The following is a 71883-nucleotide window of genomic DNA, read 5'->3' as shown; positions in this document are numbered from 1 at the left end:
TCTCTGGACACGCTGTCCTAAATGCTCTCTCCTCTGTGTACTTGGTCTTCTGTCTCATCTCCTGATTATTCCGTCCACTGCCTGCTTGACCCCAGGTCCCCATTCCCCAGGAGGAACCCCTCTTTTGGCTCTGCCTGAAACCCTGCTCTGCTCTGTCACCCAGGGATGTGGGGAGCACAGAGGTCTGTCCTGGATGTGGACACTGCTGTCCTCTGAAGGGCAGAGATGGCCGTGTGGTCATCGTGGGCTTTGCAGCCAGCAAAGGACCAGGACCTGGTCAGCTGAAGGAAAGAGGAAGATCTCTACTAACTCAGGCAGCGACCTCACTGAGTGACTGCCCCATGGGCAGGCAAGAGGCCCCCTTGTGGGGAGGCTGGTGGGAGGGGATGCTGATATCCATGCAACTACCTCCGGATCCAAGCTGCAAGATGTATCAGAGCCCCAGGAGCAGCAGGCCTGACACAGTAGCTGATAGGAGACACCCCTGGGGGAGATGGTGAAAAGGTGGAACCCCAACATGGCCCCAAACCCTGAGCCTCTGCAGTGGGGAAAACCCTCCCATTCCTCCAACAGGGACCAAACTCGAAGGGAAAATCCAGGAGAGTGGCTTGGACCCATCCAAGCAGTTGGCTGCGTGGACACTTCTGCAGTGGTAGAGGAAGGCCATCCAGTGGGGATGGAGGGAGTGGCTCTGCAAGCAGCCATGGCTTGGAGACCTGGGACAATTTCTCAGTGCTGGCAGGACATGTGCTGAGGCAGAGAGCTTGGCTGAGTGATCCTGATGGAGTGTCGAAAAGGCTGGTCCAGGAGGTGGCAAATGCCATCCAACCCAGGCAGCATGATGGGCATGGCCTGTGAAGACCTCAGTGCGGAAAGCTTTGGGCCACCTGGCAGAGAAGTCCAAGCACAGGACCGTGACTACTCAGAGAGGACCTGGAAGGCGCAAGTGTGTGTCCTCTCAGAATAAAGATTCAAGTCTGTGATTCCTAGGAAACCCTCATGGGAGCCAACACCACCTGCTTTTCAGAGGATTAGGACAAAACCTCTCATTCAGGTTAGGATTGTGGTACCAAGTCTCAGGACAATGACGACTCAGCACCCAGTGAGACAGTGTGATGACCTCTAGGGCCACTGGCCTGTAGGATTACTGACCTCTGGTGTTGCTGACCTCTGACCAGCTGGCCAGCCTGCCCCTAGGGCAGTAACAAGCAAAAAGAAGCCCAGAGCCTTTAAGAACCAGCCTGACATCAGCCCCTAACATCAGCCTTGAAGTGTGCTTTGTTACAGTCCATGAATCAGTATTGACACATTATTGTTAACTAACACACACTGGGGGCTCACTCTCAGTGTTGTGCATTTTGTGGGGTTGGGCAAATGTGTAGAGAGCACTAACATTTATGGAGCAAATGTATTTCACAGGGCCTGTTTTCCAGGGCCGTGTGGCTTCAGGTTTAGCCTAACCTTTTAAAATTACATATAGAAATGTTAACCTTGAAAAAGACAGGAAACTTTCTTCAGGCTAGGGTCTCTGATGTGGATGGAGAGTTGTGGCAAAGCAAGGTTGCTGGCTCAAGGACAGACAAGTTACTGATTGATGCGTAAAGATACTGGGAAATCGCTGCAGGGAAAAACAGTGTTTTCTAAGATCAAACTTTTGTTGGTGGACTGACTTAACCTTTTGCACATTGCATTATGGAATGTCACGTTGCTGTTTCACGTTGCTGAATTTTACCAGCCTCTACTGTTAAACTACAATTGATCATAAGTACACCTATGTTCCCTTCCTGTAACTTCCTGGTCTGGAGAATAAATGTGGGCAGAGAACCCCAGTGTGTAGTTAATTTCCCATAGGAAGGAATGCTTCTGTCTTGAGGGTTCCAGGAAATTAACCCCTTCGGGTCTCTCACTGCTCAGGAGAAATGGGCTTTAAGTAATCCTTTCTGTGGCTCCATCAACCAGGGGAAGAACGGTGACAAATCCATGTGAGGGAAAGCAACGAAATGCATAAGGTCATGTATCCCCATTAAAGTTGTAGTTTCACTGCCCTGAACATCCTCTGTGCTCCACTGGTCCATCCCTCCCTCCCCTGACCCCTGCCAACCAGATCTATTTACTGTCTCCATGGTTTTTTGCATTTTACAGGTGTCATGTGGATGGAATCATACAGGATGCACCTTTTTAGATGGCTCCTCTCACTCAGCAACATGCATTTCATGTTCATCCGTGTCTTTACATAGCTCAATAGCTTATTTCTTTTTATTGCTGAGTAATGCTCCATGGTGTAGTTGTAGCAGAGTTTGTTTTCTGCTCACCTACTGGAGGATTTCCTGCTTGCTTCCAAGCTTTGGCAATTATGAACAAAGCTCCTATAAACACGTGTGGGCACATTTTTGTGTGGACATAGCTTTTCTGCTCGGTTGCTAAATGTCAGGAAGCATGATTGCTGCGTCGCAACAGAGTGTTTAGTGCTGTTAAGAAACTGCCAGTCATCTTCCAAAACCACCACACCATTACACATTCCAGTCTTTCTTTTCTTTCTTTCTTTCTTTCTTTTTTTTTTTTTTTTGAAAAATTTCTGTAACCTACTACTGTCTGCCTAAACTAACAATCGTACCTTGTTTCCTGCCGATTCCTTAAAGAGCCATGGGGAGTTTAGTCTCCCCAGAAGGTCTGTCCACCCCTGAGGGCTGTACCAGCTTCCATCCAACAGACCAAGCTCTGAAAATGATGCCGTCTGGTATCAAAGACATCCCCCATTAGTCCTCACAGTCAGCTCAGCATAAGCACAGACACGGTCACCCTCCCTCACCCTGTCCCCTATCCCCTCTAATTCCTTCAAGGCCGGTGCATTCTGAAAACCTCTGGCACAAAACGGGATCTTAGGGGAAACAACGAAGCCGTTAGTGTCAGGATAGCTGCCCATCCGCTTCTCAGAACTTAGGCTCTTCCCCCAACACCCTCCTTCCTAAGTTCAAACCCTATGAAGCTTCACTAGACTGTACGGAGGCAGACACTGACCTTTCAGTCTCCCCTCGAGGTTCACTGGAGATAAACTGTCTTATTTGATAACATTTGGCTTGGAGTCCTTAAGTCTCTTGGTCTCGCTGACCTAACACACCCATCCCTGGTCACAGGGCTGCAACCTTTCAAAAGTTCAGCAGAAATACAGCAGGTGCAGAGATACACCACGCACACATGGCAAAACCTCAGCAAGTCGTGAGTCACTAGCAAGCATCTCTAAGTGTTCATTTTGCTCTTCTTTCCATCTTTCCGTGTATTAGAAGAATTTCAAAATGCAAGTATTGGGTCAAACAACCTATTCGAAGGGGAAAAGTCTTCCCAGTATATGTGGCTGAGGAGACTCCCCTTTGAGAATCTGCCCCAGGGAGGAACCAAAAGGTCCTGAAGAAATGTGAGAATGGAGGTGCTCATCCCAGTGTTATTTACTGTAGAAAAACATGAAATAAATGAAACACCTGCCAGTTCGATTGTACATTCAGGTGGTGAAATACTGTGCAGCCCAGAAAGCCGTGTTTTTAGAGCACGTTTGAAATGTTTCCACAACGCGTGCACACGAGGAGGCTGCAGGAAGTCGGAGCTGGCTCTCAGAGGATGGTGAGGAGGTTTTTGTTTCTTCACTGTACTGGACACCTGGGGCTGCTGGGCTGGGCAGGCATTGTGCAGGAATCAGACACAAGCCCACCCCTGCGACCCTTGCTGAGGTGTCAGCGGTGGGAACTAGAGGGCATTTTGTGGTGAAGTCGTGGTGGGCTCCAGGCACCTGCAGACCCACCTGTGGCTCTGCCCCAGCAGGTCAGGTGGGTGACTTATGGCTCTCTGGCCATGAGGCAGGTGGTGAATCTGAGGTTCTCATAACAGTGGGTGTTTGTTGCCCCATATGGAATGCTCTCCTGGTTTACTGTCTGCCCCAGCAGGAATGGCAGGGATGGAAGACTGCTGTGGTCGAGGCAGGAGGAGGATGCAAAACCCCCTCAGGACCTTTGAATTCCACCCCCAGTGTCAGGGGCATTTCTAATACCACCATGTACATTTCCACCCTCTCCAAGGGATCTTCCATGCACATGCTGGACACACCATCAGCAAAACCAAGTGATTAACGGCAGGAGAAAAGAGTGCACTTGTACCTCCCTTCCCAGTGTTCCCAGTGTTTCCGGTATCCCCAGTATTCCCAATGTTCCAAGTGTTCCCAGATTTCCTGGTGTTCCTAGTATTCCCAGTGTTCCCCGTGTTCCCAGTATACCGGGTGTTCTCGTGTTCCATGTGTTCCCGGTGTTCCCCGTGTTCCCAGTGTTCCTGGTGTTCCCCGTGTTCCAAACATTCCCAGATTTGCTGGTGTTCCTAGTATTTCCAGCGTTCCCCATGTTCCTGGTGTTCCCAGTGTTCCCCATGTCCTCAGTATTTCCAATGTTCCCAGTGTTCCTAGATTTCCCAGTGTCCTAGTGTTCCCTGCGTTCCCAGTGTTCCCAGTGTTCCCAGTATTCCCATTGTTCCTGGTATTGCAAGTGTTCACCATCCTCACCAGTCGTGCTCAGCCGGGTCCACTCCCAGATGACTAGGTTCACATTGGCCTTGCCCAGCTCCCGGATCCCTGATGTGAGAGTCTGTACCTGGGCTGAGGTCCCCTCCCCTGTCCCCTGGGACCCGCTGCCCATCCCCCAGGTTGACCCCTCAGTCAGGAGCACCTTCCAGTGGGCCTCATGTCCTCCCACGTTAATGAAGGTGGTCTAGTCCCTGTGGACTGTCTTCCTCGCTCTAGACCAGGACTTGGAGACCAGTTCCAGCACCCTGTTCCTTCACAGGAGGACAAGTCAGCACTTTGAAAACACGAGCCATGGGCCTCCACATCTGAGACACTGGATGGTGCAGCAGGCAGAACCAACTGCACACCCTCGTTTGCCCACACGCATGGCGAGACCCTTGTGGCCACATCACTCCAGTCTCTACCTCCATCTTCATGTGGCTTCTCCTCTGTGTCTGTGTCTTATCTCCTTCTGCCTCTTTTAAGTATTGTGTCTCGGGGCTGGCTTAGCTCAGCACAGCTATGTTAAGTGGCTTTTCCACTGTTCCCCTCCTGGCAAGGGGTAAACATTACCTTCATCATCAAGGGAAAGTCTTGTGCATTGTGTCCGCAGGCTTCAGGCTGGATTGCTTTGAACCAAGACAGTGGCTCATTGGGAGCCTGTGCCTTAACCAACCAGATGTTATCAGACCACAAGGGTGGTTTCACTTGCATACCACTGATTTCAAAACTGCCCCTTACTCTGCCAGAACCCGCAAAGCCTTATAATCCTCCTGCTTTCCTTTGTTGGTGGAAACTAACCTGGCTCAGTCTCCCTTCCATGTTACTGGAATAAAGTTTTTGGCTGAAATAGTGCCTGGCTCGGTCTCTCTCTCTTTCCCTATTCTGTGTCTCACTGTATCTAATAATAAGGGCCTTGTGATGACACTGAACCCACTCACACAATCTGGAGCAATCTCTGCATCTCAGGATCCTTAACCAAATCACATCTGCCAGGTCACTTTGCCATGTTAGGGGCCGACTCACAGGTTCTGGGATGGGGACGTGGGCATCTTTGGGGACAGCATTCAGCTGACCACAAAGTCTCACATACAAGAGGTGGAATTCTAGCACAAGAGCCCCAGCTGCAGGCACATCTCCAGGTGACCCTTGCTAAGAGGGAATGCCACGAGTACCCTGACTGGTTCCAGGAGAGCTTTGGGGCATAAGGAGCAGCTGCCTTGTGGTGGGAACTGCTCAGACCCCTGTGTCCTAGATACCTGGCAGGGCTGGCAGGAAGTCAGGGGCAGGGTCACACAGAAGGAACAGTGCCATGCGGGGATGCGGCTGCCCCTCCCCTCCCCATCTCCGCTCACAGCACCTGCCTCAGAGCTGAGCTCTGACCTGCCAGGGAGCCAACCCAGCTGAGGGGCCTGGGAAGAAGCAGCCCCCCCCAAATGAGCCCAAACGAGAGGGGAGTCTTCAGTGGTGGCCCTGCACTGCACATCCCAGGCCCTCAGAGACACTCTGTGGTGACAGTGAGTGGCCGTCCTCCCCAACTTTGCGTTGAAACAGAGCAAGGACAGCCCAGGCATCCCTTGTGCATGGATAGGTGGATACACATGGTCTGACCACACCATGGAGATGGTTCACCCGAGGCCTGAAGCTGTGACATGCTGATGCGGGTGAGCCTCACACAAGGAGCGGAGGGGAGGACGCCAGACACACACGGCACAGAGCATGTGAGGTTTTTCACACGTGTGTACAGAACAGGCGAGTCCACAGGGACAGAAAGCAGATCAATGCTAGCCGGGGCGGGGACTGGGGTGACTGCTGATGGGGACGGGGTCTCCTTTTGGGGTGATGAGAATATCCCGGGTTAACAGCACCGTGATGTATTAAAAACCAGTGAGTCGTTCACGTTTGAATGGTGAAAATGATTTTAAAAAGCCAAACCATCTCAGAGAAAAACGTCATTGGAATTTTGGGGGGCGTTCCATTGAATTTGTAGATCACTTTGGGTAATATGGACATTTTCACAATGTTCATTCTTCCAATCCAAGAGCATGGGATACTGTTCCATCTTCTCGTGTCCTCTTTATTTGCTCTCAACAGTGGTTTGTATTTCTCTTTGCAGAGAATTTTCACATCCTTGGTCAGCTTTATTCCTAAATTTTTTAATTTTATTTATTTTTTTTTCTTTTTTTGTGGCTCTTGTACATGGGTTAGCTTTCTTGATTTCTTTTTCTGCATGTTCACGGGAGAAGTATAAAAATGGTACTGATTTTTGTGTGTTCATTTTGTATCCTGCAAATTTGCTGATATCATTTATCAACTCCAAGAATTTTTCTGTAGAGGCTTTACTGTGTTTGATATGTAGGATCATGTCATCTGCACACAGGGACAGTTTGACTTCATCCTTTCCAGTCTGGGTGCCCTTTATTTCCTTCTCTTCTCTGATTGCTCTGGCCAGTACTTCCGACACTATGTTGAATACCAGTGGTGAGAGGGGGCATCCTTGTCTAGTTCCTGTTCTTAAAGGAAAAGCTTTCAGCTTTTCCCCATTCAGGATGATGTTGGCAGTGGGTTTATCATATATGGCTTTAATTATGTTGAGATACTTTCCATCTATGCCTAACTTGTAGAGAGTCTTTATCATGAAAGGATGTTGAATTTTGTCAAATGCTTTTTCAGCATCAATAGAGATGATCATATGGTTTTTGTCTTTGCTTTTATTAATGTGGTGTATCACATTTATTGATTTGCATATGTTGAACCAACCTTGCATCCCTGGGATGAATCCCACTTGATCATGGTGTATAATTTTCTGTATGTGTTGCTGTATTCTGTTAGCTGGTATTTGATTGAGGATTCTTACATCTCTATTCATCAAGGATGTTGGCCTATAATTTTCTGTTTTTGATTCATATTTGGTTTTGGAATTGGTGATAGTTGCCTCACAGAATGAGTTTGGAAAAAATGGCCTCTGTTTCAATCTTTCGGAACAGTTTGTAGAGAATTGGTATCAGTTCCTCTCTGAAGATTTGGTAGAACTTGCAGCGAACCCATCCAGTTCTGGGCTTTTCTTTGTTGGGAGCCTTCTGATAACAGCTTCAATCTCTTTTATTGTTATTGGTCTGTTCAGATTTTGTATATCTTCTTTCTTCAGTTTTGGTAACTTGTATGCATCCAGAGATTTATCCATTTCCTCCAGATTTTCAAATCCAGACATTTATATGGAACAACAAAAGACCATGCATAGCCAAAGCAATCCTGAACAAAGAAAAATAAAGCTGGAGGCATAACACTCCCTGACTTTAAATTATATTACAAAGCTATAATAACCAAAACAGTATGGTACTGGTGTAAAAACAGAAACATGGACCAATGGAACAGAATAGAGAACCCAGAAATTAAGCCATATGCCTTCAACATCTGATCTTTGACAAAGGCAGCAAGTCTACATACTTGGGAAGAGACTGCCTTTTCAACAAATGTGCTGGGAAAACTGGATAATCATATGTAGGAGAATGAAACTAGACCCATATCTGTCACCATATACCAGAAACAACTCAAAATGGATTAAAGAATTAAATATACATCCTGGAAAATAAAACTCCTTAAAGAAAACATAGGGGAGGGCTGACCGCATGGCGCACTTGGGAGAGAGCAGCGCTCCCGCTGTGCAGGTTCGGATCCTACATAGGGATGGCCGGTGTGCTCACTGGCTGAGCGCAGTGCAGGCGACAGCAAGTCAAGCGTTGCGATCCCCTTACCGGTCACGAAAAGGACAAAAAAAAAAAGAAAAAAAAAAGAAAAAGAAAACATAGGGGAAACGCTCCAGGAAATAGGAGTGGGTACAGAATTCATGAATAGGACCCCCAAAGCACAGGCAACTAAAGGTAAAATAAACAAATGGGATTATATCAAACTAAAAAGCTTCTGCACAGCAAAAGAAACAATCAACAGAGTAAAAAAACAACCAACAGAGTAGGAGAAAATATTTGCAACATATACATCTAACAAAGGTTTACTATCCATAATATACAAGGAACCCAAACAAATTTACAAGAAAATAACAAATAAACCTATTAAAAAATGGGCAAAGCAGCTGAACAGACATTTCTCAAAGGAAGATATACGAATGGCCAACAGACATGTGAAAAAGTGTCCAATATCACTCCTACATCTGGCAAATGCAAATCAAAACCACACTGAGATACTATCTCACCCCAGTTAGGATGGTTAACATCCGAAACACTGACAATGATAAGTGCTGGAGAGGTAGTGGAGAAAAAGGAACTCTCATCCACTGTTTGTGGGGCTGCAAAATGGTACGGCCTTTATGGAAAACGATATGGAGCTTCCTGAAAAAATTACAGAGTGATCTACCATAAGACCCAGAGATCCCACTGCTGGGAATAGACCCAGATTAATGGAAATCATCATGCCAAAGGGATACATGCACTCCAATGTTTATTGCAGCTATGTATACAATAGCCAAGAGCTGGAACCAGCTGAAATGTTCATCATCTGATGAGTGGATAACGAAACTGTGGTACATCTACACAATGGAATTCTACTCTGCGATAAAAAAGAAAGATATACTACCATTCACAACAACATGGATGGACTTAGAGAAAATTATATTAAGTGAAACAAGTCAGGGACAGAGAGAAATACCACATGTTCTCACTTATTTGTGGGAGCTAAATATGAACAAATGAATAAATACACAAACAAATAATGGTTGGGGGGAAGAAGACAGAATAAGCACAAAAATTCCTTGAAGTATTTAGGCCAACTGCACAGATATGATGTGGGGGTGGGGGAGGAGAAAGGGTAAAGAGGAACAGATAAAGGGGCATGAAAATCAAGTACAACGTATTTTGAGAAGTAAAATTAAATTCAATTAAATTCAAAACAAACAAACAAACAAATAATAATAATAAAAAGCCAAACCAGAGCAGCAGCCCCAGGCCCATACTGACACCTGCTGACCCAGGACCTGTTCCTGGGAATGGGCTGGGATACAGCAAGGTTGTTTTCTTCAACTACAGTTCCCAGTGCTGCTCTGATGGGCCACCATCAGCCCATCTGGGCAGCCAGCCCCACCCTGCCAAGGCCAACCCAAGGCAGGCAGGCCCAGGAGGGCCAGACCCCACAGACCCAGAGGTCTTAATAAATCGCCTTCCCTGCAGCCACAGTGCACCTGAGGCTGCACTTCCTGCCTCCCATCAGTGCTGCAGGGCTGCAGGCCAGGAGGGGTGTGAGGACTCCGGGGCCATGCAGCATCCAGCTCAAGTGGCCTGCTGGGCCCACCGCAGGCAGAGCTGGACAGCGAGCTGCTGCTAAGGTTGGTGCGGCTCCCACAATTGCCATCTGAAGTTCTCCTACAGCAGGCAGACATCGGAAGCAAGAAAAAAGTCCTAAGGAGGCATAGCCTAGGTTAATCCACCCAGATAAAAAGAGCACCTGGGGCCAGAAACCAGGAGGCGTGACTCAACTCCAGCACTGTGTGCCTCTCACCTGGCTCCCATCCAGTGTCTGCTCCTTGGTGTCTAAAATCTTTGCACACATCTGGCCTGGTGTTCCCTGTGAGGGATGGGTGAGCCACCACAGGAGCAGCCAGCACAGGGACAGCTCACATTCATAAGAGGCTGGCTCTGGGGGCCTGCAAGCTTTTTCATGAGGACTGACCACTGGTGACTGTGAGAAAGTCCCCGTCTCCCTGGGGACTTGGTCTCCACTTCAGAATCCTGTTCATTTGCAATGCAAATGTCAGGAGTGGGTTTTCACAGATGTGGCTGGTGGCTTCCTAATCACCAGTGTGAATGGTGATGCTGGAGTCTCCACAATCAGAGGTTGACTGAGATGCGCCTGCCCCTCCTACTGTGGCTTGAGTATAGTGGGGGGTCTGGTCATGGGCTGCAGCCTCTGGGATGGGTCCAAGGCGTGCACTCCAGCAGCCTGTGACCAGACACTGTGCTATGACTCCCGGTGACCCCGAGGATGACTCTAAGGGGTGTGTGATCCAGCCTCTACAACCCTTTAAGGAGACCCACACTCCCAGGAGCCTACACAATGGGGACTGCAGGAGTGTCCTGGGGCAGCCATAGCAAAGGACCACAAACTGGGGACTTAACACAACAGGAATTGATTCTCCCCCAGCTATGGAGGCAGAAGTCTGAGATCCACAGAAGGCAGGGCCACGCTCCCTCCGGAGGCTCCAGGGGAGGATCCTTCCCACCTCTTCCAGCTCCTGGTGGCTCCAGGAGTCCCTGGGCTCGTGGGCACATCATTCTGGTCTCTGCTTCCATCTTCACATGGCTTCTCCTCTGTGTCTGTTTCCTCTTCCATGTCTTATGAGGACACCTGTCATTGGATTTAGGGCCCACTCTAATCCTAGATCATGTCATCTCAAAATTATTAATTACATCTGCAAGCACTCTTTTTCCAAATAAAGTCCCCTGAACGGGTACTGGGGATAAATCTATCGGGGGCACTATCCAACCCACTACAGTGTGTAATAAAATAACCTTTTGTGTGGGAGGTGACCGAGGTCTGGAGCAGACTGTTACAAATAGCACTGGGCAGGGTCTGGGCTGAACAAGGGTGCCAAAGGCCCTTCTGGTGGAAGGTCCATGGCCCGGCCTGTCAGAGTATGAGCCTGTCTGCAGCGAGGTTGTGCCAGTACCAGACCCAGAATGAGTTACCTTGGAAAGCTGGTTCTTCTGGAATTCATCATTAAGACCATCTTGTAACCAATAATTACAGGGTTAGAAGAAATCGATCACAAGACACATGATGGCACTGCTGTCTTAGGCTCAACAGGAATGAAATGGATGTTTAAAACAAGGAAAGCTCGGGCAGTTGCAAAGTGTGGCTGTCGAGGAAACTAAGCAGGCTTCACGATTTCAGGGAAGCCTCTCCTGAATGCAGACAGCAGAGTTGGGGGAGGCTGGACCCCAGGGTTCTTCCCGAGGGCATACATTTAAGCACCGTCGCGTGAGTAATGGTCTTGAGACACATCTCTGCAGCGTGGGCTGTGGTTGAGGAAGTGTGAGCTACATTAAGTCTCATTTTCTGTCACAGCTGGGGAGGGGTTTGCAAAGCACTTTTGTGTTTAGGAAAAAGTTGAGGTTATGAAGAGTCCCGACACACCAGGGGCTGGAAGGAGGAGGCATCCGTTTCCTCACGTCAGCATTTAGGGATGCAGGTGGACAGCTCTGCTGCTGTGGTGACTCAAGCCCAGCCTGTGTCCTCCTGGCTTGTCACCTTCCTCCTGGGTGGAGGATCAGCAGCAGGACAGGTGGGTGGTTGTGCGGGGTGACCACGGGGCACAGCGTCCTTCCTTCCTCCTCACATCAGGCCAGCTGGGGTACACCTCACCTCCACCCACTTCCCACTGGAAACTTAGGGTCATTGCGCCTGAGCTGCAGGGTGGGGCAGGTGGGAGATGTTGTCTGGACACAATCTCAGGACAAAGGAAAGCAGACTGTGGTGGGTGCTGGGTAGCTCCAACACTGTGGGGTGAGCTGGACTCTGGGCACAGTGATGCCTGAGGTGCAGGTCAGTGCAGACCAGACCCCCGATGCAGTGTGGCTGTGGGAATCCTGTAAGAGGGGCGTGTGGTAGCTGCCAGCCTGACGCTAACAGTGGCGGTGATCATGCCAAACAACTGCAGTTCTGCATCAGGCATGGGAGTGGAGTTCCTGGAGAAAATCGCAGGAATAAACTCGCCTTCTGAGAGTGTGTGTAGCTGTGTTCAACACGGATGCAGTCATGTTATGCACAAAATTTCTCCTATTGCTTCCTCTATTTGTCTGCACATTATACACCCTTGTCTATCCTGTTGAATAATCCAGCTAAGTCCATGCAGATGGCTGTGGGCCACCGTGCTGCAGCAACTGGCTGGTCAGCACGCAGTCAGGGGCCAGGCCCACAGGGATGTTGCCATTCTCTTTCTTGGTGTGTTGGGGCACTCGTGGTATGTCGCTGCTTTGTAGTGAGCACTCGGGTGAACATGCTTGTAATGGAAACATTTTCAGGGTTTATGAGGGAAAGTGGCAATTAACCTGTCACTCAGCTGATTCCAGCCCAGCCTCCCAGAGAGCCTGCAAGTGGGACAGCCGTACTTACAGGAAGCCCGCTTTGTTTAACAACACAAACTAGCAAATTCGCTGTAATTGCAGACACTTGGTAGAGAATGGCCAATAGCTTGTCTGACATCAACCTGCATAGTTAAAATTCCCAGGTGCCATAAGTCTCTGTTGCCGAGAAAATATCCAGCACTCTCAATTGAGAGGCATTAAGTGCTCTCAGCACCCCACATAGCATTAGGGTCTCACCTTGTGTTCACGGGGCAGCTTAGGGCTGGGGCCACACGTGTGACACACCCTTTCACAAAAGGATACCATGTGTGTGCAGAAGGCCAACTACAGGTGCCCGGTAGCTCTGATGAGATCTGCAGAACTGCTTCTGTTTCCACTGCCCAGGGAGGTCACTGAGGCCCAAAGATGCCAGCAGACCCCAGGCACCACTTCATCGCATGACAGGTAAACTCCTGGTCAGGGCCCGACACAGAACACCCATCTTAGCAGACAGTGGCCTCCTTGGCCACAGAACACACTAATCTTTGGAACCCAAGGGACACACCTAGAGGTCCCAAGTGGGGACCACTCCTGGATTCAGGAGGCCACAAATGAGTTTGGAATGATGGTCAAAATTAGTAGAACAGATGCAACTGTCCAGAAGAGCCTGGTGTGGCCTGAGCACACTCAGGTGAGGACACCTGGAGTCCCATGTTTGTGTGGTGAGTTGGGCGAGAGACCAGGTCAAGGCTGAGGCATGGGCACAATGGTTTCTACCCTGGTTCTCCTCACATCAGACACTTTGTGAGCCCAGCATCCCTCCCCAGTGAACCATCTGCCCCTGCAGAACAGCAGCGTCCCTGCTCCAAGGCTGAAATCCCTTCGTCACGTGGGAGATGTTGCTTGGAGGTGCAGGGAGCATGGAGCTGGAGGCAGAGTTGCATGGAGTTTCAACATTGACAGCGTGCACCCTGGGACAGCAGACTCTGCTATCCATGCGCCCAGGGCAGCCCCTAACTGCTCAGCATCGCAGCCTCGAGGCTGCCAGTTAGGGTTAGAAGAGTCCCAGTCTAAGCATGGCTGTGATGCTCAGCATAGTCAATTATGCACAGTGTCGAATACTCGAAAGCACTCACGCATCTAGCACACGTCGCAGCCAGACCAGCCAGACTGACAGAGGGAGCAAGAGGCTGCTTCCTGAAGGTTATGTACACCAAGGCACAGCCCTCTCCTCAGGACACCCCCAGGTCCCTGGGGACCCTGTAAAGTTACAGCGAACATACAAGGGGGGTGCGTGGGCTCCTTGAGTCTGGGATCTGATTTTACTCTGTGTGAGCCTGCCAGGGCCACCATAACAAAGTCCTACAGCCTGGGCGGCTTAAACAACAGACATTTATTTCTCCCAGTCCTGGAGGCTGGAAGTCTGAGATCAGGACGTGGCAGGGCTGGTTTTTCCTGAGGCCTCTTCTTCCTCTGACCTCACATGGACATCCCTCTGTGTGTGTCTGTGTCCTAATCTTCTTTTCTTATAAGTACACCAGTCCTCTTGGATCAGGGCTCACCCTAGTGACCTCATTTTATCTTAATCACCTCTTTAAAGACCCTGTCTCCAAACACAGTCACATTCTGAGGTCCTGGGGTCAGGGCTCCAACACATGAGCTTTAAGGGGACTTGGCGTAGCCCATGCACCCTACTTAGGGCTAAAATGTGTTCTAGTCCCTCTCGCCTCAAGTCCCATGGGGTGATGTGGTGGCTTGGGGGACACTCTATGAGCAGGGGTTGGAGTCCCAGCTGGGAAATCCACTGGCACTTTTAATCCCATGGTGAGGGGGCCAATCCCCTCCTGAGTTGAGCGGTTCTGGGGTGTCTTCCATCAGGCTGTGTCACTTCGACCTTCTGGGGCACCCATGTAACCCATCCAGGAGTGCTTGGTGTCAGGAAGCTAAGGGGCATCCTGGAGAGGACTTCGGGGCTGTGTGATGTCTCCCCTGACAGATGCTCAGCAAACATGGAGACCTTCAGGAGTTGGGAGTGGGGGTGCCCGGGTCTGACGTTTGGTTCCGGAAGCCTCATGGGTCTGGGTGTGTGATGCTGGGGGCGAGGAGTGCATTAGGTGGTGACGCAGGTGGGGTCTTGACGGGGCTGTGGCTGCAGGTGGCATGAGTGGTGGGATTAGGTTCTGGAGGAGGAACCTTTAGGAGCACTAAGGTGCAGAGCTAGGGCGTGAAGGGGAGTGGGGGATAGTGGACAGCCCCTGTGTCTGGCTCAGAGCAAACCCCCGGGGTGGGCACAGCAAACCCCATCTCTGCTGACTGGATGCCTCTTAGACCCCAGGGGAGGTGGTCACTTGGTGGCTGCATAGATGCAGCTGGAGCTGGGGAGAGGAGCCCAGTTGGAGGCGGCACTGCTGGTGTCATCAGCATAGCGATGACAAGGAAGGGGCAAGGGGAAGTCTGTCACCAGCAGACCCCAATGGTGGTCAGGGGCCATCTTGGCTGAGGCAGGTTCTGAGCCACACAAGGCAGCGGCCTCGATGGCTTGAGCCTCTCAGTTCAGATGCGTCACACCTCTAAATCCAGCTGCTGTGAAGTTGCCATGGCGCAGGCTGGTGGCTCACAGGGCTGCCTGCTGGGCATCACTGGGGTGTCGGGCAGCAGAGACCCTCTGCCCCGGGGAGGGTCTAGCGTTGTCAGCACTGCCTCCTGGCTATGGGACTTTCCATCTGTGCTGTGGTTTCCATGGTTCCCACTCTGCATGGCACTGTGCATCGAGTAAGTCACCCTGCCCACCCCCAAGGTGTCCATGGCATGTTTGGATGACAGACATGGGGTGGAGAAGCTGCTGCTTCGGCTATCAAGGGAAGCAATTGGATCCCTGCCTTCTTCTCAGCCCTGAGCCCAAACTGTTGCTGCTGCAAATGGCCTGTTCATCTGACTGTCCAAAAACTAAATAGCAAGTTTTTACCTGTTCCCAGCTGCAACAGGACTTCCACAGGCTTGAGGGGAATCATGGCCCCCAGGGACAGGAACACTGGGACAGATTCTCTCCCACTCCTTCTCCATCTCCCAGACACCTGCAGAATAAAAGAGACTTCGGGGTTTTATTTGGGTTTTTTTTGGAGGATCTCTTGGGGAAACTTAGGGGACAAAAGTCCAAAAAATCATACCTTCAAAAAAGACGGAAGAATTATTTCATGATTCCAGCACCTTAAATATCGTGAAGGAACTTTTGTGAACCAGCAGTAAGTGCTTGATGAGGACACATGATTTCAACACAGAGGGACGGTGAAACTTCATAGCAGACTCAGAACCTACTTACAGCACGCTTGCGGCATCGCCAGGGCTAGACTGGGCTCTGGGTGTTTAGGAGTGAAAAGGGCAGTCTGTGCATTAGGTTCCCGGGGCTGCCACAACAGAGGACCACAGGCAGGGCAGCTCGAACAGCTGAAGCTTGAACAGCAAGGTGTCCCCTCTCACTGTTCTGGGGCACAAGCCCAAGATCGAGTGTCGGCAGGACTGGCTCCTTCTGAGGCTGTGGGGAAGAACCTGCCCCATGCTTCTCTCCCAGCTTCCAACGGCCACAGCGGCCTTGGTTTGTAGACAGCCAGCTTCCCCCTATCGTAGAGAGCCAGCTTCCCCCATCCATGTCTTTCCTATACCCAGATTTCCTCTTTCAAAAAGGACCCCAGTCGTCCTGGCTTATAGGCCCACGACAATGACCTCATCTTACCCTGATCGTTTGTAAAGACCCTATTCACAGGTACTGGGGATTACAACTTTTTGGGGAAACACAATTCAAGCCATACCAGTCTGCTTTGAAAGATATACAAGCAATCAACGACATACATAATAATATGGAGAGCTAACTTTTATTGAGTACTTACCATGTGCCAGACATGGTGCTAAGTGTGTTATACACATTCATTAGCCCTGCAACAGCTCTGTGAGGTAGCACTATGGGCTGAATTGGGCTCCCCCACCCCAATTCATAAGTTGAAGCCCTAACCCCCAGTAGCTCAGAATGTGACTATATGTGGTCTCACGGTGATAAAATGAGGTTGTTAGGCCTGGCCCTAATTCAATGTCCTGTTCTTATAAGAAGAGGGAATTTGGGCACAAAGAAAGGATGCTTGTACACAGTGAAAAGACCACGCGAGGACACAGGGAGAAGAGGGCCTCACGAGAAACTGGCCCTGCCACACCTCGATCTTGGCCAGGACTCTGAGAGGATAGAGCTCTGCTGCTGAAGCCCTGTTCTTGGTATTTTGTTATGGCAGCCCTGACAAACTCGTACAGGCAGGAACATATACTCTCTCTGTTCTTCTGACAAAGAAACTGAGGCACAGAGTGTTACCAACCGGCCAGGCTTGCCCTGCCCTCTCGCATTAAACAAATGACCTCGAAGTCCAAAAGCTGATGCACGGATTGGAAGGTTTATTCAGATTACACGTACTCAACTAAATGTCTAACCAAGCAAACAAACAAAGAGAAAAGAGGAGCAGTGGAACCAGTTCAGCCTAGACCCAATCGGCAGGGCCAACCTACCCCATTAACAAGAATTGATAAAAGAAGTTCTCCCCCTTGTTTTCAGCATAAAGAAGAAAAGTACCAACTAGATTTAAATCAAAAAAACAAAGCATAGCCAGGAGCCCTCCACGGTGCACCTGCACAGACGTGGATACAATCCAAGCAAACAGAACAGGTCTCGGAAAGTCAGAGAAAGGTAAAGAGAATAAAGCATTGCCTTGTCAGAACTTAGGACAGGGACTCCAGGAGAGATCTGCCAGCAGCAGAGACATGGGAGCAAAATAGTCCCAGTGGCCACTTGCCTCTTGCAGCTGGAGTCCTCTCCGATGCCCTCCCAATTTTTGCCAGTGATTAAATTAGGAAATCGGATTCCAAAGTCATAGAAATGAATCATGTACCCAGCAGTAAAGCAAGCAGCGCTTTATGAAAAGAGGAGATGGACTTATTCATGAGGGGGGTAGCAACAGTAATTTAGCCCCCCCAGGGGAGCTGCTCAGGGTCTTTTTATAGGAAAGGAGTTAAGGGGTGGCAGGCAGCATCACTGGAGGTGGTCCGTTCTGTTCTTCCTGGTTGTGTCATGAGTGCATGCTCAGTAGGCAGTGCTGTTCATCATTGTCACCCCAGGAGGGTCATTGTAGCAGTCACCTTGATACTTTGTGCACAGGTGAGAATTCCTAAAGCGGTCTTAGGTTAATCTGTAACTTTTACAATTATAGTAAACAAGCCTTGGGAAGGGTTTTTTCCACTCAGGAAATATCTGTTTCCTGTCTTATGTCAGTCTGTTTTGTCAGGGCAGCCCATGGGGTAATCATTTGCCCGGAGGGGTCTCATGACTGAAGAGCGGAAAAGTAACGAAGTGTCTTCTGCAGGGAAAATGGAGTCAGTTTGGTTGCAGGCTTAGCCTTACTCTGTTTCAAGAGAGGTTTAGTGACTTAGCTCACGTGGTCAGGACCCGACAGAAACGAGGCCTCTCTCTGCAGCACACACACTCTGGGGTGCTGTGCTGCGCTTCCTTAGACTCCCTGGAAAAATGTGATTCCTCAGTGCACCCTCAGTGTGCAGGAGCGTGAGTGTGGAGATAAAACCCGTTTCAACCATCTTAAGCAAATGGGCACAAGGCGGAGGAGTATTGGATATGTTGGGGAAGGAATGAAGGACCAAGCCCAGGAGCGAGAGACAGACCTGGCCGCAGAGATAGCTGGGTGCAGACTGGATGCACTGGGCTTTGTCTCCTCTCCCCGCTGCACCCTCGGAGGAAGAACTGGCTCTTCTCCCATCACAGAGCATGTGCCACACCTCACAGTCTGTGACGAGGTAGATTGATTTAGCTAATGCCATTTTTACTGTTCAAAAAGTGTCCTTGTTTGAACCCACCCCCCAACACCTATGGTGAAAATTGAAGTTTAAAAATTGTCCTGTTCTTACACAAATTTTAAATTCTGCCTGCCTTTGCTGTTTCCCGCCTATGCTGTCCCTGACTAATAAAACCAAGAGCTGTTTCTGGATGTATCTAGACAACCTGAGGAGGAAACCGCTCTGTGGAAGTTTTTGCTGTCCCTAAGTGATTAACTGGCTTGTCTTGGCTTCTGTAGCCAGCTTGCAGGAGGCCTCAAAAAACCCCCTCCCTCCTCAAACTAGGAGGAAACGTGTGTGACTATATGATAACTTTAAGTGTGTGACTATATGATTTTCTTGCCTGTGTGACAATGTGCCTTTAAAAGACCCTTTCAATTTAAACTCAGGGCTCTTCTCATACCAGAATATCTGGAGAGACAGTTGCCGGTAAAGACCCCCTTTTACAATTCTCAGTTGGACGTTCTGGTTCCTTTTCTGTGCGACAGCCTCACCACAAGTCCAGCTGCGGAGAGACTGGGATCCAGGGTGGTCAGATTCCCAAGTGGCAGATGTCCACTGGCTGCCGCCAGCCCAGCACTGCGGGAGTTGGTGTTTAGTGGGTGCAGAGTCTCAGTCTGGGAGATGAGAGAGTTCTGGAGAGGGACAGTGGTGATGTTTGCACAGCAGTGTGAACGTGCTCAATACCCCTGACCTGGACACTTAGATGGTCAAGATGGTCAGTTCTATGTTACGAATGTTTCACCACAATAAAGATTATTCCTTAGAGAGAGATACTGACGGGTGCACTGAGAGATGGGCTTAGATGGGGCCCACTTGGGTTGGGCCCCAACCTTAAGCCATGCAGCTTGCGTGGCGCCGTGGCTGGGCGCTCGCAGGCGTCAGTGGCATGGCCAGGGAGGTCAGTCCCCAGCCCAGGATGGCGCAGGCAGCAGAAAGGCGTCCTGGCGAGGGATCATCCCGGGGCTGTCCAGGGCCAGGGGACCCTCGGGCTGCAGCAGCGAGTAGGACTAATGGTCCCAGAAGGAGCGCGGCTGTGAGGGCGTCGTGTCCATCCATACTCGGGTGGCCAAACGGCAGAGAGCAGGTGTCCGCGAGAGCCCTCTTGACCCGCGGGCGGAGCGGCGGACCCCGGGTCGCGGTGCGTGCGGCCCGTCTCTGGACCCTGCGGGCCGGGTCCACACAGCTGTGGGGCGGCGAAGCCTGGAGCCCGGGAGCCCGGGACCCCGGGCCGCAGCCGCACCGCATACTGAGCCCCGGGGACGTGTGCCAGGCCCGGTCGGGGGCGGGAGTCAGGACGGGGAGGGAGCCAAGGAGCGACAGGGGCAACCGGGGCGCCGCCCAGGGCCATGCTCTGCCAGAGACTGCGCGACGGCCGCCGTGAGCCTCCCAGCGCCCGGGCACCGCCGCGCGCCCCGGGCCACCTGCTCCCCGGGGCCCAGCAGCCGCGCGGCTACCCCAGTCCAACGCCCCGCTCTCTGCCTGCGCCACCCCGCCTACCCGCCACACCCGTCACCGCTCGGCTCCACTCGGTCCCATCCGCCACCGCTTGGCTCCACCCGCCACCGCTCGACTTCACTCGCCACCGTCCGGCTCCGCTTGGTCCCATCCGCCAGCATTCGGCTCAGATGGCAGCCTGAGGGTGGGGTGCAGGTGTAGGTCCTGCAGAGCGACAGCTGAGGGGCAGGTGTTGGTGCAGCAGAGTGACAGCTGGGGTGCAGGTGTAGGAAGTGGGCAGCTGGCAGACGGAAGGTTTGCCCCTACTTTAGGTGGTTCCCGAGTGTCCACCTTCTGACTGCATCCTTCACCCTCTCCGCGAGCCAGACGGAGCCTCTCAGCAGGTGGGAAGCCGAGCGTGCAGGGCGTCAGCAGTCCAGGGGATCTGCCATCACCGGACAGGGGCTACCTGAGCAGAGCTTGAGCCACGACGCCAGGTGTAGTGGATCGAATCATGCCCCCCGCCAACTCATTGCAGCTTGAATTGTGTCCCCCAAGTTTTATGAATTAGAAACTTAGGGAGGTCAAGATGGCGGAAGAGGAGAGGTGCCTGCCGCTTTTCCGCCACCAGTAGAAGCAGCCTGAGGCCCGCGCCGGATGCAGCTGTAGCAGAGTCAGCGCTAAGGAACGGCTTCGAAAGGGTGTCTTTACCCTGCCGAGAACCGGGAATCTTCCCCCAATGCAAGCAAGGGACCCCCCGGTTCGCCGCAGCCCGCGTCTCAGCCGCAGCCGCAGAAGTGGAAACATGGAGGCCTGAACAGCGTGTGTCACCCCAGGCTGCAGAGGTGACCACAGCTTCTGACCCCCACCCCCCGCCTCTACCTGCCCGTCCCTGGAGCTGGAAGCAATTCAACTGGCGGCCGAGAAAGGGAGACGTCCAGTGGGAGAGGCAGAATTTCCATGGAGACCACATGCCCTGCAGGGCCGCCACTGCGTGATCCAACTGGTAGGCTTCACAGCTGCCACCCAGCTTCATTCCCAGCTCAGCCCAGTGCATACAAAGCGGGGAGACGTCTGGCAGGGGAGGCGGGAACTCCACAGGGTCCACGCTGCTGCTGCACAATCCAGCAGCAGGTAGGCTTCACCACCGCCACCCGGCTCCATCCCAAGCCCCGCCTAGCGCACACAGGGCAGGGGGACATCCTGCAGGGGAAGGGGAAGCTCTGCAGAGACCACACGCTCTGCGGTGCCTCGGTGCATCCCAGCAGCCCGGAACAGAGCACACAGGAACAGGGAGTCACTGAGGTAGCGATACCAAATTGGCAACCACAACAACATCTTAGTCAGTCAATAGTGCCAAACCTGTGGACTGTGAAACCCCCTGCCACAATGAATAAACAACAAAGAAAAGATAGAAATACAAAAAATCAAGAAAGTACACCACCAAAAGATAATAAATCTCAAGCTCTAGATCCTATAGAACAAGAAGCCCTTGAAGTGACTGACAAGGAATTTCAAGTGATAATTCTGAGGAAACTGAATGAGATACAAGAAAACTCAGGTAGACATCATGATGAAATGAGGAAAAGTATACAGGACCTGAAAGAGGAAATGTACAAGGAAATCAATGCCCTGAAAAAAAATGTAGCAGAACTTGCCGAACTGAAGAAGTTATTCAGGGAAATAAAAAACACAACGGAGAGCTTAACCAACAGGCTTGTGGAACTTGAAGAGAGAACCTCTGAACTTGAAGATGGGCTGTTTGAAATAACACAAGCAGTCAAAAAAAAAAAAAGAAAGAAAAAGAAAAGAAAAAGAAAGAAAGAAAGAAAAAAGAATCAAAGGCATTGAAGAAAATCTGAGAGAGATATCAGATAACCTTAAGCGCTCAAATATCCGACTCATGGGTATTCCAGAAGGGGAGGAAAATGGAAATTGCATTGAAAACATATTCAACAAAATAGTTTCAGAAAACTTCCCAGGTATAGGAAAAATCACAGATCTTCAGATCCAGGAAGCTCAACGATCTCCAAATGTATTCAACTCAAAAAGGCCTTCTCCAAGACACGTTATAGTCAAATTGGCAAAACTCAAAGACATAGAGAGAATCTTAAAAGCTGCAAGAGAGAAGCATCAAATCATCTATAAGGGAGCCCCAATCAGACTAACATCAGACTTTTCATCACAAACCCTAAAAGCCAGAAAGGAAAGGGATGATATATTCAAAACACTAAAAGAGAGATTGCCAGCCAAGAATACTCTTCCCTGCAAGGCTATCCTTCCGAAACAAAGGGCAAATAATATATTTCTCAGATAAACATAAACTGCGGGAGTTCACCACCACACGACCACCCTTACAAGAAATCCTCAAGGGAGTACTGGGTTTGGTTCCTGAAAAATAACTACCACTGCTATAAAAACCCAAGAAAAATCTAAAGCCACTAGTATAATACAAATGGCATTCATGAAGAGAAAACAAACAAACAAAAAGGCTATCTACAACCTAAGGAACCAACAAACACAGAAAACAAACAGTAAATCAGAAAGCAAGGAACAAAAGACACTGAAGCCAACCAAACAACAATCAACAAAATGCTAGGAATAAACCAACACTATTCAATAACAACTCATAATGTAAAAGGCTTAAATTCCCCAATCAAAAGACACAGACTTGCTGACTGGATTAAAAAGGAGGACCCAACTATACGCTGCCTTCAAGACACCCACCTCACCTATCAAGACTCACATAGACTAAGAGTGAAAGGATGGGAAAAGATTTACCATGCAAACAGAAAAGAAAAAACGAGCTGGAGTAGCTATAACACCACCTGACTTTAAACTATACTACAAAGCTATAATAACCAAAACAGTATGGCACTGGCATAAAAACAGACACACTGATCAATGGATTAGAATTGAGAATCCAGAAATCAACCCACACACCTACAGCTATCTGACCTTTGACACAGGCATCGAGCCTATACTCTGGGGAAGAGACTGCCTCTTTAGCAAATGGTGCTGGGAGAACTCGATATCAATATGCAGGAGAATGAAACTAGACCCACAGCTTTCACCATACACTAAAGTCAACTCAAAATTCATTAAAGAATTAAATACACACCCTGAAACAATAAAACTTCTTAAAGAAAACATAGGAGAGACACTTCAGGAAATAGGACTGGACACAGACTTCATGAATACGACCCCCAAAGCACGGGCAACCAAAGGAAAAATAAACAAATGGGATTATATCAAACTAAAGAGCTTCTGCACAGCAAAAGAAACAATTAACAGAGTTAAAAGACAACCAACAGAGTGGGAGAAAATATTTGCAAAATATACATCTGACAAAGGATTAATATCCAGAATATACAAGGAACTCAAACAACTTTACAAGAAAAAAACAAGCAACCCAATTAAAAAATGGGCAAAAGAGCTAAGTAGGCATTTCTCTAAGGAAGATATACAAATGGCCAACAGACATATAAAAAAATGCTCAACATCACTCAGCATCCGGGAAATGCAAATCAAAACTACACTGAGATACCATCTCACCCCAGTTAGGATGGCTAAAATCCAAAAGACTCTGAACAATAAATGCTGGCAAGGTTGCGGAGAAAAAGGAACTCTCATACATTTTTGGTGGGACTGCAAAATGGTGCAGCCTCTATGGAAAATGGTATGGAGGTTCCTCAAGCAATTCCAGATAGATCTTCCATATGACCCAGCTATCCCACTGCTGGGAATATACCCAGAGGGATGGAAATCACCAAGTCGAAGGTATACCTGTTCCCCAATGTTCATCCCAGCACTATTTACAATAGCCAAGAGTTGGAACCAGCCCAAATGTCCATCATCGGATGAGTGGATACGGAAAATGCAGTATATCCACACAATGGAATACTACTCTGCTATAAAAAGGAATGAAATAGTGCCATTTGCAACAACATGGATGGACCTTGAGATAATTATATTAAGTGAAACAAGTCAGGCACAGAAAGAGAAATACAACATGTTCTCACTTATTGGTGGGAGCTAAAAATAGATAAATAAATTCACACACACACACACACACACACACACACACACACACGCAAAAAAATAAAACGGCGTGGGGGGGGAGATATAATAGCTATAATTCCTTGAAGTTGATACGATGAGCAAACAGAAAGGACATTGTTGGGAGGGAGAGGGGAGAGAGAGGAGGGAGGGAGTTTTCAGTAATGGGCCACAATTATCAACAACATTGTATATTGACAAAATAAAATTAACAAAATAAATAAATAAATAAATAAACTTAGCCCCCACTCTGACTGTTAAGAGGGTGGGAAATCCTATTATGGTAATTGAAAGTTGGAACCTTAAAGAGGTGACTGGATTGTAGGACCATGCAGTAGTGAATGGATTAAAAATGGTGCTCAGGGGCGTGTTTCTGAGGGCTTTAAAAGAAGAGGAGAGCCTGACTGTCTCTCTCTCTCTCTGTCTTGCTTCCTCCCACCATGTGATCTGCTGGTACCCGCCAGCTGCTGCTGCTTTTCCTCCATGAGTAGAAGCAGCCGGAGGCCTGCGCCAGATGCAGCTGTCCCAGAATCCTAAGCCAAATAAAACTCTTTCCATTATAAATTACCCAGTCTCAGGTATTCTGTTACAGCAACACAAAAATGGGCTAATACACCAGGGTCTGTGACTAAATTTTGCCACAGACTGGCTGAGTTCTTGGATAATTTGCCAAGAAATGGAGACTTTTATGTAAGTGTGCTTATGTACAAATACATATACACCTCTATATATCTCTCTCACCGTATAAATATCTCACTATATATCTCTCACTGTGTATCTCTCATTATATAAAAACCTTACTATTTATTTATTTCATTATGTATCTCTCACTGTATAATCCTCTCATTATACGCATATCTCACTATATAAACATCTCACTATAAAAATATCTCACTATATATCTCACTATATAAATATCTCAGCATATCTCACTTTACATCTCTCACTGTATATCTCTCATTATACACACAATCGAACTCTCTTCTCTCATGTTCTTTTCCATCTATCACAATATTATCGATGTCACTGGCTGCAAGAAGCAGCAATCACTGGCTGCTTCTGACCTTAATTGGGTCGACACACATGGAGTTTAGGACAAGGTCAGGCCGATGTCCTCAGTGTCAGCTCTCTGCAGGTCATCAGCTGGGGGACACTTGGGTGACTTCTGAGATGTGCTGACCATTCCTGCCCATCTCCAGGCACCACGGGTACATTGCTGAGGGTCAGACTGGACAATGGGTAGATTGTGGTGACAAGACCTACCCAGGGCAATGTGGGTGCCCAGACACCTCAATCCCAACACCTGGCATGGTCCAGTGACTGCCATCCCTGGCTGCACTGCAGACACTCTCGGGATGCTTCTTTTTCATTCTGGCTAGTTGATTTGAAATTCTTATGTGGTCGTCATAGGGTTCAGGGCTACCTGTGATCCAGGTGGAGGCCCCTTCTCAGTCTGGCTTCCACTCTCATCTACTGAAAGGAAACAAGCAATGTAGACAGCAAGATGCAGACAGAAGTTTTGAGAAATGGTTCCAGGTCCAGAGCTGTGTGGCCCCCCATCCCCACCCCAACACCCCAGGGCTCTGTGAACCCATGGGGGTGGGTTCGTTCTGTTGATGGGAACTGTAGGGACAGAGACACCAGTATTGCACGGGTTAATGTTAGGATTATGCCTCGAGGTTTAGGGCTGGATATCATGGTTGTGGTCGGGGTTGGTTCTCAGGTAACCTCAAACCCTTCCTTAACTTGAAAGGGCTGAGGCCAGTGTTACCTGTACTCAGTTGCATTTTTCTAGGATCCCAATTTGCTCCAGCACTTGTTTAAAATTCCCCATATTACCTTGTAATATGTCCAGTGCAGTCAGTCTCCAGCACGTTGTTTCAATCCTGTAACCCTCAACAGGCAGGTGGATGTTTCGTCAACCTTTGATTTCCTTCCTCAGCATTCTGAGCACATCAGGACAGCCACGACACATCTGCAGGGATTACTTTTAGCACTTTTCTTAGAGGACTTAAATGCTGTTTTCGAGACTCTGGGTTTCATCACAACTTCATTGCTTGTGATACACTTGCCAACTCCAGGTCAGCCTGTTGTTTTTCTGTGAACTCACCACCTCTCTCTCTCTCAACAGCAGAATCTGATCAGAAATTGGCTCCCACGTCGAATGCTGTATGCCAGTCACAGCCCTGAGGGAAAGAGGTCTTCAAGTCTGAACCTGTGGGCTGCCCACCTAGCTCCCTGGAGCTGTGCCTGGACAGGGCCTTGAGACCTATGGGGCCTCCATGTTGGGCAGTGCCCCCAATGCTCAGAGCCCACCCGGCACAGGATCAGTAGCTTTCTCCCCAGTGCCCACCGGCCTCTCACTGAAGACACACTCAGTGTGTTCAGAGACATGGTTTTCTTCTCTGTGTGAGGATTCACTCCCAGAAGGGACCAGGGGCAGAAGGAGGAGCAGAGGAGGGGGCACCATCCCCATCTCCCCCCTGCTCCTCTGTGGAACCCTGGCCCTGGACACCAGCCTTTTATACCCCATCTCAAGCTCCCCAGCTTCAGACAGGTCACAGTGGAGTCCCCAAAATGTTACTCCCATGACTCCATCCATCTACCACCTCCTAGAGCATTCTCCTCCTGGGTACCTGCCCAGGCAGATTTATCCCATGACTCCTTCCCTTCTCCAGGCCCCGCCTCCCTCTCCCCAATTCCAGAGACTTCATTTTACAGGTGGAACGTTTGGGTCTGGGGTGATGACCTACCCAGGAGCATATGCAAATTATATGTCCGGCAGCCTCTGACCAAGACCGCAGTGGTCTCCTCCCACCCCCCTCACGCTGTTTCCAGGAGCTGGAGGATCAGGGACCAAGAGCCCACAGCTGGGGAGGGCTCTGTGATTACAGGGTTTGGGCCCACCCCACCACCGAAGCCCTGCTCTGTAAACATGCCCCAGATCCTGGGGCTGCAATTGCCCCCTCTGCTATGATGCCTGATACCCAGCCTAAGACTGGACCCATAGAGAAGGGGTTGGGGGCTCGGGGAACTGGTTTCCTGACTCCTTTTCCTTGTCTCTTGAGTTCCCACTCATGTCCCTGCCTGGCTTCTGCCTCTAAGGCTACAGAGATCAGAGGAAACAGGAAAGGCCAAAGGGGTTCTGGTGGAGGCGGGCCCCTCCTGGCCCATCTCAGTCTCCATGTCCTCCCCTGGTTCTCTCCCTGGGCCCAGGAGGTGATTTAAGCAGGGCTTGGTTCCCATGAGACCCAGCTGAGAGTCCAAGTTCTCCGTGGCCTCCTGGACTCTCCCACCTTTGGGACTGAGAACAAGGTACACAGCCTGCACTGTAGCTTTGTCTGGGGATGATGTTTATTGGAACAGGAGGCCAGAAGGACATGGAGGGGAGCCAAGTGGGACATGGAGGGGATCCGCACCCGTCCACAGACCATGAACCCTTAAGGAACCCCTGCCTCCCACATTTTCTGCCTCATCTCTGGTCATGAAAATGGAGGGTGTGTTTGATCGGTCACATCTGTCTCTACACTCCTGGGGAATATGAGAGGTCAAGAGAAGTTCTCTGAAGTTCCCTCAGTGCTGGGTTGTGGAGGTGTGTGGTGGCCACACACTCTCTGTTGAGATGTGGTTTTACTGCTGACTCACTTGCCCTTCCTGCAAACATAGGGCTTCTCCCATGTGTGTGTCCTCTGGTGTCGCATGAGGTGTGACTTACAGCCAAAGCCTCTCCCACACTCCCTGCAAACATAGGGCTTCTCCCCTGTGTGTGTCCTCTGGTGTCAGATGAGGCCTGACTTGTTACTGAAGCCTCTCCCACACTCTCCACACTTGACTTTTGCAATTCTTGAGATTCTTACCCCCACAGATAACTTGCCTGTGTTCTCTGGATTCACCTTCTGGCCTGTTCTGGACTCTTCTTCCATCTCACTCTCCCTAGAACTCCCCATTTGGCCTTTGGGTGGGCTGGAAAATGTGCTTGAAATCCTCCTGTGCCTTGTCCTCTTATATAAGGGTTGGACCTTTCTTTGGCCTCTTGACCTTCGGCCTCATCATTCCAGCTGTGTGGATCAGGATGTTGCTGCTCCTGATTCTGACCCACTGCACAGAGATCTCCTGGCTGGAGATGTTCTCTTGCAGATGTCTCTGGGAAGGTTGGAGAGGAGTGATTGTGTTCCACATGTTGCCTGAGGAATTTCTGACTGGAGAACGCCAGAGGGCATGAAGAACAAGGGTGGATCTCTGGCTTTGGTTCCGCTGAAAGAAGAAGGTTTTGGTCAGGGGAGGTGTAGACAACTGGGCCATCTGCTTTGTTGTATGGTAAGGCCTGCTCCACTAATCATTCCTCATGTGTTAATACAAGCTGTCTCCCACCGAGCATTCCTTTACAGTCTATTTTTCATTCTGTTTTTGTTTACTACATCTTCCACAGAAATCTAGAAAGCCCACATCAAGGGCCTTGTCTATGGATCAGCCAAACCAGGGAACTTCAATAGCATCAGAGGCAGCTTCAGTCTTTATACAGAAGGAACTGCAGTGACTTCCCCCCCACACACACTACAATTATCTTCTAGGTCATATCATATCCTCTTCTCTCCCTAATCTCTGGGTACTTTTCCTGATAGAGCATCTGCAGCTATTTTATTCTACTGAGAAATAATAACTCTGGATTACATAGATGGTGATAGAGTTTGGATGTGTTGTCCCCCCAAAACTCATGTGAAAATCTGATCCCCAATATGGCAGTGTTGGGAGCTGTTTGAATCATGGGGGCAGATCCCTCATGAATGAATTACTGTTCTCCCTGGAAGGTGGCAGTAGTGAGTGAGTTCTCACTCTATTAGTTCCCATGAGGGCTGGTTGTTTAAAAGACCCTAGCACCTCCCCCATCTCTTTCTCTTGCTTCCTCTTGCCGCTTGTACCTGCCAGCTGCCTACCACTTTCCACCATGAGTAGAAGCAGCCTGAGGCTCATGCCAGGTGCAGCTGTCCCAGAATCATAAGCTAAATAAAACTCTGTTCTTTATAAATTATCCAGTCTCAGGTATTGTGTTATAGCAACACGAAAAGGGGCTATTATGGATGGACTCATCCTTAGTGACTTTTCTTATGAGGGGAAAAGGATCTAGTAAGTCAGGAACCAATTCGTCTGGAGATGCACAAATGTAGAAGGCAGTGTAGAGTTAAAGAGCATGTGTAAGTACACCTGAGTTTGAGTCTCCCCAGTCAAAGACATCTAATTGAGGACTCTTGTGTACCTGGTTCTCCATCAGGAAGTGGGATTCAGAGTGGTCCAGGCCCCCTTGAGTAAAGGACTCTGGTTCCTGCTGCCTAAACTAGATTATGGATTGCTTCCATCTCAGTGTCCACAAATCATAAAATAAAAATATGTTCTTCCTTGGGTGACACATCAAGTATTCCTACTTGAGGTATTTCATTCAGTCTTAACACATTTCAAATTTAATAGGAAGTTCTGTTTCAATTGTATCCCTAATCAGACTTCTTTCCTCCTGACTCCCATCTTTATCCAACCCACCATCCTCTCTTACCTGGAGACTGATGTGGCGTCTGAGGGGATTACACACTGCAGATTATTTTCTGAAAATTAACTCAAAGTCCACAATTGTTTCCATCTCAGGAAAATCCCCAGTGTCTTGGCAGGAATCATGGGCACTACATGTCCAGGCTTCTGTGTATCTCTCTGACCTCTGCTCTCTTCTCTGCTTCCTTCACCTGGGTGGTCTCAGCCATTCCTCAAACACCCTCACTCTCTCCCGCCTCAGAGCTGTTGCACGAGCTGCTCCTTCTGCCTGGAGACATTTGAGCACAACTCTGAACCTCTCAAATGTTATGTCCTGAGAGGAACCTTCACTCATGTTCCCTGCCATACCCTCCCTCCCCTCATGATGATCTCTAGGCACTTTTCTGGCTTAGTTTTCTTGAAAGCATGAATGACTATCTCATTTTATGCACATGCCGGTTTGTGTCTGCGTGTTTCCCTAACTCACATGTCAGCTGCTCAATAGCACTTATTCTGATCATCTTGTTCTATCCATATTTCCTGTTCCTCGAACATTGTCTGGCACAGAGTAAGAATTCACATGACAACTAATTGAAATAATGAATGAATGAAAAACAACATATGTATGTTATTTAGAAATACGGAAGAAATTAAGAAATAATTAAAAGAGCCAGAAGAAACTGCCTTGTTGAAACAGCCGGTAGGTGCTTGAGAACTTGTTCTTTGTCTCTAAGCCTGTCAGGACTATATGTTGTTATATATTTTGCATATAAAGTAGTTAAAAAAATAAAATGAGAACAAAAAGTTTAAAATATAAATTGTCCCTAAAAGTCAAATGCATATAAAACAAAGCCTTAATTTCAGAAACACCTGATTTGAAAATTTTCTGACTTCAGACTGCATTTTACTCTACTTAACAGTTGTACCATGAAAATTCCCAAGGAGAATTCTTTCTTTTCTGTCCTTTTTAAAGAATAATGTGGTGCCTACCTCTCCCTGCCGTGAGCTCTTTCTTCCACTTGCTGTCCCACTTGATACCCAGCTCCTGGCCATATTCATCCCCGTACCAGACCAGCAGTTCACAGCCCGGCCTGATGACCTGGCAATTTCAATAGAAGATCTGACCGTGGTATTGAAAGGCCACCAGGTTCTGCTCCTCATCATCCCGGGCACAGTTCACATACCTGGGGTTGAGGCAGACAAAGGGACAGAAAATAACAGGCAGTGAGTCTCCACTACCTGCCAGGGCCGTGTTGGGCTTGTCACCAGATGGTCAAGGCCCCCATGCTGTGATGGGCCATGCCGTTACCCTCCTCCAGGAACCTGCTGTTCATACCTAAGCCTCTTTCTCCAAGTCCTGCTTATGGTGCTCATCCTGCCTGGAATGCTTTTCCCCCCTTGCCTACTTAACCATTCTTCAAAGCCCAATTACAGACTTACCTCCACCATGATTGGCCATAAAACACTGACTTCTCACTTCTCTAAACTCTCAATCGATTTCTACTTATACCACAGAATTTGGTGTTTAATCAATCATGTACTCTGCTTCTAGATTAGCTCACATCATTCTATAATCACCCCAAGTCTATCTTCTTTTGAAAGACCTTTTTCTAATCTCCCATAGTTTACCCAGGTGCCATTCACCTGCCTCCCTGGGTTCCCATAGAAACTTAGATGTTCCTTTGGCCTAGCATGATAATACACAATAATAACAGCATATCCCTATTCTTATCCTCTAATAAAACAAGAACCTTCATGGAAAGGGGCTGGTCCATGCAGCACAGAGGTCCATGACCACCCTGCAGCTCACTTCTCAGGCTTCAGGTTTTAATTTCACTGAAGCTGGGAAGAATTCCTGTCCTCACAGATTAAAGGTCCCTTGTTTTACATTGCCTTGGCCTTGTGTACTTCTCCTATAATCAAATGTTTCATTTATGCTTGCATTAGTCCTTCACAAGGGCATGGGTTGTGTGATCTATTCATGAGATGTACTCCATTTTCTAAACTAGAGTACAGCAAATGCTTAATAAATGCTGATTAGATAAATTAAAGTGTGAATCCAGCATCCCCAATGAATCTAGGCTCCTCAGGGTTTATCCTGGTGCCCCAATTTTGTCTATCATAGAGATTTAGTTTTTTGATTAAAAAATGGTAATGTTTTTACTTTACCTCTTTTTTCCTGGATGTTCATAATAAGAAAGAACATTGTAAGGGGAGCAGAGAGTGTAAAAACCATCGAGGGAGGCATGCTGAGGAGGAAAGAAGCCGAGCTTGAGAGAGATGAGTGTCCCTGCTGGAACCCGAAACCTATTGGCCTTACCTCATCCAGTTGGCCCGAGATTTGTCCTTTCCATCCACATACTCATAGCAGTTTCTCCCCTTGGTGATCTGAGTTTCAGAAAAATAAGTTAGTCATTTTTGGGTTTGATGGGCAGGGAATAATCAGAATTATTTTATTCTACTGTCATCCATGCATTTGAGCCTGCATGGATTCAGCCGCCAATGGTGACACATGCTGTGTACTCCTCAGCATCATCTACACATCTGAGTTGATTTGTCCCGTCAGAGCTGAGGCCCCATAGGGAGAGTGCACTTTTTCTGTCTCTGTGCCACTTTTCTCCCACTCACCCACTGACCTTTAAATAGGAGTTCCAGGTTCATGCAAAGACCACTAAGTACACAGATCTAACCATGTTGTCACTATCCATGTTCTAGCATGTAGAAGGTGATGTCCCACCAAAGGCACAGAAGGGATATAGGAAGCCAGAAGACAGGGTTAAGGTAGGCCCTTCTCACCATCCAGGAGTAGCCACTGTTGACTGCCTCTTCATCTTCTGTGATCTGGCCCTCATAGGGGCCAAAGTGCTGACCCAACGGCAGATCGGATGCCTCATTCCATACTCCAAGCCCGGCCTCGGGGATGCCCGATGGCCCAATTCTCAGCCCAGGGGGCAAAGTGAGGGCTGAGTGGTTGGGATGCCCCTTGTCCACTGCACTGTCCTTTACAAATGTAGGGGGTCTATAAGCCAGTCAGCTGTCGATGAAGTAGTCCTGGCATTGCTCACAATCTGAAGGCAAGAGCAGCAGGGATTAGGAAAAGTATAGTGCGTGTTCCTGGATATAAAGAGCTTCAGAAAGAGCCCAGCATTTACATAATTCAGCCTCAATCCTGTACTCCAAGCCACCAGAGTAAAGGAATGATTTGGGTTCAAACAACAAGATAAAATTATTGTACCGGGACATAGCCTTCTCCATGAGTGGGCCAAAAGGGTCACTTACACAGGTAGTCATCATCCTGAGGTTCACAGACCTCTTTGTATGCATGACCCTTTCTCGCAGGCTACACATCTTCATTTCAATCTCCTTTCTCTTGAGTTCTACATTGGAGAAGAGTAAGTGAGTGAAGTTAGGAGTCTGGAGTGTTTGTCCCTGTATCGTCAGAAAATGTGAAATCTCCTACCATCAAATTATTGTCTATCCTTCTACATACTCTGGCTCGCCACCCCTTCACTACCTCTTAACTATTATTTCAGAGAGACTAAGACTCTACACCCACACTGACTACAGATGCATAATTCAATTTTAGTTTCTGGATTCCCAGGATCAGGATTAACTTCCGAAACTTTCTAGTAACAAACCGTTAATTCATGCATTTATTTATCCATAAAATATTTGTTGAAGGTGCATTACATATTAGGCATTGAACAAGGGCAGGGATATACAATAAGAAAATGTGGTCTCTATTATCACAGATGGATTTATTGGACACCTTGAATGTATATTTATTTTAGTGCTTTCAAACAATATATGAGCCATTGGTCTTTATCTTCATTTTACAGATTAGCATTAATGAGCTCAGAGAATTTATAATGTCTTCCCAAGGTCCAAATGATTCTACGTGGATTATAACAAGTGTGTGACTTCAGAGTTAGTGTTTGTTCTTACATGTTATTCAATACAGCATCTAACTTCTGGTCTCAGCTTAGTCCAGCTTAAGCACAGGTCTATCGAAAGTCTACGCCACATATCTAGACCATACTCATCAACCTTTCTAAAGGACCTAGAGGGACTAAAGTCCCCAAATTATTTTCTCTTACCCAATTTTTCTCTAGAATGCTGTCCGGAGGTACTTGCTTCTGCAGGAGGGGACACTCGTTTCCGGGCCTTCTCTGAGTCCCTTGTGTTCAGTAAATCTGTTGTTCCTGACAATTTCTTCAAAATAGATTCATTATTTAACAGTGATCTGGATATTCCCTTTAATGTGAGAATCACATATTAAAAGACAACATACATTTCTTTCGTTCCTTAGGGCTTGCAACCTGTTTTCACATGCATGACTTTAGTTAATGGTTCAACAATCCCTGGAAAAACTTGGAGTGACTGAATACCAGAGAGAAAGGGAAAGGCCTGTGTGGGCAGGACAGTCTTAAGGCTCTTTTGCTTCAACTTTCTATATATACATGAGAGCGAGGGAGGGAGAATAATCTGGAAGACTACCTGGAGACTCAACAAGGTCTGTGAAAGAAGGAGGTAGGGGCTTATAGGGAAAAAGAGGGGATCTTCTATGAACTAGGAGACATTTGACAGAAGGAGAAAGGTAGGAAAGCACAGAGGGTACAAAACACATCTGGAGAATGAACAGTGAGGTTGGGAAGAGAAGAAACAGTTGGCATAAAGGTTATCTAGACAACTAAGAGAGTGATGCTAAGAGCTGCAAACTGCCATATCCTGGAAGGGATATTTAACTTTGAAATTGAATTAACTAGTTCCTGTACCAATTCTGCCTAAGTAATGGTGTACTACCAGCTAATTCTATTCACTTTCCCGATCCGTAAATTGGCATACATGCTAATTCTTAATGGTACAGTGAACATGAAATGTAATAACGCTCACCAAAGTGTTTTGAGATTAATAATTTCTCTTATAGTCCTGACATCAATTTTCCTCCTCAACCATCTCTACAGTCAAAATCTAATTCAAAGATATTATCTTCAGCACTCTCTGACCCTGTTACCTCTATTTTAATTTGAAAAATTTGGAATTATTCAGAAAACACTGAGGGGGTCATCAAGGGCTCTGAGTTGGGCCTGGGACTCCTGAGAATAATCAGGTATGGACCAGGCTCTCAAAGAGCTCGTAATACAGAGGTGGCAGGCTATACAAATGATTACAAACAGCATGAGATTTGCCTAGTTCGGGCCCAGAGGAAGGAGCAGTTAACTTCTTCCTACAGGGATGAGCATTTCAAATCAGTACCAGGATACATTTCTACTGAATAGTGTAATATACATGAAGTGCTAAGTCATTCTCCTATCTGTTGTTTCTCAATCAAACTTCAAACTTCTCAGGGCTAGGAGCAGTCTTCTCACATCTGAATGGGTCCCTTATGAGAGAGTAGGAACTATCTCCGTCTTCATCTGGGACCAGGCACAATGTAAATTGACTGTATATTGCCAAGCTCCCCTCAGACTGTCTTAGCGTATCTCTCACTTAGCACATCAGAGAAGAATCAGGTTGAAATAATCAGTCAGATGAATAATGTAAAGGTGTATGAGTAAGGCAGCATGAACTTTACAAAAGAAGAAAGTTTTAATCAGCTCTTAAGTACTTTAGGGAAAGAAGGAGTATTGGATTAGACTGAACCACTACTGACTGTAATGTCAGGCATAATCTAACATTTCTGTACTTCAGTTTTCTCATCCACAAAATGGTTATGCTTATAGTACCAACTTCATAGGGTTGTTGTAAGGTTTGAGTGAGTTTATTCACGTACAATGCTTAAAATAAAGTCTGAAATATTGCAAAAATAAAACAAGCAGTAGTGATTATCATTGCTCTTCTTATTAACTCTTAAAAGGATGATGTCCGCCATTGTGCTAAAGAGATCAGAAAAGGGAGGCAGCAGTCCTACGATACTGTGCACATTCTCCTTCTCTTACCTGTGTTTGGATCTTACATGAGGAAGATTGTTGTGTCAATAGGATTTTTCAGGTATTCACCTTCTGGTGTTTACTCTGTTCCACTCTGAAGACCACCCAAGGAGGATTGACCAAAAGGTGATGAGAAATCAGTGTTTTGATGGGTAAATATTTCCAAGCTCAGAAGATTCTCATTAGGGACAGAGAATTCTGAACTAGAGAGTGACAATTCCAAGTATTATCCAAGGGTGATTTGAAAATGGTTTCTGAAGTACCATGAAGACCTTTGCTTCTATTGGAGGCACTGCTAATTTTCTTAAAATGTTTTTTAAAAATAGAGCTCTGGATCTTGGTGTTAACACCACACTCTAACCAACTGAAGTAACTGGTCACCCACCAAAAAACAAACAAAACAAAACCTCATCTGTGCTTCATCTTGTGTTGACAAGGTTTCTATTACATTTATTTAAAAATATATATATATATATTGACTTGACTTTCATGAAAAAACGCTGAACAAAACCACACAATGGAGGAAAGGACAGTCTCTTCAAGAGATGGTATTGGGAAAACTCAATCACCATATGCAAAAGAATGAAGACTGACCCTATGTTACACTACATACAAAAATTACATCAAAATAGATTAAAGGCCTTCATGTGACACCCAAAAGTATAAAACTTCAAGCAGGAGACATGGGGGAAAGCTTCAAGAAATTGAGTTTGGCCATGATTTCTTGGAAATGACACAAAAGCATAAGTGACAAAAGCAAAAATAGACAAAGAGAACTATGTAAAACTTTAAAACTTCTGAGCACCAAAGGAAACAATCAAGGAGTGAAAAGGCAACCTACAGACTGGAAGAAAATATTTACAAACCATATATCTAATGAGGGGTTAATATCTAGAATATATAAAGAATTCCTACAACTCAGCAAGAAAAAAACTCAGTTAAAAGAGTGGGTGCTATGACTGGGTTTTTTTCCTCCAAAATTCATATTTTGAAACCCTACTTCCTGGTGTGATAATATTTGGAGATGGAGCTTTCAGGAAGTAACTAGGGCTAGATGAGTTCATGAGGGTGGGGTCCTCATGATGGGATTAGTGCTTTTTATAAGAAGAGGAAGAGAGAGATTCCCCCCAAGAGGTGGAAGTAACCTAAATATCCATTAAAAAATGAATGGATAAGGAAAATGTGGTATAGAAATACAATGGAATATTATTTAGCCTTAAAAAATAAAGAAACCCTGCCATATGCTGCCACATGGATAAATCCTGAAGACATTTTACTAAGTTAAATAAGCCAGTCACAATAAGCCAAATATGGCATGGTTCATTATTTGAGGTATCTAAAGTAATCAAATTCATAGAAACAAAGTAGAATTGTTGCCAAGAGCTGGGGCAGGAGGAAATGTGGTGTTGTTGTTCAATGGGTATAGTTTTATAGTCATGCAAGATGAAAAAATTCTAGCAGTTTCTTGCACATCAGTGTGTATATAGCTGATAATATGAAACACTCAAAAACTGTTAGGAGGGTGAGTTTATGTTATGTGATTTCTTACCACAATAAGAAACAATAAATTGACTAAGATGGGGATTTAACTGAATCCAGATAATGATGTGTGACAATGTTAGTCATTTCTTCTTCTAAGACACTTGATCCAATGACTGCACTATTATGAGATTAGGGTTAGAAAGCTCTTTGGTGGATTTACAGTTCAATTAAGGTTTAGTTAAATTGCCCACTAATTAATTAACAATGTTTAGCAAAACCAGTCTTTCTTTATGACTTTAAAGAATGGTAAACTTTAAACGTATAGAAAAGTAGAGAGAATAATGCTGGAAAACATAAATCCACCACCATGCAGTCCCATTTCAACATTCTGCCACAGCTGCTTGAGATGTTTTTATTTCTACTTTTTATTTCAAAATTCAAAAGTAAAAATAAAACAAACAAAAAAGGTAACTATGACATAGTGAAGCCACCTGCCAGCCCTTCCTCCTTCTCTTGTGATGATAACTTCTGAGTTTGGTATTTCTTACTCACATTCAGGTTTTTATACTTTTAGCACTTATTACTGTATCTGTAAATAAAATATGTAATCATTTTACACGTTTAAAACCTTTATATGAACAGCCTCTTACTGTATATACTCTTTCGCATCTTGCTTGTTTGTTGAACATTTGTTTTTGAGAGAACATGTTCTCCTTTGTTAACTCCTAAGATAAAGCCGAGACATCAACCCAGGCTGGTTTCAGGAGGTCACTTCTAATTCCTCCTGGCCCCTCACCTTTCTGCCTAGGTATCCATTCTTCATCGGAATCCTCAGTGTCATCCACATGGAGTTTGGCCTGCCTCCAGTGACACATGAAAGCTGTTCGAGGGGCTCTAGAAAGAAGCCAAATCTTTGTCCTAAAAGGGAAGAGGTGGGAGGAGGAACAAAGGGTGGTGGCAATGGAAAGCACCACAAAGCCAGTGTGGCTCAGCATGGGCTGGGAGAGTCTTGAACAAGGTCAAGATGTGAGCTCTGCATGACTAGTGCCGACACTCAGCCATACCCTGACAAATAAAAAGAACAAAATTTCCCCTCCAGATTTGTCTCCATACAGAAGGGAACTGTGGGCAGATGCAGCCACCTAAGAGAGAGCCATAATAATACAGGGACAGAAGACCTGTTTTCTATTTCCCAGGCTGGTCTGCAGCCAGCACTTGGAGTAACCTATGTTAATCAGTTCATTATAGTTCCTTTTCACATTCCTATAGCAAATTTTCTTCGATTCTCCCATCTCTGCCCCTTCTTCCTTGGAGAAGTATATCGAAATGCCTTTGAAAGCATCTTTAGCCTAGAGAAAATAACATAGTTCATCAGTGATTTACTGTATACATCACAACACCGAGTGGGGCCTTTTCTTCTACCTTGTAATCATAACAAGCAGAACACAGCCTGGGGCCTTGGGGTGGTCTCTGTGAAACAAGGATAAAGATATTTGTTCCCGCCCTCCCCAGATTGTGTCCTGTTTGAGAGGACACAGCATTTTTCTAGCTCTCCCCAACACAGAGAGTTTGATTCCAGTGTCCTCTTCTCTCCCATGTCCCAGACGGGACATATTGTCCCCACTCCACGCACATTCACAGCCAGGGTCACACAGAGTTGCAGGCCATGGGTCTGTGGCCCCCCAGACACCAGCTCCTGTCACTCGATTCCCCTCTCCATCCTTCTTACAGATCCTGCTTGGAGCCCAGCTTGACTTCCCCCACCTCTCACCTTGGGCTTCTGCCCTGTACTCCCTGCATCTCCCTCAGGGGTCTCCTCCCGGGACCTGTTGGGGCTCTCGGTGCTGGGACAGGCTGGCAACTACCTGCTCCAACTCCAAGGTTGGGAACAACCCTTGAGTCTCCCAGCTACAAGGCCAACGTTCCTGTGGAAAGAGATGGTGCTGAGAGGAGGCCACAGCCCAGACCATTATGCACAGCCAGGCTCTGTCTTCTCCACTTGGCCATGTTGTCCAGACCAGGAAGATGTGGAGACCTTGCAAGAACTGGAGGATGTTGGGGAGGTCTGAGGGCTATCGATGGGATAGGGGGAGGGTCTCTGCTGGCCATGACAGACCACCTAACATAAGCTGTACTGTTTCAGTTCCCCTGCATCTTGACGCGTCTGAGGAAGGGTGGCAAAGGTTCCTGAGGGTCAAGGCTCAGGTATCTTCGAGGGGAGTCCTGAGATGTGAGGGCTGGGGGAGGCCCATGTAGACTTTGAGGCCCCCTGACTGATGGGACTCGGGTCAGACTCACCAGCTCCACTGAGAGGAAATGAACATTTCTCATAGGAAGCTTCTGGGATCTTCAACTGGAGATTCTGGAAAACTGTGGGAGTAAAGCAGTCTGGATCTCTAAGGAGCAGCAATCCCACAGGCTGAGGAGATTGCGGGTCTCCAAGGCCAATGAGATTTGGGGTCTCTCAGGCTGAGGTTCTGGGGGTTTTGGGGTTGAGGGGATTTGGGGTATCTCAGGCTGATAGTATTTGGGGTTTTTCAGGACAAGATTTTGGGTCTTTCGTGCTGAAGAGATTTGGGATACTCAGGTCGAGAGGCTTTGGGATTCATCAGGTAAATGGAGTTTGGGGTCGTTGAGGATGAGAGGATTTTGCATTTTTGAGGCTGAGGAAACTCGGGGTCTCTCAGGCTAAGGAGATTTGGGGTCTCTCATTAGGGGGCATTAGGCTCTCTGACACTGACGTTATTTGGGGGTCTTTGAAGCAGAAGGACGTTTCCAGGCTGAGTAGGATCTCTGAGCTTGGGGAAATTCAGTCTCTCTGTGGCTGCGGTATTTAGCGTTTCCCAGGCTGAGGGGAATTGTGATTCCTCAGGCTTAGGGTGTTTGGGCTCTAAGCATTAGACGATTTGGCGTTCCTGTGGGTGAACGGTAGATTTGAGGTGGCTGAAGCTGAGGTGCGTCGGGGTCTCAGGCGAGGGGGTTTGAGGTCGGTCCAGGTTAGCGGATTCGAGGTCTCTTGGGGATCAGGGGATCTGGGGTTTCCCAGGCTGAAATTTGAAGGTCTCGGGCTAAAGGTTTACAAGGGTTTCTTACTGCACGGCAAAGACTTCCCGAGTTCCTGTCAGTCTCCCTGGCTTTCTCCTGCCCCGCTGCCCACCCTGACTGGCGCCCGCTGGGATCCTCTCTGGTTGAAACGGCCACGCAGCCACCGGTACCACCAAACCACCTATCAGAGTTGTGACCCAAACGCTCCCGCCAATGAGCGATGAGAAGGACATAAAGGGGCGGAGAGTAGGGAGGAGCCAAGCCTGTCAGTCACAGGCTCCCCTCAGTCCTAGGCTCGGGTGGTAAGGCGGGACCTGGTCTTTCCCGCCTTGGGGACAATCCACCCCAAACCTCAGGGACTGGCCGCTCTGGGTGGATCCCTGAAGGGGTGATTGGATTATAGCACCATGGAGTAGTGAATGGTTTAAAAATGGTGGTGAGTGACGTGGTTCTGAGGACTTTAAAAGAAGAGGAGAGTCTGTCTCTCTGCTCTCTCTCTCTCTCAGCTTCCACCATCTTGCAGCGTGAGACCCCTGGGTCACTGTTGCCACCACAAGATGGACTTTGGACTTCCCAGCCTCAGAAACTTTCGCAATAAATTTCATTTTCTTTATAAATCACCCAGTTCAGGTATTTTCTTATACGCAACAAAAACAGACTAATACAGCAAGCTTTTCTCTCAGGCTCATCTTTAGGCTTCAGGTAATCCACAAGAGAAGACTTGAACAGATGTAAACTGCTCGTATAGTTTTGACGGTGTACCAAAATTCTGAGCCAATCTGAAAAGAACAAGACAGCATTTTTTTTATTTGTCCTGTCTTACATTTTGTTCTGGGCACATAAAGAAATGTCTCCCAAATTACTGCTTAATGGAACAGAGACATCAGTGATTGCACACGACAAGTATGGTCTACTCAAAACAGTTTTGAAAAGTAAGTTTAAAAAATCGACTATAATGATCAGAAATAAACCATGGTGAGGGAGAATAACGTGTTCTCCAAAATTACTACATTGCAATAATCATAAATTCCAGGTTTCAAAAACAAAACAAAACAAAAACCTAACAAACGGGAAAACTTTTCAAAGCATGCAAAGAAACATGAAAGCACTTCCCATTCACGGGAAAATAGTAATGATGATGATGATGATGATGATGATGATGATGATGATGATGATGATGATGATGATGATAATTTAAAAAATGGTGGGTGGGGACTCCCAGTCAATGAACTTATTAGACAGTCTTTAAATCACCCAAATCAACTGTCATACATATGTCCAAGAGGTAAAGGGAATGATGCACAAAGAAATAAAAGAAACCAAGGGAACAATGTCTAACCAAATAGAGATACTCAATAAGGAGATAGAAATCAACAGCTCGAAAACCATAACATGTGAATTGACACCTTCACTAGAGGTTTCAAATGAAGGTTTGAGCATGCAGAAGAAAAAATCAGAAAACTTAGTTAGTTCACTTGAAATGATCCTGTATGACGAGCAGAAAGAGAAAAGAAAGAAAAAATTAAACACAGCCTAGGAGACTGTGTGATCCCCATAAAGCAAGCCAATTGTATTAATCCACTTCTGTTGCCAATAACAGAAAACCTGAAACTGAGTGATTTATAAAGAAACAAAACATGTTTCTTACAGTTTTGGAGGCTGGGAAGTCCAAGGTCCAGGAAACATATCCGGTGAAGGCCTTCTTCTTGGTGGTGACTCCAGAGCAATGCAGGCTGTCACAGGGAGAGAATGGGTGAGCAAGAGAGCTAACCTGCTCACTTGCTTTCCTTCTAAAGTTGTCAGAACCACACCCATGATAACTCATTACTTCACGGACAAGGGCATAGTACTCACAATCCAATCCCTCCTCAAAGACCCTATCTTGCAAATATTATAATAGTACTTCCCACTCTCTTAACACTGTTACAATGGAGGTCAAGCCCCAGTGAGTTTTGAGGAACAGTCGAAGCCCAGAATGACAGTCCCAGAAGAGAGGCTAAAGAGAAAAGGGCAGGAAAACAAACAAACAAACAAAAAAAAAAAAAAAAAAAAACACATTTTGAAGAATAATTGCTCGAACTCCCAAAATTCTTGAGAAGACATGAAAGTTCAGATAGAATGTTCTTTGGCTTAGAAGCCTTTAGACCAAATTATCTCTTCGTGAAGCCCTCACATTTCTTCAACACCCAGACCCTGTAGGCAGAATAGGCTCACACTGTTACCTGCCCTTTCTGAATGCCCTGTTTAGTTTATGTCCCCCTCTCACTTCTCTGCAGGAGGTCAACGAGAATAGAGATTTTTTGACAACTTCTCATGCAATGACAAACCCATACATAAATAGCTTAGAACAAACAAATCATAAAGAAATTGTGCATAGATTAAGGTTTTTAAAGGAATAATCCAGTTAAAAACTGGAGGGGCTGTGACCATCAACTCCATTCACCACTGCACTGTGTTTACAGAACACTTACAAGTAAACCTGACAAGTAAACCCAAGATTCCCCCCCGCCCTTGAAAACGACCTGACACATTCCCTTCAAAGCGTTCATTCTCTTCTGGGGGCGAGGGGTAAAGGGGGCAGAACTAGGAGGCATAGTTGTTACTGACTTTTCCGAAAGCCTCTCTTATGTGATCCAAGTGGGATTTATGCTCCTCGTTAACTTCAGTGAGTGCACAAGCTATCCCTGTTTCTAAATATGTAACAAGGTTAGTTATGCCTATAAGTAAAGCATTTCCGTGACTCACAAAAATAACTCACAGATAATCTCAGTTAGAAGAGATAGACGGATTTGATGCAGAAATGGAGAAAACAGCCAAATTCACTTGGAGACAGGCTCAGACACAAACTATATATGAATGAATGAACAAACGGTAACAGTGGCAGATAGCAAAGCAAAGAGATGAAAATATTGAAACCACTGTAGAGATGTGAGTGTTCAGTTTACATCAGCAAGGATAAATGATATCAGATGATAAAAGTATAGGCAGAATCAGAGAAATGGAGAAAACAGCCAAATTCACTTGGAGACAGGCTCAGACACAAACTATATATGAATGAATGAACAAACGGTAACAGTGGCAGACAGCAAAGCAAAGAGATGAAAATATTGAAACCACTGTAGAGATGTGAGTGTTCAGTTTACATCAGCAAGGATAAATGATATCAGATGATAAAAGTATAGGCAGAATCAGAGAAATGGAGAAAACAGCCAAATTCACTTGGAGACAGGCTCAGACACAAACTATATATGAATGAATGAACAAACGGTAACAGTGGCAGATAGCAAAGCAAAGAGATGAAAATATTGAAACCACTGTAGAGATGTGAGTGTTCAGTTTACATCAGCAAGGATAAATGATATCAGATGATAAAAGTATAGGCAGAATCAGAGAAATGGAGAAAACAGCCAAATTCACTTGGAGACAGGCTCAGACACAAACTATATATGAATGAATGAACAAACGGTAACAGTGGCAGACAGCAAAGCAAAGAGATGAAAATATTGAAACCACTGTAGAGATGTGAGTGTTCAGTTTACGTCAGCAAGGATAAATGATATCAGATGATAAAAGTATAGGCAGAATCAGAGAAATGGAGAAAACAGCCAAATTCACTTGGAGACAGGCTCAGACACAAACTATATATGAATGAATGAACAAACGGTAACAGTGGCAGACAGCAAAGCAAAGAGATGAAAATATTGAAACCACTGTAGAGATGTGAGTGTTCAGTTTACATCAGCAAGGATAAATGATATCAGATGATAAAAGTATAGGCAGAGTCAGAGGAAGAGACACACAATCACACACAGAATGAGAAAGACACCTGGTGAAATGCAGACACTCAATTTGAATTTTAAACAGAGAATACCAAGACACTGATATCAGGAAAAACAAATGTGGTTCAGAGATATCAAGTCAGAATGCTCACAAATTAATCATGTGATTATGAGGCCCACATGCACTGATACTCCATGGAAGGAAGCATTAGGGAAAATGTACAATTTCACACTTCTTTTGGTAACCCCAAAACAGCGGGACCATGTGAAAGCAGTAATATGACTGAATTACACCTATGAGTCAAGGACGAAACTCAGGAAGCTGCATTCTCTTGGGTGGACATGACCAAGCCACTAGGCAATAGCAGTTTAGTCAACAGTAGACAGCTACGGTTTTGCTAGACCCTCCATGGAAGTTCTCCTCACATTTCACTCCAAGAGCAGCTACAGTTAAAACTGGCAACCAAGGGCTAGCGGGAGATAAGTATTTCGAGAACCCTTTCCTAACCTTTTCTCCATTCATTAAACACTAAGTAAGACCCCTAAACTTGCAGCTAAATACTCAGAAAAGGGCACACAGAAATCTGCTGACCTGCTCTCATGCAGGGCTTCTGGAACTGCTCTCTTTTACAAGCACAATGGAAGATAGGTAGCAGCACATGGCACCGGAAAAGTTTCCTGCTGTTTGGATCAAGATGGACCAAGTTGCTTAGAAAGCCTGTCCCGTTCTTTCCTTTTATGTTAACCTTATGCACAACATGCTGAAAACACCACAGAAAATGAAAGGTTTCTGGGTTCCTAATACGGTGTGGGGTATCATTTACTAAGACAACATTCTCACTGGAGTATAACAAGAAAGGAATGTACTCATAATGGCTTACCTATTTACATTTTGGGATCTTCACCTAATACACAGGGTCTTGGGTAAAAGCTTAGACCATCTGAAAATAGGACTATTAAGAATAATGTCTACATCTAGGATCATCTAGGGACAGACAGCACATGGGTGAAAGTCTAGCAGTTGTATATTTAACCACTCCAACTCCCTGCTCTGTTTATATTTTTTGCCCAAACTCAGTCACCTGGAAAAACAACGGGACTCACATACAACTACAAGGAGACCCGATTTCCCAAAAGTTTATCTTTTCACTTAGTCATCTTTGCCAGAAACAAAGCCACACCTTCACTGCCTTCCCTCATCCCTTTGTGTCCTTTCCCACAGTCCCTTCATATACCATATATTCCCATTTCTTAAAATGTTGCTGGGAAGCCTGGCCCTGACAGGTTGATTGTCCCAGCAAAGCACTGTGCATTCATCTACCTAAGGATGACATTTGGTTCAGAAGAGAAACGAACTTTAATATTTCCACCTTGAATTCTCTTAACGCACAAGAGAGGATATTTGGAGGAGCCCTGTGCAAGAAAATTTCACCCTGATTATCTTACTTCTGTAATCACTAAGTCCTTTCCTTGAACTACCCTCACATTCCTGGGAAAAACAAGAAGTGTCAAACTAAACTGTTTCTCTTTCCTTTCTTCTTTCTCCACAACCCCCTGCTCTGTGGGGAAGGAATAAAAAAAGTCCTCAGACGGAATCCCAAACCTTGGTGTATCTGCTCTCTACAACTTTATAAGCCCAGATCCTCCACAGACTGACAGTTCCTGGACAAAGAATTAAAAATCCCACATGGATTTGACCTATGTAGAATCTCACCCCACTCCGGTACACAAGCACACACACAGAGACACATATGTTTGATGGTGTTTATTTCTCCTTCACACCAATCCGATTTTATCCAAGTGTCTTGCTGTCTGCATTTTTCATCACCTGACCGGCTTTTCTTTCAATCCTGAGCATGAGAACACTGTATCTGAAGTCACTTTTTAGAAGTTCTGCTTTTTTAGGTAAAGTCTGATACTCCGAGATATTCAACTCAAAAACTTGGAATACTCTAAAACACACAAACACACATAAAAACTCATTTTCTCTGAAAAATGTTAAAAATTGCTTTAATTATGCAAGGTCCTGCCCAGGAAAAACTAGCCCTTCCCCGTTTGTGACCTCTTCAATTTCCCCTTACCATGTGTTAGAAATTGCTCTCCGTAACATCTGCCCCACTGCCAGTGTTCTCTGTATGAGTAGAATAAGCTAAGGAGATAAACAAGAAAATTAAAAGACACTGATTACCAAAATGGAAAATTGATGAGAGAAAGGAATGAGACTGTACAAATATTCATAGCCTTTTGTGGAAAGGGTGAAAGGAGGAACATTTGATGAGCCAAAATTTAAGGGGGTGGAGAAATGACTGAGGGTGGGGTTGGCTGTCATGGAATTAAGTTCAGAGAAGTAAAGGATTGAGCTTTGCTTCTGTCCAAACGACTCCGGACACTGACTATAGTGCAGTGGGCTTAAGCTTCCCCAGCTATAACTTGTTTTGCAGTGCAGTTTCTCCAACGTTCCTGTTTCATCTTGATGCCCTGGGTGACCTGGTTTGTGTCATTCCCTGTCTTTCAATTTCTACACTTGTGAAATGAGTGTCCAGGTACCTACAAACATGCATTTCAGCCCCTACTTCCTGAGCTGCTCACCTGCCCTCTCGGTTCCCTGTCCAGGCACCTGCATCCTCATGTGGTACCGCAGGGGATTGAGCCATAGGTCTTTACAGATGATCTGTTAGGGGAACCAGGACAGGACCGCTCAGGGTTCAGACACCATTCCCAAGAAGGCTGGGAACCCTCCCTGGTCATTTCTGAATTTTCGCAGTGAGGCCCTACCTCAGCGATCCTGTTAGATCCTGCAAAGTTGTGGTCAGAAAACCAGTTGAAGAAGTTAACACTGCTGTTGTGGTGCCTGCGGCTATAAGCCTCATGTTCATAATCCTGATACCACTGAACTGGAGTGGAATGAGATGCCCTGTATCCTGCAGGGAAGAAAAGTATACAGGAAGGGGTTGGAGCATGCTGACGATGATAAACCCAACACCTTCACTACCCATCCTGGGATCCACCTCCTACCGGTGACATTAATGAGATATTCCTTAATAATCACTTTATTCCGGAAGTACGGGTTGTTCCGAAAGAACAACATGATCTTGCAGCAGTGAATGGGATGCCTGATTTCCTCCACCTGTCATGACAAAGTGGAGAAGGTTAAAATTTCTCTTCAGGTCACCTACCCTTTTCTGTTTGCCTGAAAGTATTGCTTCTCTTATCCTTCCCCGCTCAACCTTCCAGCCTCAGTCTCACTAGTTCTGACCTCCAAGTCGATCATGTAGCTAAGCAAGTCTTCATCTTCATCGCTGATCATGGCCAACATCTCGGGGTGGTTCACAATCTGCCTCAGGTCAAGGAGCCTTTCCATGCTACGGAAGTAGGCGCTAGAAGCAACTGAGCATGTATAAACAGCTAGGAGAGTGTGTTGCGCAGGGGTCTCCCACACCTCACACATTGTGTCTCCCACACCTTATGCACCGTGCCCTCCCTGCCTTTCATGAGACACACTCAAGGCAATGGGTGCCTTGCATGGCCTTAAATGGGAGACTGTCCACGTTGACACAGGGAGGGGCTCCTTTCTGAGGGATGCTGAGCTCTATGTGTCCCTGATGTACTAGGGGCAAAAGTGAATCTGCTTGTATCTAAGTATGCACTTTATCAGCTCTTACTGACTAGGGTGGGAATTCATACACTTTCCTACAGCATTATTGTCAGCAAAGCCTGTCCTTCAAACACCTTTTCTACATGAGAACTCCTTTGTGCTATTCACGACACTGATCCAGAATGACTTCTAATTCTCCGCCCCAGTTAGTGTCTCTGTGCCATAAGTATTTGTATTTGCACGAGTGTGGCTGCAGCTCCGTCTTCCCTCAGTCTGTACCTTCCCCCACAACCCCCAAGTAGATGTTTTCCAGTACAGGAATGGAACACTGGTCCTTGGTGCTATCAGTTCCATTCTCTAAACAACTGAGCAACCGGCCAGAAAAGCCTGTATATTCTCATGTTGAGCTGTCCCGTGGATCGATTGCTATTACCCTTGCCCATGCTCCTACTGGTCAGTACAAAGCGAGATTCAAAAGGATACGGCTTTGGCCCAGAAGCCAGGGATGCCCTGGATGATGGCCCTTCGGTGACCGAGATGAGTCCTGCGTCTCTGCACCAGGTTCTGCCTCAAACGAGCAAAGGCCCTCCTGGCTTGGTTGTTCACGGGCTCCAACTCTAACTGAAGGGCCTCCAGTGACTACAGAGGGGATAAGGACAACATGGGGCTCCACAGAGTCTGTGTCGGGGTCTTCTATTCAAGCTTCTCCTCAGGCTCTACAAGTTGCATCAGAGTTTCCTCCCCCAGGTCTTCTTCCTGAACTTTTTCCTCAAATTCCTCCTCCTCCTCTTCCCTGTCAGGCTCCTACACCACCCTCTCACCGTCCATCACGTGCTGCGCCCACTCCCCCTTCCACTGCTCCTGCTCCTCCTTCTCCTCGTCCTGCTCAACTGCCTCCACCTCCTGAATAACATCCACCAACACAAGCACCACATCCTCCTGCTCCTCGACTTCTCTCTCCCCTTGTCCCTCTTCGGATTTCCCCTTCTCTTCCTGCTCCTCCTGCCACTCAACGACCTCCGCCACCGCCATTACATCCACAAGCACAGCACCACGTCTTCCTGCTCTTTATCCTCCTGGTCGTCGACTTTTCCTTCCTCACACGCCTCTTCCGGTTTCTCCTCTTTCCTCCTCCACAGCGACCTCCACCACCTCCACTGCCTCAAACAAAACTGGTGCCACCTCCTGCCCGGTCGCCACCGCCTCCCTCTCTGCCAAGGCCTCGCTTTCCTGCACAGCTTCAATCCCAGTCCCGGAGGCCTCCTCGGGCGTCCCACCCAACTCTGCCAGGGTCGCACACCCCACGCCATTACTGGCCTCTGGCGGCTGCTCCCCAAGAGGCCTACCGGCCCCTCCCTCCCCAGGGCCCTTTCCCACACCTACCTTTATCCAGGGTTCGGCGGAAGCCCCTTCCTCCCGGTAGCCCGCCTCACTCGCCATGCTGCCCTGGTCCTCAGCAGGCTCAGCTGCGCCGGGTAGGCAAGGTCGAAAGCCTTGAGCTGCACACCCCCAGCAGCAGCTAGAGAAGCCGAGCCGCAGGCAGCTTCCGGCTCTGAGAACTTCCGGGAGCCTCGCGGTTGGTCACGGCATTCTGCGCATGCGCAGGACTTTGGCCCGCTCTGCCGGCTTCATGGCGCCAAGGCACCCAGCCACGCCCAGACCTCTACTGTGGGTCCACGGCCAATGGATGAAGAGGTAGTGGCTGTCACGCAGGATGGCCCCGCCTCCCGTACTCAGGCATCTGGGGCACAACTGCCCCGCCTGCGAGCCCTGGCCGTTGTCTCTAGGAAGCCCTCCAAGCTTGCCCGGTGCAGTGCACACACACAGCCGGTTTGCACTTTGTAAAGTCCAATGAGTGTTCCACTCCAAAGTCCATGCCTGCGTCTTGTGTGGCACCGAACCCAGACAACATAAAGTACTTAAGGACACGAAGTGGGAGCATTGGACAGTACTGGGTATTTCAGTTCCAGCCCACAGACAGAATGAGGTTCTCTGAGGGTCGGGCCCATGTGTTGCTCTATATGATGCTGCGCTGGATTTCATCGGGTCTAGAGGCAGAGAGCAGTACTGCAAGCCCTCCCTCAGGATTAGGAAAATTAGGGGTCTCAGAAATAGTGCACGATTGTCTCTGCAAGTATCAGACCCACTCCTCCTCAGTGCCTGGCACAATGGAGGTGATTCAGCAGAATGTCCGTCCGCCTGCATGCACACATTTATGCAGTGCCTTCCCAGAGACTGAGAGAGCAAGCCGTGGCCTCCTTTCTACCAATGGCAGATGGCCACCGGCCGTTTGTGCTTTGGAAGAAAGGAAGTCGTGCGCAGGTATGTAGGTTCCTCTCTTCGGTATGTATAGTGGGTCGGTAGGTCAAGGGTGTCGTCCAGATCTCCTACACCCTTCTTCCTCGTGATCTTTCTCTTTACTCCCCTCCCTGTTGGGTAGAGGGTACCGATCGTGGTTCCCCATGGGCTGTGTTGAGTGACTGATGTCACTGTCTTGTTTTCTAGTGTCTCGATGGAATTGTACACGGGCACCCCCTTGCTTCACAACTGTGTTTTCTGCCCTTCCTTCTTTATTCTGGTAACCTGGTTTTGCACTTTCACTTGCACAAGTAGACTCCCGGGCTACCTCTTGCAAAAGAGGCAAGGTGAAAGGGACCAGGGCAAAGAGCACATGAAGTACACAGTAAAAACTGCCTGGGACCAAGTTGTGTGAAGTCCTACCTGTCCTTCGACCCTTTTGATGATGACAGATTAGCACCAATTAGTACACCTGTACCACCACATCCTTCTTTCTCGATGCTGCCTGTCCCCAGACACCATGCTTGAGCCTCAAGCACTCTCTGGTCAATCAGCCTCTGAGTCCAACTTTTTCTTCATGATGCTCACATGTTCCCATGGTTTTCCCTGAACTTCCCTGGGAGTGTCCTCACACCAGCTGCTGTGTGAGCCCATGTCTTCAGTGGCTTTTATTTTCTCTAACAAACGTAGAGGAGGCCCCTGGGAGCCAACGAGCTCTGAGATGTTCTCCTTTGCTCCTGACATGCAGAAATGTAAACTGTCTAGGTAAATATCAGGAAGGGGATTTTGAGGGAAGTAGAGTCATGCAAGCTTGTCGAAGCATTAGGTCATCTGAAAGTGAGGAAAAGAGAAGGCATCCTCCCCTCCTGACCGATAGAGACTTTGCATTGCACACTCATGGACACCGCATGAGAGTGGCTGTCCCGGGAAGTGTCCGTGCTCTTGGGATTGTCATTACTGGTCTCTTTTCCAGGAGCGAACATTTCTTAGTATGCCTCCTGGTCTGGGTGGAATGTGAACGCCCTCTTTGATTTCTTTGTAAGAGTCACTACTTTTTTTTCCTAAAGTGTATGTCTTATCTGGACATTACACCACCAAAAGCAATCGGTGAAGCCTAAACACGTGAAATCAATCAACCACCTACCAGAAACCTCTTGGTTCATTGAGGTATGAAAGAGTTTCCCTTTATCTCAGTGAAACAAGGTGAGATCTCCGAGTCACCCTCAGACGGGCTGCAGAATAATGGTGACCAAGATGAGAGAAAGAGCAGTAAGGGCATGTGACACAGAGTGCTATGGACATCTTGAACTGAAAATTTTGACATGCAGGCATAGAAGACGCAAGACTCATCGAACAATACACCTAGGGAGATCAGGTGACACCGTCTCACTGACACAGACACTGAGAGAGAGAGAGAGAGAGAGAGAGAGAGAGAGAGAGAAGCAGAGACTGAGGATATGAATGGACGAGTACGGGGACATCCTCACGTGCACGGTGCACTGTAAAAGAGTAACAAGAAACACCTCATTGAAGAGGACACGAGGAAAGGAATTGTTACAGAGGGAGTGAGCCAGAAAACTCACAAATTGATCAGGTCATTACCCCTGGATTGTGACGGGCTAGGGCCCATTGGAACTGGCATTGAAGAGAGGACAGCAGGGGCAAATCAAACCCATGGAACCTCACTTGGGATAACCCCCTATCATTTGGCCCTGGAAAGATCCCTAGTGAGAATGGGTTCCCCCTATGTGTAGATCTGTGCTCCGAGAAGACACTCAGCGTAGTCGTGTTCTCTGGGATTGCACCCGGGACGAAACGTTGGCACATGAGTCTAGAGACGGCTCCCTCAGACTTCCCTGTGCAGTGCACGTCATAGCCCTCCACTTGCACGCTTCATTTTAGGGCCGGGCAGAGTTTAACGGTGCCGTCACTTGTCCCTGCCGGGAGATGACCTTGGTTTAGACAGACGGCTAAGGCTTTCCCCTGCTCTTCAGAGCCTGAGTGCTTTCTTTTCTTTTCTTTTCTTTTCTTTTCTTTTCTTTTCTTTTCTTTTGTAAATATAGAATATGGATAATTCTTGTGGCTCATTACTGAAACCTCCCTCCCTCCTACCTCTACCGCCTCCCTCCCAACAGCCTCATGTCTGTTCACTTGTCATGTCAACTTCAAGGTATTGCAATTTTTGTGTCGTTTTCCCTCCTCCACCAGTTTATTTATTTATTTATTTTTAGCTCCCATCAATAAGTGAGAACATGTGGTATTTCTCTTTCTGTGCCTGACTCGTTTCACTTAATATAATCCTCTCAAGGTCCATCCATGTTGTTGCAAATGGCACTATTTCATTCGTTTTTATAGCTGAGTAGTATTCCATTGTGTAGTTGTACCACATTTTCTGTATCCACTCATCCGATGATGGACATTTGGGCTGGTTCCAACTCTTGGCTATTGTAAAGAGTGCTGCGATGAACATTGGGGAACAGGTGTACCTTCGACTTGATGATTTCCATCCCTCTGGGTATATTCCCAGCAGTGGGATAGCTGGGCCACATGGCAGATCTATCTGCAATTGTTTGAGGAACCTCCATACCATTTTCCATAGAGGCTGCACCATTTTGCAGTCCCAGCACAATGTATCCCACCATTCTATATACTATTTTTATGAAGTGCAACTTCTTATTTAGATTCCATAGATGACTGAAATAGCGTGACATTTGTATTTCTGTTTCTGAAATTTTACTCATAATTTCCTGCAATGTTATCCATGTTGTTGCATATGACAGGTTATTGTTTTTAATGGCTGAATAGTATTCCATTGTGAATATGTGCCATATTTTATTATTCATCTATCCATTCCTGAAAACTTACCTTGATTTAACGTCTTGGCTATCGTAAATGGTGATGCAACAAACATGAGATTGCAGATATCTTTTCAAAATACTAATTACATTTTCTTTAAATATATTCAAATTAGTCTGTTCCTTGACCATTTTGTTCTACTACTTTTAATAGTTCAAGTAAATTTCATACTATTTTATATAATAGTTGTACTTAAATTTTATTTCCACTGAAACTGTGTGTGAGCGTTTTCTTTTCTCCACATTCTCATCAACACTTATTGGCCATTTTGATAATAGCCACCCCAGCAGGAGCAAGATGATATATCATTTTGGGTTTGATGTGCATTTTCCTGATGAGTAGTGAAGCTCAACATTATTTTCATATACCTGTTTTTCTTTTGTATGTCTCCTTTTGAGAAACGTCCATTTAACTCTTATAACTATTTTTAATTCGGTGTTTGTTTTATTACTATTGAGTTGTTTAAGGTTGTTATATACACATATTTTGGGTGTTAACCTTTATAAGATTTATAGTTTGAAATTTTATTTCTATATTCTGTAGATTGGCTCTTTACTCTTCTGATTCCCTTTGCTAGTTTAGTTTGATGTAATCCCAATTGTTTATTATAATTTTTGTTGCCTCTGCTTTTAGACGCATCCCTGAAATCATTACTCAGCCTGATGTCATGAATTTTCTTCAAGACTTTATGGCACAGCCCTGCATTGTCTTGTAATATTTTTATAGTTCATAGTCTTACACTTAAGTTTTTATCTACTTTGAGTCAGTTTTCATAGAAGGTCACAAACAGGGGTCTAATTTTTTTCTGCAGGTAGATATCCAACACATTTGTCAGTACTTCTTTCCCATTGTGTGTCCTTGGCACCTTTGTCAAAAATCATATGGCTATGAATAAGTTTATTTTGAGTCTCTCCATACTGTCTCATGTTTTGTTTCCTTGTTTTGTTTTAATACTAGTCCATTTCTGTTTTGGTTACTATAGCTTTGTAGTATATTTTAAAGTAAGGTGAGGTAACCCCTCCACTTTGTTCTTTTTGTTAAAGATTGCTTTTCTTTTTCGGTTTTATTGGGGGGATTATACAAATTTTAGGACTTTTTTTTTTCTGTTTTTCTGAGAAATTTCTTTGATATTTTGATAGACATTGCATTTATGTCTACATTGCTTTGGGCAGTGTGGATTTTTGAACAATATTTAGTTTTACAATCCACAGACACAAACTATCTTTTGATTTTTGAGTCTTTCTAAATTTTCTTCATCAATGTTTTATGTTTTTTTATTGTATAGATCTATTAGCTCTTTGGTTATATCTTCCTAGCCTTTTTGTACCACTATAAATATAGTTGTGTTCTTGTCCTTGTTTTTCCAGATAGTTAACTAGAGTATAAAGATGTTACTATGTCGTGTATGTTAGTTTTGTGTGCTCCAATTTTACTAACTTTATTTATTATATCTCACAGTTCAGGGGTGCAGTATTTAAGATTTTTATATGTAAGACAGTATTATCTGGAATGAGAAAAAGTTTAACTTTTTTTTTTTTTTTTTTAAGTTCGGATGCCTTTAATTTCTTCCTCTTTGCTAATTGTTCTGGCTATCCAGGAAAATGTTGAATAGCATTTTTGTCTTGCTTTAAATCTAAGTAAAGTAACTGTAACTTTTCTTTACTCAGAGTGATATTATTTGTGACTTTGTCATATATGGCTTTAATTATACGAAAGCACATTTCTCCTACATCTAATTTGTTTGTAGTTTTTAATCATAAAAATTGTTTAATTTTATCACAAGATTTTTTTGGCACCTATCAAAATAATTATAGTTTTGTGTTTTAATTCTGATAATGTGATGAATCATGTTTATTGATTTGCATGTGTTTAATCATCTTTGCATCCCTGGGATAAATTCCAGTTGATCACATTAAATAATCTTTTTAATGTTCTGTTGAATCTAATTTGCTAACATGCTAACATCTTGTTGATAGTTTTTGCCTCTACATTCACTAGGTTAGGTAACTAGTGTGTAATTTTAGTTGTTTTTGTTGTTGTTTTGTCCTTCTATGGCTTTGTTATTAGAATAATTCTAGCATTATAGAATGATTTTAAAGTACTTCTTCCTTCTCAATTTGAAAAAAAAAAAGTGAGAAGAACTGGCATTTTACGTTTTTAAATTTTTGGTAAATTTCAGCAGTTGAGCTGTCAGAGACCCTGGGCTTTTTAACTTTATTTTATTTTTTGTTGTTTATGTTCATATTTTTTTCGCTATTGAAATATAACTGATTACACATATTTGTGGGAAACAGATTGATATCAGTACCTATGTACCTATGTGATGATCAAATCAGGATAACTAGTACATTCATCATTCTTTGTGACCCTTTTCCACTTTCTCACTAATCTTTCTCCCACTCCCACATTTCCACCCCTAGTAACCACAGTTATGTTCTCTCCTTTTGAAAGTTCTTTATTGTGATTGTTGTATTTTTACTACTTATTTATTTATTTGTTTTGTAGATCCCATTCATGAGTGAGGACATGTGGTATTTCTCTTTCTGGTGCCTGGATTATTTCACTTAGCGTAAATTTCACAAAGAGTGAAGAGATCCTTGTGAAATGTGGAAGGAAGAAATGGAACCACAGAAAGAAGAACAGGGCATCCAGCCTCAGCCACACTGCAGTATTCTGGCCTTGAACCAGGTAGAGAGAAGGTAAGCTGGAAAAGACATCAACAATTCCCATGACAACCACAAATGCCAGTGATCGCCTACTTGGGGTAGTCTCCAAATAGTTTTGGATCTGAACTCATTCAGCACTTGCTCTCTACTTCCCAGGTGGGCAGACAGACATGCTGAGTGGGAAATGCACTAAAGTGGAGTGGTTCTGCACATTTGTGGCCAGCCTTGCAAAGCCTGCAGCAGCTGAATCAAGAAGTGACCCATGGCCCATAGCTGAACTAGTAGCAGCCATGGCTCTCACTATGACCCTCCACATGGTCACATGAGTGACACCAGCAGGTCCGTGATCCTAGGTACATGGTAGCTGGACCCCTGTGCTGGGTTGAGTGTGCCTGAGTCTCTTTGTCTGGAGACACTGTTTACATTCTATAGTTCTCAGGTGTTAGCAGGACCAAGGCATAAGCTGCATGGAGCCTAGGGCAGACAGAAAAACTGAGACCCTAGAGACTGAAATCACTCAGTACTCCTCCACCCAAGGTGAGCAGGCAGACTGACTGAGCAGAAAGTCTGCTGGAATTCAGCAGGTCCCCACATTCACAGTCTGCCTTGTGTGACCCATGGGGACTCAGGCCATGGGTGCCCACATGGCCAATGGATAACTTTGCAAAAGCCCACTGTAGAGGATTCTTAAAGCAAATGTACATCACAGGTCCTGGTTTTTCAAAGCCTTGCAGTTTCCAATATTGACCTTGAAGAGGACTGGAAATTTTCCTCAGGCTACGAAGTCTCCATTGTAAGATAAAGATTTGTGGCACAGCAAGGTTGCTGGCTCAAGGACAGATCAGTTACTGATTGTTATGTAAAGATACTGAGAAATTGCTGTAAGAAGGTATGTTTGCTAAGATCAAGCTTTTGTTGATTGGGCCACTTATTTGCCTTACTGGGATGTCATCAGATTTGTTTCACTGAAAGTTACCAGCCTACCTATATTGTTAAACTATAACCCCACCTATGTTCTCTTCCTGTAACTTCCTGGCCTGGAAAATAAATGCAGGAAGAGAACCCCAATTCGGGGTTAATTTCCCAAGGAAGGGATGCCTCTCGCTTGAGCGTCCTGGGAAGATTAACCACTTTGTGGTCTCTCACGGGTCAGAAGAGATGGGCTTTGAGTAATCCTTTGCATCCAGGGGAAGTAGGGTGACAAATCCATGGGGGACACCTCACTTCCCTCCAGGGCCATCCACATACTTACATGGCTACTGGAATCCCAGCCATTTGGAGCCTAGACCCCTGAACTATAAGGGGCAAGTTTGGATCCCTTCGTCTGGAGGAGCTTCCTGCATTGTACAGTGCTCACATAGGCACCAGCAAGGCCAGGACACAGGCAGCTTGGAGCCTAGGACAGACAGAGTAACCTAAACCCCAGCCTCTGAACTCACTCAACACCCTTCTCCCCAGGCAAGAAGGCAGACTGGCTGAGCAGAAAATCCTCTGGAGTGTAGCAGATCCCCACAATCACTGTCTGCCTGGCGTGGCCCATGCAGGCTGAGCCCATGGGTGCCTGCACAGCCCACAGTTAACATGACAGAATTCCTGCCTCCCCTGCAACACGACACATGGTAGCATAGGTGCTGGTAGGGCCCAAATCCCAGCTAACTGGAGCCTAGACTCCTATGCTGGACCCAGAGAATCTGAGTCCCTTTGCCTAAAGGCACTGACTGCATTCTGCAATGTTCATTCAGATGCAGGTGGGACCAAGGTGCAGGCTGTCTGGAGACTAGGACAGATGGAAGGACTGAGACACAACATCTGAACATAGGCAGCACTCACTCCCCAAGTCAGGCCTCGATAGTTCTGCTAGGCTCAGGTGAAAGCTTGTTGGCTCACATTGGTCTCAACAGTTATTGAATAGCAGCTTTCTGTTTTTACAGCATTCCTCCAGACAGGTGCTGGAGGAATCATTCACATAGGCATAGTTCCGGCTCAGCTGAGCCTGTGGCCCTTTACAGACCTACCAGGAACTGCTACAAAAGTATACATCTATGCACTGACTGACAGCAGATCATGAATCCCAACAAGAAACCCACCTCAGCCAGACACTGCTGAATGACCCTCCACCTAGGTGACAAAGACATCCACTGACAACTCTGATTGAATACAGTTGAAGAAGTTACCTGAAGGCTGCACTACCACTCACCCAGATCCAAAATTAAAACGTTCAACCCAACTGACAATATAGAGTATTTCTGAAGGAAAGTCTCTGCATAATATGAGGCCTCTGCTGAGCATTGTGCCGTCAGAATTCTAACTTCTGAAATGGGTAATGGGGAAGACAGGCGGGTGACGGTGGCAGTGTGAGACGGGACATATGCAGCAGCGTGCGTGTGTCGCATAATTGCTCTGCCACTTCCTTATTTCAGGCGGGTTGTTTGTGGCTGGCATCAACCTTACGGAGAACCTGGAATACATCCTGGTGCATCCGTGTGAGTCCCTGCAGAAGATGACGGTGCCCGAAGTGCCATACCTGAGCACCTGGGTCCGAGCGCAGTGCCCGGGGCCGGGCTCACGGTGCACCAACGTCATCGCGGGTGACTTCATCGGCGCGGACAGTTTCGTCAGTGACGTCATCAGACTCAACGAGAAGCTGCTTTGGTGCTGACGAAGCTCAGTACGGGTCGGCTCCAAGATTCAACCATAATCCTTCAAGTATCGTGCTCTTGTTTCAGCCAAGTACCACTGAGAGCAGGGGTCTGGGAGTTTGGGGCGAGGCCAGCATGGCCTCCTGCCACCTGCCCTCGTTACCCTCCAGTTTCGACGCGGGATGGAGTCAACGTACATGCTGATGGCTAAAGATGACTACGCGGCAGCACCTTCAAAGGAAGACGCGACTCACCTGTAAACGTGGGCTTCTCCCACCACCGCGGCCGTGGCGTGGGTGCTAATGACAACCCTCAAGTGTGTCCTTCACCTGACCACTTTCGAGAGCACCACAGTGCAGTGACGTTTGAATAGTGACAAGGAGCTCCTTAAAGTGCTCACGATTGTGATGCTGGCGGAGTAGGACTAAGGGGGTTGAAATCCTACCGAGAAACAAATTTTTTTAAAAGAGAACGAGGGTTACCTATTTTTAATTCTGATGAAATCACAGACTGTTCCCCTAGGCCAAGAGGATTCTTGGGTGCTCGCTGGTTTTGCTTTGGCTTTTCCAGCTGTTCATAGGAACAAATTTAATGAGATGTTTGAGGACTTACACAGATGGGGATGACGGGCCGTGTACGAGATCGGTGTCGAACACACGCTCCTCACGTGTCCCCCGGGCCTCCCTGTGCTGTTCTTATGTGCAGGAGTAAGAACACAGGTGTGAGCGGCACAGCACAGGTATTTTGGGCCCCCGTGCCACAGCCATGCTGTGACCTCGCTGTCACAGCTGTTTCTCACGTCTTCTCTCTCACCTGCCACTTCCAGTAACCTTCCTGGGCCTCCTCTGTCCACCCATCTCTCCCTCCAGGTGAGAGGCTGCGCTGCCTCCGCCAGGTGTCCCCAGTTGCCGGCTGAGATGCAAGCCCACCTGTCCTTCCTGCAGTCCCACCCTCTCTGCCTGCCAGTAACTCTTCCCTTTCCTCCAAGGCCACGGTGGGTTTGTCAGTTTTCCAACGTTTCTGCCTGTTCTGTGTTTTCTTAGATTACATTTTTGTCTGTTTGGCACCTTTCATCACAGGGCCGGCTCTATTAACTACATTTTCCTATTTCAAATTCTGGATGCTCTGGCATTTGGGGGCCTTACAGATGAGAAAAGAGACTGCCCTTCCCAGGGCCAGCAAACTCCTGAAGGTAGCCAGCGACCCGCTCAGGAGCACCCTGCTCCTGTGCAGCCCCTTTTCCTAATTGTCACACACCCAGCCAGTATCTCCCTGCCCTCAGTCACCTCAGGGCTGGGTATCAGGCCAGCAGAGGACCCCCAGCAAGAAGCCCACTGTGGTTTTACAAACTCACCAGCCCCGAGCTGTCCACGCAGCCTGCCTTCCCCTCCTGTGGAAGCTCCAGAAAAGGCTGTGACCCAGGCTCTCCGTCGCCCCTTCCTGCCTCCTGACACACACCAGGGCTTTCCCCACAGCCCCGTGTGCGGTGACGGGCCCATCCTCTTGATTAATGTAGTAATTTCTTCTTTCAGTGGCATTGGCCTGTGTTGGCAGTTGGTCACCTCCAAACTTAAAGGCCAACGGGTACAAATGAGACTCCCCCACTGTGGCCTGCCGTCCTTGGGTGATGTGACATTTTCCAAGTGGGTTTTTGCTTCACTTCCCAATACTGAGGGGTCCAGGTTTCACAAACCCCAAAATCACAGAAATACCTCCTTCTGTACATCTAGTTTTTCAGAGCTGGTGGTTTAAATTCTCAGCCACATAATGGATACCAGACATAAGTTGTCTTCCAGTTCCCTCGTAAGAGGGTACCCAGCTAGGGATTCTTGTTTGTCCATGTTCTGGAACAAGACAGGTTTTCTTAGGATAGTCTTAAAAATAATTCTTTAAACTACGTTGACGTGTGTTGTTTGGAATCCAATTAGTCGTTCTCCAGAGGAAAATCTGCTTATACTTTTGGTATCCAGTTGCGATGATTCTATGAAGGTACCTGAAATCCAGAAGGACAAACTCATGGGCCACCACCCACTGGCTACCTCAGACCCATGATTTTCCTGGATCCAGCAGCCCAAAGCTTGATGCTCAGGAAGAGCACGATGGAGATGAAGGAACACGTTTAAGGATAAGTCTATGACACTGGCCAGTGTTTCCACTAAACCCGTATCATGATTCCGTCGTCTGTGCTATTCAGCATGACTCGTTTAATTTCAGAGATTAAAAGAAATTAAAGTCAAATGTCTTTATGGGTTTTTGTGACCATGGAAACAGCCAAGACAATTTTGGTAGATTTCAGAATAATCCATGGGAAGAATCTAGAAAATGTTACCTTGATTGAACACTTTTTTCAGATCACAGAGTTAAAAGAAAACAATAAAATCTTGCCTCTCTCCTCCTCAGGTTACTTTTGTCATAGAAACTCAAGGATTGGGTCAAAGTTTTGAGTTTTGCATGATTTAAGCTCCGCCATGGGGACATTAAGTAAAGGTTGTGTATTGAATTTTAAAGACGAACTTCTGAAGCTTTTGAGTTCAAAGAGACATGCTCTGTCAGAAAGAGCTTTCCGGCGGGGAGGGACTCCATTGCTCTGTGCACAGAACGCCAGCCCCGTGCAGGGCTGAGTCTGGCCCACCTTCCCGCCTTCATAGCAGACAGTGCAGCTTCTGTGTCACTACCCGATAACGTTTTCAAGGGGATCTATGTGGCACGGGTGCACCTCGGGCTCTCTCGCAACCCGTCACGTGACAGATCCGGGAGAGGGGCCCCCATGGGGATCAGCCCAACGCAGACCCCCTCCTCTGAGTCCTGCTTTCCTCCCACCCAACGGGGTTTGTTCTCAGGACCCCAGTGCTCTGGTACAGCCAGATTGAGGAACTGGGAAGGGACAGGCCCAGCAGCAAAGCAAGGAGACTGGAGACACTGGGAGCTGCGAAGGATGGGGTGCTACACCTGTGCCTATCCCACACGAAGCCCACCACCCACTGTTCTGGGCTCCCTGAGACGCCCACCATCTCCTCTGGGCTGCATGAGACCCCCACCCTCTCCTCTGGGCTCCCTGAGACCCCCCTCTCCCCTCTGGGCTCCCTGAGACACCCAACCCTGTCCCCTGGGTTCCCTGAGGCCCCCACCCTCCCCTCTGGGCTCCCTGAGACCCTCTCGCTTCCCACATGAAGGCCACTGTGTTGCCGAGCTCCTTGCAGGGGGTCTCTCACTGGGCTGTGCCTGAGGAAGCAGTGGGGGCCACGCTCTCCCTCAGTGTCTGAGTCAGGGTGGAGACCACGAGAGTGGCCAGGTGGGTGCTGGAGGACAGCCAGGAGACCAGACCCCGTGCGGCCATTCCTGTGTCACCCAGACAGGGAAGACTTGGACAGGACCAGACACAGTCTGGAGCCAGACCTGGGAGGACAAGCTGGCCTTGCAGATGGGGAGAGGTCTCGGGATCCATCTGGCCCTGCAAGTCCCAGGAGGGGGTGTCTGGGAGAGCTCCTAGGAGCACAGTGGGCACAGCCCCTGGATGGCCACAGGCTGGCAAGCGGTGGGCTGTACCCCACGAGCCCCCAGGAGGCACTGCCCAAGCACGATGCTTCACAGCCCACAGGAGAGTCTCCAAAGTTGCGGTGAAGTGACTCCTCCACAGCAGAGCCCAGTGAACCAGATGGGCTGGGGGAAGCACCCGTCTCCAGCCACCGAGTCCTGAGGCCTTCAGTGGTCTCCTCACCTACTGGTCCCTGTCCCAGACGAGGGGGCTGTTCTGCTCCACTTAGTAAAGCCTGGGCGACCTGCACGTGTCATCCACCCTGTGAGGCTGGGGGCAAAGGGCTAGACAGAGGGTGCAGCTGGGACCACGTGCAAGCTCTGTCCTCACCTGTGGGTCCCAGGACACGGCCCCAGCCCTGGAGCTTACTCTCCTCACCTGTGAGAGGTGTGGGAAGGACAGGTACTGAGCTGGGGGGAGTGGGAAGGAACAGGAGGGGCCGTGTGTCTGGCAGGGCTGTGTGTACAGCAGGGCCACCTGGCCCGCCATTGGAGAAATTCACACGCACCCCATTCACACACTCAGGAGAGGGGTACAGATTTCTTTTTGTTTTTGTTTTTTTTTTTTTTTAACTTATCCCTGAATGCTGAATTCTGGAACTCAAAAACACTGACCACTATAAGTTGAATGTAAACCTAAGAAAAAAATACGATTTTTCCTTAGTGCCAAAAGGGAAAAAGGACACTACCCGACTTCTCTCAGGCATTTCCTTAGGAAAACGTGCCATCGCAGGGCTCCCTCAGTGTCTGCGACTCTGCAGATCACTTTAAAATCTGAATGAGCCTGGGGCCAGCTGTGCATCCCATGAATGTCTTTCCAGGAGCTGAGAAGCCTCCTGTGCAACGTGAGCATTAAGTGGGGCCCTGTCTCCCTGCCTTCGTTGGAGTTTTGCTCTAAGAGGTAATTTCCCACTCCTTGAAAAGATGCAAGTAGTTTCACTTTTCTTTTGGGTAAAGACAATGGATGTGTATGTGATGGGCTGTATCCACCTGCATTTAGGAAGGTGAGATTCTCTCTTTCTCTGCGATCTCTTAGCGGTGTTCCTGGTTTGTTGCTTTTCCAATAATAAAACTGTTTTCTTTCTCTTTTACCTTTGTGGGGAGCTTTCTGGGCTGTGTCTCGACACCAGCAAGGGGACAGCAGGGCAGTCTCTGAGTCCGTGAACACCCGGTGCCCAGCACGCGCTGAAAGAACTAGAAATGCCAGTTGAGGCACCTCAGAACAAAGCTTTTAATACCTCGTCACTGAAACATCCCAGAGGGAAACCAGTTCTTGCCACGCACTGATGGCTGGCCTGGATGTTTCAGAGCTGACACTCCAGCCGCCCACTCCGAGGTGACACCAGCCCCACCGTGGTGTCGTCATTGGCAGCAGACGCCAAGGCACACACAGGCGGAGGTGGCCTGCTCTGCTCTGATGCTGGAAAAATGCGATTCGCTGGCCGAGGGTGTCTTTTCATTCCAGAAAGAGCTTCCAGAATTTGCCATAGGTGGCGTTGCTGATGGTGACTGTAACATCGGCTGCCCCGTCCTCAGGTATCACGTCCACCTGCTGCACAGTTGCCTCCTTCTACAGCCAGCTGGGGACGGAGAAGCACGTTCCATGAAGACCGTGAGGACCCTCCACCCATTTGGTCAGTTTCAGCATAAATACCCTGGAGGACAGCCTAGTCACCCCCAAGCCCCTGCTCAGACCTCCTTGTGTTGCTCAGGGAGGTACAGCATGTAGCCCAAGAATTTCCATGAGCACAGATTAGGCACCTGGTGTACGCAGGCTGAGTCATTAACACAGCTCAGGTCCTTTCAGAAACATCCCAGCTACTTGCAGAGTCAGAAAACAGACCTAGGGTTGCCAGGGTGGAGGGGGGCAGGGGGAGGGACGCTGGGGAGAGGTTGGGTGGGGACACAGGGAATAACTGCAATTTGTGGTGAGGGGCACACTGAGAGTATTGATCTGATCATCACATCTTGGGCACAGGAGGGGATAGCTCTGTGCTCCATGAATATGCATAATCAATTAAAAAAAATAATCCCAGCTGATGCCTGCACATCTAAAGCTGGGGGTGCTCTGCCTGTTTTGTGGCTCTCCCCAAACACCCAAAGGCCCAGTTCTGGGCCTGGCGCTGGGACCCAGGTCATCACCCTTTCCCGCCCGCCAAGGCCGCTCACCTGAGCTGGGCCCCTGCCAGGCGGACACGGAGGGTGAGGACCCATCTCCTGGTGGCTCTCAAAACCGCCTCTTCCAGCTCAGTTCTCAGTTCCTCCAGCCCATGGCCCAGGAGGGTGGACACAGCCAGGACGTTTGGTTCTGTGGGGCTGTACCTGCCAGGGTAGGACACAGACCCAGAGAGGACACAGACCCGGCTCAGCCTCAGGGATGACCTGTCGAGAAGAGGGTCCCCTTGTCACCCACCCACAGCCGGCTTGTGACACTTCAATTGGTGCAAGGTGAAGACACCAGCCCCACCGGATGGTTAGGACATGGAAGAGTGAAAAGAGGTGGCAGAGGCGGAGGCAAACCCCAGGCTGGGAACGAGGAACTGTCCTGAGATCACCCCTGCCCGCCTGCTGGCCACACCTGGGGAACGGGATGCTCAGCCGGCACTGGGTCCTTCGCTCACCCAGGCACCAGGTCCACCTTGTTGTGCACTTCCACCATGGAGTCCAGGAGCGGGGCGAGCAGGCCTAGGCCCTGCAGGGCAGACAGCACGCTGGCTTTCTGCAGCTCCGTCTCGGGGTGGCTCACATCCCTCACATGGACAATCAGATCCTGCAGGACGGGCCACACGTCAGAGCTGAGGTGAGTCCGACCCCAACCCCACACCCGTGGATGGCCTGCACGGTCACTGCAGGCTGGTGGGGGCAGGAGCTGCCCCGCGTGCAGTCTCAGACGGGCACCTGAGGACGGGGGCTGCTGAGGCCACCCATCGCCCCTGCGTCCGGATCCCACCCACTACCCACCGTGACTCGCTTAGGCCACTGCTTGTGTGACACGGGGACCACCACTCGGTGCCTGACTGGTCTCCGGGGCCACAGGTACCGGCTCTGCCCCTCCAGATCCATGGACAAGGTGAGTGCCGGGAGTGACCACCCATCCACTGACACCTCATTCAAAGCTTCCAGCTGTTTAATCCTTCTGAAAAATCTTAAAAAATGTTTTTGTAAATGATTTCATGTTTTAAAGGATGCTTTTCTTCATTTTAAAAGTATCTGTACATAGGTTCCTTATGCAAAGTCTGGAAAACACAGAAGAGAGGAAAATAAAAGCCACGTGTAATCCTGCCACCAGAAACAGGTGCCACTTACAGATTAGGGTCTTCATGTCTAGGTTTTGGGGTTTGTTTGGATGTTACTTAAGCTTTTAAAAAATCTTTTCACTTTGGAAAACTTTAAGACTTTCAGAAAACTTGCAGATGTTGGAGTGGGTAGCCCCTGGCCCTTGGCCACCTTTTCCCACAGTCCACCCGTGATGTGAGTGTAGGCACCTGTCCCATTGGAGGGCCGACACTGTTACATGCTTGTCACTCCTCACCTCGTTTGATTTCACTAGCTTTCCCTGAAGGCCTCCTGCCCCAATGCCCAGAAGAAACAAATACGTAAAGTCCTCACGTCTCAGGCTCCTTGGCTATGACTGCGTGTAGTTCTTCTGCTCCAATGGTTGTAGGATGTCCTCTGTCTGGAGATTTTCTCAGGTTGACACGGGGTTAAGGGTTTTGGGGGTAGACCACAGAGCAGGGTGTCCCCCTCAGCACCTCATGTCAAAGGCACTTGCTGCCAACCTGACCCTCCATTGGGGACGCCAATCCTGGCCACCTGGCTGCAGAGTGTTTGTCAGGTTTGTCCCTGTTCAGTGACTCTCTCCCCCATGATGTCCTTCTTGGAAGACGTCACTAAACACAGCCCACACTTGTGGGAAGGGTCCACCTCTTTGAGAGGTTGGAGCTACATCTGTCACTGTTTTCAGGAGATTTATCTCTTTTCCCCATTGCAGAAACATAATTGAGAAGGAGCTGGAAGTGGCAGGTAGGATCCTCCTCTGGAGCCACCCTAACCCTAACCCTCACCCTAACCCTAACCATTAACCTAACCCTAACTAACCCTCACACTATCCCTCACCCTAAACGTAACCCTCACCCTCACCCTAACCCTCACCCAAAACATAACTCCTAACCCTAACCCCTTTGAGATCCCCTGTGGACAGGACCGCGGGGCAAGGCTACGCTAGTGCTGAGAGCCAGATATGTGCCTCATGACAAGCCTGTAAGGCCGGTCACGACCTGAGAGACTGCTCTTCAGGACTCGAGGCTTCTTGACTGACGCATGCGCAGTACCCAGAGTGGCGAATGCCTGAGGTTTGGGGCAGGATCGTACACCAGGCGGGAAAGAAGCGGTGCCTATTACTGACAGGTTTAGGTTCCGCCCTACTCCCTGCCCCTTTATCCCCTCCTGATCGCTTATTGGCGGGAGCTCGGATTGGCGGTTTGGTGGTACCGGCGGCTGCGTGGCCGTTTCAACGGTCGTCTCCCTCCTGAGAGGATCCGAGCGGGCGCCAAGCCAGGATGGGCCGCGCGGCAGGAGAAAGCCAGGGAGACTGACAGGAACTCGGGAAGTCTTTGCCGTGCAGTAAGAAACCCTTGTAAACCTTCAGCCCAAGACCTTCAAATTTCAGCCTGGGAAACCCCAGATCCCCTGATCCCCAAGAGACCTCGAATCCGCTAACCTGGACTGACCTCAAACCCCCTCGGCCTGAGACACCGACGCACCTGAGCTTCAGACACCTTCAAATCTACCGTTCACCCACAGGAACGCCAAATCCTCTAATGCTTAGAGCCCAAACACCCTAAGCCTGAGGAATCACAATTCCCCTCAGCCTAAGGCACCCCAACCCCCTCAGCCTGGGAAACCCTAAATACCGCAGCCACAGAGAGACCAATTTTCCCCAACCTTAGAGATCCTGCTCAGCCTGGAAACGTCCTTCAGCTTCAAAGACCCCCAAATAACGTCAGTGTCAGAGAGCCTAATGCCCCCTAATGAGAGACCCCAAATCTCCTTAGCCTGAGAGACCCCGAGTTTCCTCAGCCTCAAAAATGCCACATCCTCTCATCCTGAGAGACCCCAAATTCACTTTACCTGATGAATCCCAAAGCCTCTCAACCTGAGCATCCCAAATCTCTTCAGCACGAAAGACCCAAAATCTTGTCCTGAAAAACCCCAAATAATATCAGCCTGAGAGACCCCAAATCCCCTCGACCTGAGAAACTCCCAGAACCTCAGCCTGAGAGACCCCAAATCTCATTGGCCTTGGAGACCCCCAATCTCCTCAGCCTGAGGGATTGCTGCTCCTTAGAGATCCAGGCTGCTTTACTCCCAGACTTTTCCAGAATCTCCTGGTGGAGATCCCGGAAGCCTTCCTATGAGAAATGTTCATTTCCTCTCGCTGGAGGAGAGCCCCGCTGGTCAGGGTAACCTGAGTCCCACCAGTCAGGGGCCCTCAAGGTCTCCATGGGACTCCCCTAGCCCTCACACCTCAGGAATCCCCTTGAAGACCCGTAGCCTTGACCCTCAGTCACCTTTGCCACCCTTCCTCAGATGCATCAAGATGCAGGGGAACTGAAACAAAACAGCTTACATTAGGTGGTCTGTGATGGCCAGCAGAGACCCCCCCATCCCGTCAATAGCCCCCAGACCTCCCCAACGCCCTCCAGTCCTTGCAGGGTCCCCACATCTTCCTGGTCTGGACACCCTGGCCAAGTGGAGAAGACAGAGCCTGGCTCTGGGCAGTGGTCTGGGCTGTGGCCCCCTCTCAACAACCTCTCTTTCCACAGGAGCTTTGGCCTTGCAGCTGGGAGACTCACGGGACCTTCTCTACCTTGGAGGTGGAGCAGGGCCTGCCATCCTGTCCCGGCACCATGAGCTCCAACAGCTCCCCGGAGGAGAACCCTGAGGGAGATGCAGGGAGAACAGGGCGGAAGCCCATGGTGAGAGGTGGGGGAAGTCGAGCGAAGCTCCAAGCAGGATTTGTACGAAGGATGGAGAGGGGGTACTAGTGACAAGCAGCTGGTGTCTGGAGGGCCACAGACTTGTGGTCTGCAACTCTGTGTGACCCTGGCTGTGCATGTGCATGCAATGGGGACAATTGGTCCTGTCTGGACATGAGGGAGAAAAGGAGACAAGAATCAAACTCTCTGTGTTGGGGAGAGCTAGGAAAATGCTGTGTTCTCTCAAACAGAACACAATCTGGGGAGGGAGGTAATGAACATCTTTATCCTTGTTTCACAGAGACCACCCCAAGACCCCAGCCTATGTTCTGATTGTTAAGATTACAAGGCAGAAGGAAAGGCCCCACTCGATCTTGTGATGTGTGCAGTAAATCACTGATGAACTATGTTATTTTCTCTAGGCTAAAGATGCTTCCAAAGACATTCCCATATACTTCTCCAAGGAAGAATGGGCAGAGATGGGAGAACTGGAGAAAATTCACTATAGGAATGTGAGAAGGAACGATAATGTGCTGATTAATTTAGGTAACTTCAAGTGCTGGTTGCAGACCGGCCTGCGAAATATAAAACAGGTCTTCTGTCCCCGTGTTATTTTGGCTCTCTCTTAGGCAGCTGCATGGGCCCACAGTTCCCTTCTGTATGGAGACAAATCTGGAGGGGAAATTTTGTTCTTCCTCAACTTTTTTTTTTTTTTTTTTTTTTGTCAGTGCACAGCCGAGTATCGGCACTAGTCATGCAGAGCTCACATCTTGACCTTGTTCAAGACTCTCCCAGCACGCGCTGAGCCACACTGGCTTTGTGGTGCTTTCCATTGCCACCACCCTTTGTTCCTCCTCTCACCACTTCCCTTTTAGGACAAAGATTTGGCTTCTTTCCAGGTGTCGGAGCCTCTCAACCAGCTTTCCTGTGTCACCAAAGGCAGACCAAGCACCATGTGGATGACACTGAGGATTCTGATGAAGAATGGACACCTCGACAGAAAGGTGAGGGGCCAGGAGGAATTAGAGGTGACCTCCTGAAACCATCCTGGGTTGATGTCTCGGCTTTATCTCAGGAGTTAACAAAGGAGACCATGTTCTCTCAAAAGCGTAAATGTTCAACAAACAAGCAAGGTGCAATACATTATATTCAGTAAGAGGCTATTCATATAAAGGTTTTAAACCTGTAAATTAATTACATATTTTATTTACAGATACAGTAATAAGTGCTAAACGTATAAAAATCTGAATGTGAGTAAGAAATACCAAACTCAGAAGTTATTATCACAAGAGAAGGAGGAAGGGCTGGCAGGTGGCTTCACTGCGTCATAGTTAGCTCTTTTGTCTGTTTTATGTCTATTTTTGAATTTTGAAATAAAAAGTCGAAATGAAAACATTTCCATCAGCTGTGTCCGAATGTTGAAATAGGACTGGATGGTGATGGATTTATAGGTTTTCCAGCATTATTCTCCACACTGTTCTATATGTTTAAAGTTTATCATTCTTTAAAGTAATAAAAGAAAGACTGGTTTTGCTAGACATTGTTAATTAATCAGCGGGAAATTAACTAAACTTTCATTGAACTGTAAATCCACCAAAAAGCTTTCTAACCCTAATGTCTTAATAGGTCAGTCACTGGATCAACGGTCTTAGAAGAAGACATGACTAACCCCATGGTTTGTCATACATCGTTATCTGCACTCAGTTGATCCCCACCTTAGTCACTTTATCGTCTCTTATCGAGAAATCTTGTGGGATTTCTACAAGAATTTTTTTTTCCTTTTGAGATTTCTTATGAGAAATCACACAACGGCAACTTACCCTTCCTAACAATTTTTGAGTGTTTGATATTATTAACTATATACACACTGATGTGCAAGAAACTGCTAGAACTTTTTCATCTTGCATGACTAAAGCTACACCCGTTGAACAACAACACACCATTTCCTCCTGCCCCAGTTCTTGGCAACAATTCTACTTTGTTTCTATGAATTTGATTACTTTAGATACCTCATATAAGTGAACCATGCCATATTTGTCTTATTGTGACTGGCTTCTTTAACTTATCAAAATGTCTTCAAGGTTTGTCCACGTCATAGCACTGGCAGGGTTTCTTTATGTTCTAAGGCTGAATAATAGCCCATTGTATTTATATACCACATTTTCTATATCTATTCACTTGTTGATGGATATTTAGGTTGCTTCCACCTCTTGGGGGGAATCTCTCTCTTCCTCTTCTTGTAAAAGCACTATTCCCATCATGAGGGCCCCACCCTCATGAACTCATCTAACCCTAATTACTTCCCCAAAGCTCCATCTCCCAATGTTATCACACCAGGAATTAGAATTTCAACATATGAATTTTGGAGGAGCAAAATCCAGTCATAGCACCCATTTTTTAACTGAGTTTTTTTTGTTGTTGAGTTGTAGGAGTTCTTTAGATATTCTAGGTATTAACACTTTTTCAGACATATGGTTTGTAAATATTTTCTCTCATTCTGTAGGTCGCCTTTTCACTCCACTGATTTTTTCTTTCAGTGCTCAGAAGTTTTCAGGCTTTACATAGTCTCTTTGTCTATTTTTGCTTTTGTCACTGATGCTTTTGGTGTCATTTCCAAGGAATCATGGCCAAATTCGATTTCTTGAAGCTTTCTCCTATGTCTTCTTCTTGGAGTTTTATACTTTTGGGTGTTAGATTAAGGTCTTTAATCTATTTTGATGTTATTCTTGTATGTAGTGTAAGATAAGGGTCAATCTCCATTCTTTTGCATATGGCGATCCACTTTTCGCCATACCGTCTCTTGAAGAGACTGTCCTTTCCTCCATTGTGTGGTTTTGTTTAGCGTTTTTCCATGAAAGTTAAGCCAATTCATTTTTTAAAAGATAAATGTAATGGAAACCTTGTGAACACAAGAAGAAGCAGAGATGAGGTTTGGTGTTGTTTTCTTTGCTTTGTCGTGGGTGACCATTTACCTCAGTTGGTGAGAGTGTGGTGTTAACACCAAGATACAGGGTTCAATTTAAAAAAAAAAAAAAAACATTTTAAGAAAATTAGCAATGCCTCCAATAGAAGCAAATGTCTTAATGTTACTTCAGAAACCGTTTTCAAATCACCCGTGGATAATACTTGGAATTGTCACTCTAGTTCAGAATTCTCTGTCCCTGATGAGAATCTTCTGAGCTGGGAAATATTTACCGACCGAAACACTGATTTCTCATCACCTTTTAGTCAAACCTCCTCGGGCGGCCTTCAGAGTGGGACAGAGTAAACACCAGAAGGTGAGTAACTGAAAACTCCTATCGACAAGTCAATCTTCCTCATGGAAGATCCAAACACATGGAAGGGAAGGAGAATGTGCAGAGTATCCTAGGACTGCTGCCTTTCTTTTCTGATCTCTTTAGCACAATGGCTGACATCATCATTTTAAGAGTTAATAAGAAGAGCAACAATAATCACTACCACTCGTTTTATTTTTGCAATATTTCAGACTTTATTTTAAGCATTTTACATGAATAAACTCACTCAAACCTTACAACTATAACTATAACCATTTTGTGAATGAAAAAACAGAGCTACAGAAATGTTTGAGATCACAGTCAGTAGTGGTTCAGTCTAATCCAATACTCCTTCATTCTCTAAAGTACTTACAAGCTCATTAAAACTTTCGTGTTTTGTAAAGTTCATGCTGCCTTACCCGGACACCTTTACATTATTCATCGGACTGATTATTTCAACCTAATTCTTGTCTGCTGTGCTAAGTGAGAGATACGCTAAGACACTCTGAGGGAAACTTGCAAATATACAGTCAATTTGCACTGCGCACGGTCCCAGAGGAAGACGGAGAAAGTTCCTACTCTCTCACAAGGGATGCATTCAGATGTGAGAAAGTTGCTCCAGGCCCTGAGAAGTTTGAGGTTTGACTGAGAAACAACAGATAGGAAAATGACTTAGCACTTCATGTACTTTACACTATCCAGTAGAAATGCATCCTGGTACTGATTTTAAACTCTCCTCCCTGTAGGAAGAAGTAACTACTCCTTTCTCTGGGCCCAAATTAGGCAAATGTCATGCTGTTTCGAATCATTTATTTAGCCTGCTGCTTCTGTATTGTGAGCTCTTTGAGAGCATGGTCCATACCCGATTTTTCTCAGGAGTCCCAGGCGAGGCTTAGAGCCCCTGAGGGCCCCCTGAATGTTTTCTGAATGATTCCAAGTTTTGCAAATTAAAATACGTGTAACAGGGTCAAGTAATGCTGAAGATAATATCTTTGAATTAGATTTCAACTGTAGAGATGGTTGAGGAGGTAAATCGATGTCAGGACTATAAGAGAAATTATTAATCTCATGTTTGCACTGTATTTAACAACTCACAAAACACTTTGGTGAACATTATTGCATTTCATGTTCACTATACCATTAAGAATGAGAATGCATGCCAATTTGTGGATCAGAAAGCTGAGTAGAATTAACTAATAGTACACCCTTCCTTAAGTAGAATTGGTACAGGAACCAGTTCATTCAATTCCAAAGTTAAATATTTCTTCCTGGTTATGGCAGTTTGCAACTCTTAGCATGAC

General features: G+C 47.1%; 1 protein-coding gene and 2 pseudogenes across 1 annotated transcript; 1 reads left to right on the top strand and 2 right to left on the bottom strand.

Moving 5' to 3' along the window:
- Positions 1–27629: 27629 nt before the first annotated feature.
- Positions 27630–41807, bottom strand: LOC134369022 (histone-lysine N-methyltransferase PRDM9-like; annotated as a pseudogene).
- A 4559-nt stretch (positions 41808–46366) lies between these two features.
- LOC134369021 (testis-specific Y-encoded protein 4-like) lies at positions 46367–48776 on the bottom strand. The gene is made up of 7 exons (XM_063085240.1): positions 48716–48776; positions 48480–48619; positions 47820–47975; positions 46998–47075; positions 46757–46868; positions 46517–46662; positions 46367–46438 (listed from the first exon to the last, which is right to left on the bottom strand). Exons 1-7 carry the CDS (start codon positions 48774–48776, stop codon positions 46367–46369), a joined length of 765 nt encoding a protein of 254 aa, XP_062941310.1.
- Positions 48777–67238: 18462 nt separating this feature from the next.
- The window catches only part of LOC134369019 (histone-lysine N-methyltransferase PRDM7-like), an 11223-nt pseudogene continuing 6578 nt past the window's right edge, over positions 67239–71883 (top strand).

This window comes from Cynocephalus volans, unplaced genomic scaffold (genome assembly GCF_027409185.1).
Source record: "Cynocephalus volans isolate mCynVol1 unplaced genomic scaffold, mCynVol1.pri scaffold_35, whole genome shotgun sequence".
In the NCBI taxonomy this organism is placed as follows: Eukaryota; Metazoa; Chordata; class Mammalia; order Dermoptera; family Cynocephalidae; genus Cynocephalus; species Cynocephalus volans.
Note: the sequence above shows the minus strand (reverse complement) of the source record. Positions and strands in the feature narration are given on the sequence as shown.

What these genes read in the sequence shown, in the direction of transcription:
- LOC134369021 (XM_063085240.1), bottom strand. Translation starts at nt 48,776, where the DNA reads ATGGCGAGTGAGGCGGGCTACCGGGAGGAAGGGGCTTCCGCCGAACCC. An exon ending in ATATCTCATTAATGTCACCG is followed by an intron (nt 46,663 to 46,756) that starts GTAGGAGGTGGA and finishes TCTTCCCTGCAG; the next exon opens with GATACAGGGCATCTCATTCC. An exon ending in GATCTAACAGGATCGCTGAG is followed by an intron (nt 46,439 to 46,516) that starts GTAGGGCCTCAC and finishes CTGAACCCTGAG; the next exon opens with CGGTCCTGTCCTGGTTCCCC.